This window comes from Eretmochelys imbricata, chromosome 2 (assembly GCF_965152235.1).
Source record: "Eretmochelys imbricata isolate rEreImb1 chromosome 2, rEreImb1.hap1, whole genome shotgun sequence".
Taxonomy (NCBI): domain Eukaryota; kingdom Metazoa; phylum Chordata; order Testudines; family Cheloniidae; genus Eretmochelys; species Eretmochelys imbricata.
This window is the reverse complement of record NC_135573.1, coordinates 221,319,798-221,376,414: the sequence shown is the minus strand read 5'-3', so window position 1 is coordinate 221,376,414 and position 56,617 is coordinate 221,319,798. Positions and strand designations below refer to the sequence as shown.

Sequence of the window (56,617 nt, the reverse complement as noted above, 5' to 3'; positions counted from 1 at the left end):
TTGCTGCGCCCTCGCTGGAGCGCCACAGTGCCAGTGTGAACGAGGTGTTGGTTTACTGCGCTCTGATCAGCCTCCGGAAACGTCCCATAATCCCCTTAAGTCAAGCAGCCACTCTTGTCATTGTTTGGAATCGGCTGTAGGAATGCAGAAATGCCCTTTGAAAGCTCCGTTTCTGACAGCCAGCTGCTTATCTGCCCCGAGACAAAGCAACCATTAGTGTGGAATGCTGTGTGTGAGAGAGAGAGGCAGGAGGGCAAGGGGGATCTGCTGCTGTCTGTACTTACAAGACAGCATGCTGACATGCTCTCAACCCCCCAAAAACCCACTCTCTCTCCCCCCACATACACATAACACACTCCCTGTCACACTCCATCCCCACCCCCATTTGAAAAGCACGTTGCAGCCACTTGCATGCTGGAATAGCTGCCCATAATGCACCGCTCCCAATGCTGCTGCAAGGGCTGCAGATGTGGCCATGCCAGTACACTTGAAGCTGTCAGTGTGGACAGACTGCAGCGCTTTCCCTACTGCTCTCTACAAAGGCTGATTTAACTCAAAGTGCTCTACATCTGCAAGTGTAGCCATGCCCTTAGTCCCTCACCTCACTGTGGCAATAACATTTTGTAGGGATGCTTCTTACAATAGCAACCTCACTATAGAATGGCACCTGCCCAGCTACCCCTCCTTCCAATCACATAGGGAAGAGGTGTTTCTGGTCTGAATGCCTCTTTGTGCTCCATGGCTTTCATAGGAACAGATGTGCTTGTCCTTTCGTGGAAAAGCACCAGAAAGCTTTAGAAAGCAGCAGCTCAGACTTGGAGGCTGTGCTCCATATGCATTCTCCCAGGCTGTTTACAAGGGTGTTCAAAACACTATGTAACTATTGAGATTCATCCCTGTGTAAATCCATTGGCCTGAGATTTGCAGGTCCCAAAGCTACATGTCAGAGCAAAATAAAAAGATCTGAAGTATAGAGAACAGCTATCCTAGGGCAGAGATGCTAAATAGATATTAGAGCTGGTCTGTGTTTCTTCTGTCAACATTTAAAAATTTGAACTTTCAAAATACAGACACTCCCTGACTTACGCAATCGTTCCGTTCCGGAAAGCCTTGCGTAACTTGAATTTTGTGTAAGTCAGAAACTTAGACCCGACCATCACACACAAAAACAAACAAACAAACAAACAAACAAACAAACAAACCCTCCTATTTCTAGCTTACCGAACTTTTTCTGTAAGTGCGGATTTACGTAAGTCGGATCTTGCATAACCCGGGGAGCGTCTGTATCAACATTTTGCTATTTGAAAATTTTTGATAGGCTTTGTAGTTGGTTGAAAAACTGGGAAGAAATTGTAAATATATTGTTGAAAATTTTCCCTTTTCCCCCCTCAAAATTCAAGATGTTGAGAAAAATGTTCACCAAAATTCAAATCAATTTGACCAGTTTTAATAGACACTATTTTAAAATAGTCCTGATCAGTTGTAAACTGTAGCTCCGTTAATTTCAGTAGAGCTTTGCTAGTTTACACCATCTGCATTTCTGAACCAATATTTATATCGATATTGTCCCTTTAAGTTACCTAAATAGGACAAGCCAGTGATGAATTTTGCCAGACGTGATCCAAAATAAATATAGAGGAATTGCACTTGATGCTTTTAACATTTTAACAATACTTTGTGAATGTTTTCCTTTGCTTAGTAAATATTTCCTTAAAATCCTTAAATGTACCTTCATTTTGGATTGCAAAATGGCTAGAAGTAACAAACAATGGATAGCCTCTCTTAAACTGCCCCAGATGTCTGAATATGTGCAAGGCGACATGTTAGTGACTTCTAGATGCATACAGCTGAACCATTAAATTTAGTTCAGTCAGAATCTACCTGAAGATATTTTCTCAGGCCTTCTAATATATGCTGCCTGTTTCATTTCAATTTCCATCAACCTCCCCCTCCCATCCCCACAATATGCCTAAAACAAAAAAATAATTTTGATAATTTGGGACTCTTAGCAGGTTACTGACAACATCTGTTTCCTCACAAGCTGACATAAAAATGAGACGGCTGGAATTGCGTTTGCCAATCTTTTTAATGAATTTTGAAATTCTCAGATGAAAAGCATCAAAAGAACAAAGTGATATCATTATTATTTGATTGTTGTATTTCTGTAATAAAAATCCACACAGAGCTATTAATGAAGCACTGAGCAATAAAGGAACACTGTTGGCCCATTTTTCTGTAAAGCTTGTACATGTTTTGCCTAACAGAAATGTTTGTTCTTCTTTCTTGACCATATGAATTTTCCACACTAATCTATATTTTAAAATGGAATAGTCCATCAAATGAAGAGCAGATGAACACTCTAATTAGACAGGGACATCAGTGATTTTAAAATCCTGTGACAAAGAACACATCACTCCATCAGTGTCCCTGAGGTACAGGGTCACCTACCATATGGCCAGCTTCTTTGACACCGCTGAGCGACTCAGTTACTAAGTTGCACCTTTGTTCATTGATTCATGTCTCCAGTGGAGCCTATTTACTCAAACTTCTGCAAATGAAGGTGTTTATGCCATGCATTGAAACTACTTTCATACAGTGTAGAGCCACAGTGTCCATTCCAACTCCCACAAAAGTCAGTGGAAATTCTCCTATTGACTTAAAAGGGAACTGTTTCAGTCCAGATAGTAGGAAGAACCTCAAACAAGAAACATTTCTTGCTTACAAATTGCGTTGTAAACCCTTTATTTCAATAAATCCAATTGTATCTCTTACTCAAATGAACTGAGCGTGTTGTCAAGCCAGCTTCTGATCTCATTTTCTCTTCTGTAAATCCCAAGTAAGTCCTCTGACTCCTGTGAAATTACTCTGGAGTAATGTTTATGTCACAGAGTAGAATCTAGCTCTTTTAATGCCTGGTTGGTAGAACCTACTGTGTTTGCCTGTTTGGGCAATGACACATGCTGATGAAGGTTGAAATAGTCTGTTGCTAAATCAATAATCTATATGAAATCAATAATCTATATACAATGTGTAGCATCCTTCAGAAGTTATTTGATAAAAAGATGAAAACTACAACTAGAATACTGTGCTTCAGAGAAGTGGATGGAAAGGACACATGTTTTAAAAAGAAAATATGTAAGACTTGCTGTGATAAATGAAGGGGGTGAGGGAGAGCTCCTTTTATGGACACCCAGCCAGCCAGTAGCTATAAAATCCCTCTTAGTAGCTGTTCTCTAATTGCTCTACCTATAAAGGGTTAAAAAGTCTCACTGCGGTACATAGGTAAACAGAAGTGAGTGGACACCTGGCTAAAAGAGCCAATGAGAAAGCTAAAACTTTTTAACATTGAAAAATGACTCCCCTTTTGTCTGTCTCTGGTTGTTCTCTGGGAGAGGCAGACAGGGCTGCAGTTATGCTGTAAGAAGCATGGGGCCAGGTATGAAAAATCCTCAGTATCATACCTAGAAACTACTCATTTGAACCCCAGGTATGTAAGTAGATCAGGAAATGTCTAGGAAGACGCGACTAGGTTTATCTCTTTTTATTTCTTTCTTGCTTGTGGACTCCTCTGTGCTAACCCTAGGTGCTTTTGTGTTGCTTGTAATCTTTAAACTGGACCTCAAGAAAGCTATTCTTGGTGCTTAATCCTTGTAGTTGTTTTTTTTTTAAATCTAGCAAAAGCCTAAGTTCCCAGATGTTTGGGTTTTTTTTTAATTAATCAGATTTACCTTTTTTAAGAACAGGATTGGATTTTTGTGTCTTAAGAGGTTTGTGCACATGTTGTTTAATTAGCTGGTGGCAACAGCTGATTTCCCCCCCCACCCCTTTTCAGCTCTTCCCCAGAGTGGGGGTGAAAGGGCTTCAGGGTACCCCACAGGAAGGAATTCCCAAGTGCACCTTCCTGGGTTCCAATGGGTTTTGCATTTGGGTGGTGGCAGCATCTACCTATCCAAGATCAGAGAGAAGCTGTAACCTTGCAATTTTAATACAAGCCTGGAGTGGCCAGTATTAATTTTTAGAATCCATGCGGGCCCCCACCTTCTGCACTTAGAGTGCCAGAGTGGGGAATCAGCCTTGACACTTGCATAGTCCTTACATCTCTTATTACTAATGTCAAATAAGAATAGATCAGTTCCAAAATTATCCTGATTACTGGAACATTATGCAATACAGCAAAATTATCTTTGCTTCAGATTGTGATCTGAGACGTTTTGTTAAGAACATAAGAACAGCCATACCGGGTCATACCAAAGGTCCATCTAGTCCAGTATCCTGTTTTCCGACAATGACCAACGCCAGGTGCCCCAGAGGGAATGAACAGAACAGGTAATCATCAAGTGATCCATCCCCTGTTGCTCATTCCCACTCTCTGGCAAACATAGGCGAGGGACACCATCCCTGCCCATCCTGGCTAATAGCCATTGATAGACCTTTCCTCCATGAATTTATCTATTTCTTTTTTTAACCTAAACCTTTTCTTTGATTATATGCAAGCCGGGACTGAATGAGGTCTCCCCTGACAGCTAGTGATGTGCTGGGGGAAGAGACTTCAGGAGCAGGCCTTGTTTGCATAGACATGCCTACTCTGCCTTGGTGCACAGCAAAATGGATCTGCTTTGCCAAAATGATCAATTTGCGCTAGTTCGGGGTTGCAACTCGCTCTAGTATTTTAATGCAGGGGTAATGAAATGTTGCTGTCCTTATTGTATGAGTAAAAGGCAGCAGAACTGTGCTTAGCATGCCCTGATTGAGGGGGGACACCCCTAAGTGAATCTCATTTGCTAAGCAGGAGGTAAGGATGCCAAATCCCAGTGATGAGGACTTGGATAGGGATGGGTGTTTCTACATGGGGGTGTGGACTCTGACAAAAGAATCCTAGACACCATTGGACCTATTCCTCTGCGGCATTTAAAGGCAGAACTGATTAGGCTCAACTGATGGCCCTTGTTCCTGGTTGGTGATTCCTGGAGCTGACATCACTCCTAGGTGGGTCCAAGGCCAAAACCTTAGACATTGCGGGGGGACGGTGTTGCAGCACAAGACAACACAGAAACTGCACTGGTAGTGAGGTTCCCCTCTACCTGCTGAAATCACTAAGAGCTGGGCTAAGTGGCAGAATCTTGGAACACGATGTCACAGAGAGACGGTGGTTAAGCAGCAGCAGCAGCAGCAGCAAAGAACAGTGGCCAATGCCGGCAGAGAGACAGTGGCAGCAGTGAGCAAGCTGGAGAGGTGGGAGCAGCAGAGACATTTTTCAATGGCCCCCTAGAGGTGGGAGGTGAGCACACCTCTGAACTCTGGGTCTTTGCTAACCAAGGACAGCCAACGGTGTGGCATGCAGCGGAGCGAGAAGGCATGTTAAGGGACATTTGTTAGTCGGATTTTCACGTCGCTGGGTGAGAAACTGAGGCAAAGTGCACTGCCCAATGCACTCTGGGGTGGATATTTGCCTGTAGTCACATGCTTTAGAACTGAGGTTGTGGTGTTAATGTTGGGTTCCCTTTTCTCCTTTGAATATGTTTTATTTTGTTATGCACTGCCTAATTGCTTGCGAATGGGGGAACTATTGCTTCTTAGAGGTACCACTACCCAGGGGTGATGTTTAGTTTTCCTAGATTTCTGGGAAGGGGCTCAAGCTAGTTCTATTTTGTGCTGTTAAGAGAAACCCCGAGACATTGACTCCACCTGGCAGAAGAGTTATATATATATATATTTTGATCATCAGATTAATATGATTTAATATTCCAAACAATTCTGATAAGCATGTTGCTATAGTACCTAGGAATACTAAAGACATGAATTACTCTGTAGTGGTATCTCAATCAAACAGATTGCAAATAAAATCATATTAGAATCTCTTTCAGTTAGTCACTAGCTCCAAAAACTCAGATGATTCCCTTAAGATAAGTGTGGGTTTAGGGCCAAAATGTGGCCCAGCTACTGCAGGCAAAAGTGCACGAGACCCTTCCTTTACCCCCCTGCAGTGCGTATTGATTGCATGGGTAGCAACACAGGAGGGAAAGCAATCTCAGCTGAACCACTATGCGCCCCCTCTTATATGTGAGCAGGAGGGTGAAATGTGCCAGACAGCATGGCTGTGCCCCATCCCAATCGCAGTGTGCGAAGAAGGGATTGTACTAGGGATTGTACACCGCATCACGTATAAACCCAGCACATTTTACTCTCTCATTAGTCATGATCAAGTCCTCTAGGTCCCAATCCTGCAAATACATGGGTTTAACTGTAACACCATGAGAAGTGAAGTTAAGCATATAGGTGTTTGCAGGATTGGGATGTTAGTTAGTAAAAGCAATTTCTGGAAGTGAATGTTTAAAGAAAAGCAACAACAACAAAAAAAATGGTGAAGTTCAGAACTGCTCATAAGTGAAAGGGATGGGTATGTGTCACATACCAGGGTACAATCTGGACCAATGAATAGCTGTGTCCCCTCAGCTCTCTAACGTGGGGTGCCTTTTACATTGGTTTTCTGTGAGAGAAACCACTCCTGGTCTGCTCTCACACAGCCTCCAGCATGTAAGATACTCCCAGTTATATTGTCTGTAGTGGCTGTAGCCAGCCACTCTTGAATTACACAGCAGAAAGACACCAGCAAACTCCCAATCTCAGACTTTCCCTAGAAATGTGTGTCTTGTACTGCCCAGCTTTCTCCTGGACAATGCAAGCTCATATAAAATCTATCATTGTATTAAGAGAAAATAATATGCACAAATCCTATTATCGTAAATGGAGTTTCCCAAACCCTTCAATTCAAACACACTGGTTTAGATAAAACAATAAAACAAGTTTATTAACTACAAAGGATATATTTTAAGAGAATATAAATAATGAGTATAAAAGTCAGAATTGGTTACAAGAATAATAAAAGTAAAATGCAACTAATGTCTAACTTAACAAACTTGAGTGAATTCAAAGCAAGGTCTCTTTCACCACATTTTAGCAGCCCTACACTGTTGGAACTTCTCTCAGTCAGAATCCCTCCTCCAGTCCAATGCTGCTTCCTTTGTTCTTCAGGTGTTGTGGGCAGAGAGAAAGGGAAGAATGATTTGGGACGCCTGCCTTCCCTTCTGATAGTTGTTTCCCTTCATTGAGAAGCATCTCCAGCTGAGGTTCAGGAGACAAAAAGTTTGTATGGACAGGAACCCCAAACTGTTTCTTTTTAAGATGTAGATTTTTTTGGGCCATGTTCCTTTTCCTGCCAATGAATAGCCATTTAGCAGAAGATGGTCCATCTGACCTTGTTTACACTGGCATCAGCTTGCCCTTTGTCTCTGAGGAACTGGTTTGGCCGCTCCCCAGACTTGGAATATGTCTTGGTAATGCCATACAGTGGGATCTTATAACTTTATATACAATGTTGTCACACATATTTTATCAGGACAATATTGACCAGTGAGTTATGAGTTTTCAAATGATACCTCACAAAGCACACTTGTACAAAGATTATTATAATAGTGTTCAAGGGATGAAGAGAGCGGTACAGACCATCACAGTATGGGAATGTAGTGCTTGGGAAAACTCAGAAAGGATTTTGCACAGATCAGAAAGAAATGATCACTCCATAGAAGAGGCCGAGGATTTGAGATTCCATGAGTAGGGACATTGATCCCCTGAAAAATGTGTAGTGAAAATCAGTACAATGTACTTCATTTCTTTTCCATCACCTTATCTTTGTGTGACAGGTTTATTACTAGTAATTTCTGATCATATTGTACACTTACAACACAAGAAACAGTTATTTAGAAAGTTTTTTAATGTATCATTTTACTAGTACAAAACAACATCAGATAGAAGAGCATTAAGAAAATAATTAGAACATCATGTATCGTAAAAGTATTGTATGAGATTTAAAAAAAAACAACAAACTTCATAATATTTTATTATAACAAATGACAGATGCAAAATTGTCCCTGGATTCACAAAATACCACAGAAAAATGGGAAAAGTATTTAAGCAATACAAATGATATGTCATGCCAAAAAACATATCCCAGGGTTCAGAGTTTTAGATATACCTTTGTTTATACAGGGTAAACTCATAAATTGTTTGCCCTCTATAACACTGATAGAGAGATATGCACAGCTGTTCTCCCCCCCCGCCCCCCCTCCCGGTATTAAGACATACTCTGGGTCAATTAATAAGTAAAAAGTGATTTTATTAAATACAGAAAGTAAGATTTAAGTGGTTCCCAGCAGTAACAGACAGAACAAAGAGAATTACCAAGCAAAATAAAATAAAACACACAAGTCTAAGTCTAGTACAGTAATAAAACTGAATACAAATAAAATCTCACCTTTAGAGACATTTCAATAAATTTCTTTCACAGACTGGACGCCTTCCTAGTCTGGGCACAATCCTTTCCCTGGTACAGCTCTTGTTCCAGCTCAGGTGGTAGCTAGGGGATTTCTCATGATGGTCTCCTCCTTGTTCTGTTCCACCCACTTATATATCTTTTGCATAAGGCAGGAATCCTTTGTCCTTCTGGGTTCCCACCCCTCCTTCTCAATGGAAAAACACCAGGCTAAAGATGGATTCCAGTTCAGGTGACATGATCACATGTTACTGTAAGACCCCAAGCCTTCATTCCTCTCAGCCTGACTCACAGGAAGGCCTCCCTGCAAACAGAGCCATTCACAGTCAATTGTCCTGGTTGATGGGAGCCATCAAGATTCCAAACCACCATTAATGGCCCACACTTTGCATAATTACAATAGACCCTCAGAGTTATATTTCATATTTCTACTTTCAGATACAAGAGTGATACATTTATACAATAGGATGACCACACACAGTAGATTATAAGCTTTGTAATGATACCTTACAAGAGACCTTTTGCATGAAGCATATTCCAGTTACATTATATTCACACTCATTAGCATATTTTTATAAAATCATATAGAGTGCGTCACACCAGCCTCCAACTAGACATCGAGCGGTTGATCGCTACCCGTTGAGCCCGACAATCTAGCCAGCTTTCTATCCACCTTATAGTCCATTCATCCAATTCATACTTTTTTAACTTGCTGGCAAGAATACTATGGGAGACCATATCAAAAACTTCGCTAAAGTCAAGATATATCACAGGGGTTCTCAAACTGGGGGTGAGGACCCCTCCGGGGGTTGCGAGGTTATTACATGGGGGGTCGTGAGCTGCCAGCCTCCACCCTAAACCCCATTTAGCCTCTAGCATTTATAATGGTGTTAAATATATTTAAAAGTGTTTTTAATTTATAAGGGAGGTTGCACTCAGAGACTTGCTATGTGAAAGAGGTCACCAGTACAAAAGTTTGAGAACCACTGATATATCATGTCCACTGCTTTCCCCATGTCCACAGAGCCAGTTATCTCATCATAGAAGGCAATCAGGTTGACCAGGCATGACTTGCCCTTGGTAAATCCACGTTGACTGTTCCTGATCACCTTTGTAGTCTGACCCAAAATTGGGTATATATAATTGTAACTTGTGGATTAACAGGTTCTTGTCACAAGATCAGGCCCAGTAAGATTATTGTAAAATTATCATATAATTTGAGAACCCCAATGTGCACAGGTGCAACACTCACACCATAGGAACTCTTTATATATATTTATACAAATATATGATTTATTAATAATTTAGCAAAGTTATCCACACACTTAAACTCAATAAGACAGATAGAGATAACACAGAAAGTACATTTGGATGGCCACACTCACACCCTTATCTTTCTTAACCTACTTCACCATTATCTTACATATTCAACCGTTATCTTACATACTTAGCCATTATCTTTCTCATCACCGTCATCGTCCTCATCTTCCCGGGGGACCATCATTCTGGACCCTTCCAACTTCCATCTCTCTACCTCTGCTGTCCCTAGGATGTTACTTTTATAGTAGGTTACGCTAACGCTGCTATGTCCAATGCATATTCAATAGAGGTCCTTATTTGTATTTCCTTCCCTTAAGGTATCCGTTTTCTATAGGTTGTTACCCTACTAGCATACCCGTCAATTTGTTATCATGGCACCTTTGTTCTGTCTGGAACCTTCTGGATGCTGGTGTCAGCTGTGTTCTGTGGGTGGCTGATGTCGGTATTCTGGACAAAATTCCCCCTCTTGCAGGCTACTTTCAGTTTCCTATAACTTATGAGTTACTTAAATTTACCTATGCCAAAGGTTATAGGCCTCAAGCCTCACGCCATCTGCTAAAGCTAAATCTTACAGAATAAAAGCCTGTAGGTTCCTTGCATTACTACTAAATATAATAAAACAGAATAACAAAGCAGTGAATATAATACAAGTAAGCTGGCCCACTGGCTACAGGCCTCCCCTTGACAGGGTGATTGCTAATGAACCCTATCACATAAATTAGGGCCTCACTGTATGTTTAAAGCATGTGTCTTATATATACTAGATGACTGATGGAAGCACCACCTGCCCAATCAAGATGTGAGTATAAATGCCTGTTGGGTGTAACAAAATTGAATGTGACAGTACACTAGAATTGACCATAAAAATATATCGATATCTGGTCATTGCATTACTGGCCACTTCCGATATATGTCACCCTATATATATACTTGGCTAACCAGGTAGGTTACCAATGATAAAGATGATGACAGATCCCCTTGGTACCTTCCTTCTGGCCACACCACGGTGTGTTCACCTCAAATATTACTTTTACGCTGATGTACTGATCCCCTTGTTAGAGCACCAGGCCATCATTGAAATTTTTCACATTGGGAGGTATACCACCAGAGGAAGTACATTGCTGTGATAATTATAGACATTATCTTTGAGGTGACATTCTGAGTGGAGCTGCCAAGTGACCAAATACGTCCCCATCTGGATTGGGCCCAGTTAAGAAGGTACCATAATATAATCTTAGGCCTGGTCTACACTAGTGGGGGGGATCGATCTAAGATATGCAACATCAGCTACAAGAATAGCGTAGCTGAAGTTGACGTATCTTAGATTGACTTAGAATCACTTACTTCGCGTCCTTGTGGCACGGGATCGATGGTGGCCACTCCCCCATCGACTCCGCTTCCGCCTCTCGCAGTGGTGGAGTTTCGGAGTTGACGGCAGAGCGATCAGGGATCGATTTATCACGTCTACACTAGACACGATAAATCAATCCCCAATAGATCGATCACTACCCACCAATCCGGCGGGTAGTGTAGATATGGCCTGAGTTAAATAAGAGTCTTAATTAGGGTGTAGTGTCACAGACCCCGTTTCTGAGCTGCCCTCAGTAGAGAGCAGTGGCATTCCTCAATAAGGATTAGAGCAAGTGGCTCTTCCTGTTTCATATTTAAAAATAACTTTAATACCTCTATTTTGCAACTATATATTTTTTGATTAAATGTGGGATTTTTTCAACTTATCATTATGCTATATGTGTACACTGTATGCAGAAACTGATATGTGACATATGGTTTTCATTATATCTTTGATATAAGTGTAGCCACCTCCCACTCTGGAGTTATTGATGAGAGGATGGGTCTTTTTTCCAGGTTACTACAGGTGACATGGTTACATTTGTTAGCTGAGGGTTACACCTCTACCTGGTATACCCTTTTACTATATGTTCCGTTTTCATACATATTATGTTCCAATACGTATACATACATTGATATCATTAGTTCAGGCAATAAACTTAATACTGTTTGTTTTGATTATTAATTTTCCCCAATTTTCGTATACTGGGGACAAGATCACATGGCTTCAAGGAAGGCACCAATGTACCAAAGAATGTCCTTGCACCAGATCAACAAAAAGGGTCCTTATATCGGGTTGCTACCATTGACTCCAGACCATGGTTACTTTAGCATAAAGAGTTCATCATTTGAAGGTTTACAACAAAGTCTATTTTGTCTGCTTTCTTCACATGGTTCAAACACTGAAGCTTGTGAGTTTGCCTTTTTGAACAAGACTGCTGCAGAGGAGGAGCAACGCGGTCAGCATAGTGCTGTAAACTGGATTTGGTTCCTCTCTGAGGGTCTTGTCTTATTGCTGAGTACCTCCAAAGACATGTCTCTCCTCTGGTACAGCACAGTGAGATTTGATGTTATAGCATTTACTAATTTAGCAATTTAGTTTCTTTTGCTATTCCTAAACAAAAACACCAAAATATTTTACAAGGGCAAATTCACAAATAACAAATAGCTAAATAGTTAACAAGATTACTTTTCACTACACATATTCACCCTTGTTGGGGTGATAACCCTGATGGTTATTTTAATACCAGGTTATGTTAGCTTTATTATGAAAACTAAGCAAAATATATGACATTATAAAGCACTATAGCTATATATAGCTATTAATCTTACATTAATAGGATGGTGGTTTGCTCAAGGAACTTTTGAATTGTAATTTGGGTTTTGCCAAATAACTAGCCACATTGCCTGACAAATTCCAAATCAAAGCTATATATATATATATATATATATATATATATATATATATAAAGAGTTAGTTTCACATAAATTGTTCATTGAGACAAACATACCTATATCTTTGACTGATTTTTGCAAAGACTGAACCACCCCAGGTGTCATAGAAGGACAGACACCATGGTGGTTAGATTCTAATTTTACTACTGAAATAGCGTGGAAAAAATATTTTACTACTAATTGCGCAGAAGATTATTGCTGCAACAAAAACTTACCCAACATGTGAGGAGTCAAAAAAAATTGGTTTAGTTACGTGACACAAAACATAAAAATAAATTCAAAAGAGTAATAAGTTCAGAAAAAGTTTAAACAAGTAATTCCAACATACCACCAATGGATTAAACATTTTAATTTAGAGCTAGGAATCCTAAGCATTGAAATTATTAATTTGTTCTAGGTATATAGCCTTGGTTTGCCTATAACATAAGTGTGGTTATTAAGCCAGGAACCTGCTTTTCTTGAATCTTTAGATCCTAGATTAAAACAGAAATGGGTGAAAAAAAAGAATTAAAGTAGATGTTAATATTTTTCAGGAAATATGAAGGCAAAACTGTAATTAGATTAATTCCACATTTTACATTGATGAATTAGGACCTATAATGATAAGCACGATTTATCTTGTGGGTAGCAAAGTTTGCTACATGTTGAAGAAGCTTCAGCACTTCCTTAAAATAATGATTCCTGCATAAAGCAAAAAGATTTTATGTTGCCAGCTTTCTTGCATATTGGGTAAGTCTGGAGTTGCAACTAACCTGATACCTATTTATGGAATAATAATACACAACTGATTACTTAAATTTAGAAGGTATGTAGAATACAAACATGCAAGTAGCAAGTACTGAATGCTTGAACTTGTCCTAAAGGCATTACCTTGCTTGCTTCCATCGCTTACAGTAAAGGTAGTAGTAAAGATTTTCTTTACCTTGTACGTGCACATTAGACATATTAGACATAACTTTTTTGTTTTAAAGGAATCTTCTTCACACTCCCCCTCTACAACATCCAATTGCTTATTTCCTAAGATGAAAGTGTCTGGCTTACTCAACTCCTCCTCTAGCACTGTCGCTGGAGGACTTCCCATATACGATTAGATGTTTAGGGGTTTTTAATTTTAGTTAATTTGCTAAACTTTGAGTTAGAAGCAGTTTGCTTTGCCTATTTCCCTTTTTTCTCCCAAGCACCGAGTACAAAAGGACTTCCCCTTTTTAGCAACATGTTAGCTGCTGATTTTTGCTGCTGAGAATTTCTTTGACATTACAAGTTAAAGGCACAGAAACTGTTGGCTTGGTGGATTACATGATATGGGATAAAGGCATGGTTACAAGATCTTTATGACCTGTGGGGGAAACAAATCTTTTGGTACCTTCTGGTAAGGGGTTTTCCCTGGTTCCTTTAATACCTCTTAATCAACTATTTTTACATTATTATTTAATTTAGTCTTCTGGGATTTTAAACACCCTGCTTAGGTGGAAGTTGGACTTTTATTTACAGCTGTGCTCGGACAGTCCTGTTGCTTTTTATTTATTTATTTAGAGTTATTACTCACCAACAAGTGTTAGTTGGTACATTACTTTAGATGTATGATCATATGACGTATTAGACATATGACATATTAGACGTATGATTATATGCTACCAGTCAGCGTGATTGAAAATAGCCTGGCTATGGTGATGTTGCATTCATACGAAATGCATGATCTTCTATATTTGTATGTAATGTCTTTGGTCGACCACAGAACTCTCAGCTGACTACTTCACTTTTTTCAACTCCTATTTAAATGAGCTCAAGTACATTACATTAACTAACTTTCCTCTAAATCTACATAAAAAACACTAACACGACACACACACACACACATTATATATATATATAGGAATGTCCCTCCTTAGATAATTAACCCCTTAACTGGTTCAACGAATTACTAAACAAGTCCGAAGAAAAACAGAGGGGAAGAGGGTTCTGCTCCTTATCTCTTCCCTCAATGGATTAACTCTGGTAAACTGGCCCACTGGGCTACACCTTCCTCTCCTCCAAGTGCTTCAATATGGTTTCCTTGATGACCTGCTCCATGGTTTTTCCAGGGACTGAGGTGAGGCTGACCAGTCTGTAGTTCCCCAGGTTCTCCTTCTTTCCTTTTTTAAAGATGGAGACTATATTTGCCTTTTTCCAAACGTCTGGGGCCTTCCCTGGTCGCCAGTTTTCAAAGATTATGGTTAATGGCTCTGCAATCACATCAGCCAATTCCCTCAGCACCCTCGGATGCATTAGATCTGGACCGATGGACTTGTGCATGTCCAGCTTTTCTAAATAGTCCTTAACCAGTTCTTTCATCACTGAGGGCTGTTCACCTCCTCCCCATACTGTGTTGCCCAGGACAGCAGTGTGGGAGCTGACCTTGTCTGTGAAGACCAAGGCAAAAAAAGCGTCAAGTACTTCAGCTTTTTCCACATCATCTTTTAATATGTTTGTGAAAAATAAACTGTTGCAGTGTACAGTCTTTATCGCTATTAGGCTGTTAACTGGAATCTATCAAAGATGTGCTACTAAAAGTTAGCATTCTCCACCTCTTGCACTGTAATCCTCAAATAAATGGATGTTAGACATTCTTGAGATGCTGAAACGTCTCAAAAAGGAATATTTTCCAACCATGACATTTTGGCCCACGTGTCCTACCCCTGTTCCGGCCAGAGGAATGCAGAAGTCAGCCAAGGAGCTTGAACCTATGTAACATGACTTGGCCTCAGTCCCTTTGTCCACATCACCAGGTCACCACCACAGCTGGCCTCTTGCTGGCAGAGAAGTCAAGGACAGACTAGGCATAGGTTTTACTTGTACGCCCCTTTTCCCCCAGCAAGAGTGAATCTGGCCCCATATTAAGAAAACTGAGATGCCTAATATATATGTGCAGAGAGAGGTAGAACAGGTGGGACCAAATTTTTCTATGTGAGGCAGAATTTAAGCAATATTACATGAGTTTAGATTATTTTAATTTATATTGTAGTGACTAGTATTTTGTACCCTAATAACTACCTTGAGCATGGCTCACTTTGGTTTTCCTCTGAATTGCAGGAATCGCTACAGTAGTAAAACAACATTGCTTTTGGGGGACATTACAGTGCAAAGTCTTTCCCTTCTAGTTGAAAAGAAGAACTTTCACACTTGTGCCAATCTGTCTGTTCCCAGTCAACTCAGCTCAGCAATCAGATTGTTGTTTTCACATTTCATGAACATTTGGCAGTGTGCCACCCACTACTGTGGAAGAATGTTGAAATGTTTTCGCCCTGCCATTGTTACAGCCCTGTTGGGTTTCTCTAATTCTACTTGGCAACCTTCCAGCATTGCTCCATTTGATTCAAAATGTTTCAGCCTGGGTTTTAATCTAGATGTCACTCTCCTCTTACATTTCTTTTCTACCAAAGGGAGGCTATACTGGCTTGCTGCAAACTATCATTAATTTGTTTTTGAAATTGAAAGCACATCATCAAGTTTCTGCCCCTTGCTTTACTGCATATCCTGCATTCTTATTAGCTACTAATCAGTATACTACCAGTATGCTGCATGGCTGCTGAGAAACAGCCATATACCTATTATGCAAATTAGTACTCCTCAGCCAGTCAGAATACAGAGCTTTACAACACAAACATGACCACACTACTGTAAGTCATTTACAGTACACCTGTACTCCAGTTGCCTCGGACAATTCAGTTTTGGCAAATTTATATTATATTCCAGGATTTTTAAAAAACTGAACAGCTTCTTGTTGTTGGTCACTCTTATCTAGGGTGACCAGACAGCAAGTGTGAAAAATCGGGACGGGGGTGGGAGGTAATAGGCGCCTATATAAGAAAAAGACCCCAAAATCGGGACTGTCCCTTATAAAATCAGGACATCTCGTCACCCTGCATGACTAATTTGCTCAGGTACCTGCTGGACTGCTCCACTCAGCCATGATCATCACTGGCATGAAGGAGAATGAGCCCTCCTCAGACGGAAGGTGGTACAACTTATCAAGCAGAAAAAGAACACAAGGGGAGCAGAGAACTGAAAACCAAGCTTTAGATGAAAGGCAGCTAAGTGCTATTCAGCTCAGCCGGAGTTGAGAAAATTGGTCTTTATCTTCTGAGGCTCAAAGCATGTGCAACTTCCAGTCTAATCACTATGGCCCAGATCCTTAAAAGTATTTAGATGCTTAGGATGGGATCCATGAAGGAACTTAGGCATTGCATGCTGAAAATCACAGCACCTAACTTTTAGGCACCTGGAAAGTAACAGGAAGAACACTGTTCCACAAAGCTGAGTTAGGTGTCTAGGCCCCCTATACAATGAACAGGGAGAAACAGGCACCTAAGAATGCAACCCACAAAACCAGCATGCTAGGCATGGAGCTGTCTGAGTTAGCCAATGGGAGATGCCAGCTAGAGGGCTAAACATCACATCTCTCTCCACACGTAAGTCACTTGCCTCCTTACAGCCCAATCTCTGTTTAGCAATCCCTGAATGGGAACTACCCACCTGGAGTCAGGCAGCTTAGGTGCCTCTTGGAGGCATGAGTTTTTACCTGTCTCACTCTACCCAATGGGGCCAGAGGTGGAGAAAGTGGTGCTGACATTTTAACTTTTAGCGCAGTGGTTAGAACTCTCACCTAAGATGTGGGAGACCCAGGTTCAATTCCTGCTGTCTGCCAGAGAGGGAAAAGGATTTGAACAGGGGTCTCCTACCTCTCAGGAGAGTGCACTAATCACTGAGCTATGGAATATTCTAAGGGGGGAAGGCTCTCCCTCTGTATCTCCTGATGAAGCTGTTCCATGGTGGATAAAGAATGATTGGAGCGCGGAGACTGGAGCTGGGGTCTCCACATCCCAGATGGGTGCCCCAGCCACTGGACTATAGAGTAAAAAGCACATATAAAAACAAGGGAAAAAAAAGGTAGTCAAAAGAGTTTTGGAAAACTCTTAGGTAACAGTTCTAAACTGAAAAAGCTATTTCTGTTGTGCCTGGTTGAACCTTAATAAAGGCAAAGAAAATTCAAATGACACAGGGTTGTGTTTTTCCAATTCCTGCATTATTATTTCAATGGAAAGGCCAAGTCATGTGATCTTTATTCATTTTATAACTTAGTCAAAACTCCCGCTGACTTCTTTGAGAATAAGCCTGAGTGAGGAGAGAGATAAAATTAGAGTGAAAATGGAGTTAAAGTCCTGGAGGATTTGGCCCATGGAATATAGAAAAAATTAAAACAAAGTAAGAACAAAACCTACATGTAGTTCCTTATGTAAAGAGTTTCTTATGCTTCTGAAAAAGCTGTGATTGGTCACTATGGCAACTGATGTGAAACGGAAATAAAATGCTTTTAATACAACAAGCTGACTTCTCCCCTCAAATTTAGAAACTGTAATCAAAACAGGCTGGAGCAAATGTGTCCTTACAATATGTACGTTTTAATATTAAAAAACAGAAATTCAAGCCCAACCAGCATATGGAGAACTATGAAATGTCAATGTATTTTACCATTTTAAAGACAGGATCATTCAAAAGGCAGAAAAGGCATTTTTAAAGGAATCTCTTTTAATAACCCTGACTTAACTTATGAAGAATTTAAGATTTACATGGAAAAGGTTCCTTTCTGTTTTCCTGAAATTTGCAGTAACTTTAGCACCAGATTGACAGATCTGGACACTGAAATCCTCTCTGGGGAATCGAAAAATCAACTGAATTCAATGATTAATTGTAGTGTAGAGCACCAACTAATAGCCAATGTGAGTGCAATAGTTCACAGGTAAGTCTTGCGCTCCAGTCCTCATGAGAAACTCCCATTTCTATCGATTGTAGTTTTTCCATGAGCAATGTAAGCAGGATTTGGCCTGTAGCATACCCTACTGAAACAGTATAGTGCCTAATACTACAAACTCTTATTCAGCTCAGCATTTGTCACGTCATTACTTCATAGTACTTCTCACATGAGTAAGCATTTGCATGATTACATCCACAGAAAGTAGAATGGTAACAATCTCAGTGAAAACAGTCCATTTAACTACAGGCATAACCTAGGCAGGCAGGGGACTGTTCTTTGTTAGGCATAACATGTCTATTTATTATTAGTTCATCTTCCATCCTGTCCTCATCTTTTGGGAGTTTATTTCACCTGTTGTACCTTGACATTATTCTAGACTGTGAGTTCTCTAGGGCAGGGACTATCTTGTTTACATGTTTGTACAACGCCTAGAACAATGCACATTACGCACGGTTGACAGTGTGGCAGGGTCACCCAGGAGGGCAGTTTGCCCTGCCCCCCGCATTTGAGAAGGCCCCCAAATTGAGTGGTGCTGCAATCTGGCACACTGGGTCACAATGCTACTCACTGAAATTTGGTCTGACACAACAGAGTGCCGCCATGGTAAGTTAAAGTGAGAGTGGTTCAGTTGTGCGTACCATGTGAAAAATTTCTGGGAAAGCCCCTGTTTCTTATGTATCTTTATTAGAAAAAGTCTCTCATACACCGCTTCAGTTTTTCATAAACATCATTTTCACAGCCCAGACTAAAGTTCCTAGGAATAGCTTGTTATGAACTCCTCTTCCTCAGTCAAACTTTAAGACTCCTGTTTAAGCCACTTCTGTTATGAAAGTTAGCATACTGAGGCCAGGCAGCGGATGGTTGCACTTGGGAAAAGGGATGACTGAGACATTCCCTGTTGCAGGGTCTTTTAAATATACAAGGAATTCTGTTCGTCTCGTTGCTATGAGATGACACTTGTTTACGAAGAATCACCTTTTAATGGCTTCGCTCGAAATGGAGTCCTTTGCCTCATGTAATAGAACACGATGAAAGAGTTGTAAAAGAAGCTCCAACTCTGGAATGTCACATCACAAGTTCAATTACAAGAACTTCATGATATTTTAAATAATGCAAAATGCTGTGGCAAAGCTGCAGAAAGGGGAGGGACTGCTCGTAACACAACTATTCCATAGGTAAGATTTTTATGGAGCATTCATGATTCTGGCAGTTTTTTGGTTCTTGCATTTATAAATCCAACACTGAGGGCTTGTCTACATTGCCCACTGGATCGACGGGCAGCAATCAATCCAGCGGGGGTCGATTTATCCCGTCTAGTCTAGATACGATAAATTGACTGCCAATCGCTCTTCTGTCGAGTCCGGTAGTCCACCGGAGTGAGAGGTGCAGGCTGAGTCAACGGGGGAGCATCTGCTGTTGACTCACTGCACTGAAAACACTGCAGTAAGTAGATCTAAGTACGTCGACTTCAGCTATGTTATTCACATACTGAAGTTGCATAACTTAGATCAATCCCCATCCCCCTCCCCCCACCCCAGTGTAGACCAGGCTTCAGTTATCCTCTAGTATGTGGTAATGTCAATTGAAGCAAATATTCTCAACCAAGCTGAACCTAGGGCTTCATTTTTAGGGTATATTGTTTATAACTGCTGTTTTACACAAAATAACAACAACAACAAAAACCAATCCCCCCCATTTTCCGCTTTGGAACATAAGGAAGAGATGTGGGTATTAAAATAAAGAATGAAAATCTGATTTCTCTGCAGTATGTTTGATCTTGTTCTGTATATACCTCTAAGGGAAACAAACTATTCACTGTCTCAGCTCCAATTTATACAAGACAACTTATCTGTAAATTAAACATAATATTTCAACACTTCTCATACCCAATAGCCTCTGGGCATCTTAAAATAAATATGTAGCAGCAGAAAAGACTTAATCCTCTGGAGCAGAAGTTATACAGAAACACACCAAAAATAAAATGAAAACCAAACAAGCTTTAGCTAGGCCACTGCCAATCACTTCATAATTTGTCAGAGCTAGGAGACAGATGTCTCAGCACAGAACAAAGCAATAGACTTCCATTACAATATGGAGCAGGCATAGCAGTGTCCGCACTCTTGATTTTATAATATACATGTGGCTTCATACTAAGCAGATGCAGTTTTTTAAGCAGAATCTTCAAGAGCTGAAAACTCAAAGGCAGGACTTGCTGAACGGGAACATCACTGCAGTTCGGCAACAGTTAGTGACTAGATGTGATCCTGACACCAGTGCCAGATACAGGAAGAAAAGTTAAGCATGTGCATAAATGATTAAATGATTGGGGCCCCAACTTCTTTACTACTTTATTAGAATGAAGGAGAAAAATTAAACAGTGACAAAGAAGTTAAGGCTAACTCACGACTAGGCAAATAAAGAGAACAAAAGGGAACAGAAGAAAATGATTCATTTCCACTTTTCCCATTCAGACATATTCTGCAACAGAGCTAACAACTTAACTACTTCACTTTGGAGTTTGCTTTCGGCCAGAAACAAGTGTATGTGAAGTGATGCCTTGTTAGTCAACGTAACGTCTCTGTATGTGTCTTAAGTTACATCCATGTCACAGGCTGTCCTGAGCCAGTGGAGCATCTCACAAAGCAGGCTCGCCTTAACTTTAAAGTACTAAACTGATATTTAATTCAAAATGGCCACCTGGGCTTTACATTCCATAACAAACAGTCTGCTGGTCCACCCAAAAAGTGGAGTCAGGTTTCTTGGCTTAAGACAGGGTAGATAATTTCTCCTCTCTCGCAGCTACATCCAGAGCTAGCCTGTAGGAGTGGCAGCCATCCCTTTTTATTTTGTCTGCTAGGCCTTGATTGACTTCCACCCTACCAGCCCTTCTAGCAACTGGAGGATCAATTCTTATAGGTCATTCTGGGTGGCATTTCTACACAGCTCTTGGAGATCTGAACCTGCTGTTCTTTTTCTACAAAAGGACACCTTTTTGGGTGGAGTGTGCTCAGGCAGTAAGGGCTTTAGCAAACACCTGATACACCCTTCATAATCTATTGTACTGATGAAACCAAGTTTTTAGTTCTGTTACCATTACAGAACCAATGCAGCTGTGGAAGATTACAGTGGATTTTATTCTGTTTTGTGAATTGTCCGCAATATTTTAATTGCATATAATTGCAATGTTGTATTTTTAAATGAATCAGTCAGAAGATTGAAGAATCTTTCTTACTGGTGATGATGCAAGAGCCAGAAAGAACTCAGCATCCTTTTAAGGTTCCAGTAGAGAATTTAGTGTTTTCAGTCTACAAAATAGCCTTTTTATTTGCAAACAGAGTGAATTTGGTATGGAAGTAATCGAGAGAGAATAGATATGGAAGCCAATAATGCCATTTTGCTGACTTTATCGTCTCTTTAATTTCTGGCCCACATTACTGTAGTATCTGAACATCTCATAGTCTTGAATGTATTTTTCCTCACAGCACTTCAGCATCCCTATTTTATAGATGGGGAATGAGGCACAGAGAATCTAAGTGACTTGACCAAAAACACCTTCCTTACCACGCACCTTTTGGACAGCATTGGTCCGAGCTGGGTCCCTCAGCAGAGAGCAGCTACTGTGCTTCTCTGAAATGTCCTGCGAGTAGACTTTTCTACCTTAGCTGCCCTTATATACTGGTTTATACCGGCTTACAGATCTAAATGTATCTCAAACAGTACAGAGAGTCTAAATAATAAATATGATGAAATTTTAAGTGCATCTCCAGTATGATAGCTGGAAAAAGTGCATTGCTATATTTACATTTCATCTAAGCTTCTATTTGTATGCAATCCCTAACCAGTTCACAAAGACCTTATCAACTTTCCATCTACCCTTTGACTATTCCACTCCATCAGATTTTGCACATATGAACAATCATAGCTGAAAATGAAAGGAGCTGTGGGCAAACAAAATCATCTCAGGAAGCTAAGAATCGGAATGACATACTTGGAGATAGATTACATAATCAAGAGCTATCTATTACATTAAATGTGGTGACTGAAGATCCTTTGTTCAGTACAACAGGATCATTTTAAGAATAATCTGTCTATAGAGAAGGCTACAGTTTAAAACACCTCCCACATTGCTCTGATTATGTCACTCCCGTTCCTTTGAGTTTCTTTACTGGCCTCCTGTCTGCTTCTGCATCAAGTGCAAACTCTTTGTCTTTACCTTCAGTGCTCTACACAACTGTGCATATGCCCCTTGCTTCCCATTTCATTTTTAATTGGCGTGTAGACATACCCTAAGTGGCCTCCCTTTTGTCTTTGAAATCCCACTCCACAGCTCAGTACCTTTCGTTAACTTACTTATCTCTGCTAATTTCTGTTCTTCTGCTCTCTACCCCTTCCTTCACCCTTGGTCAAAAAAAGACAAGTAACAAAGACTCCCACTGATTTCAGTGGGCTTTGGATCCGGCCCAAAATAATCTTCTTAATTTGAAAAAAAAAACCCAGCTCTAACATTTGGTTCCTGTTCTTTTTGAAATCAGTGACAAACTCCTATTGACTTCAGTGGAAGTCAGATTGGGTTTAAAAGCCTGTGTTCACGTTTACCTTATTTGCAGTTGTCTTCTCTGTCTGTTCCCTCTCACCTTCATCTGTTGTGATCATATATTGTTAGATGTTTAATTTACACTGTAGCTCTTCAGGATAGAGATCTGATTTTCCTACAGAGTACAATGTATCTGTAAAATATCAGTCAGACCTGCAGTGCTATGAATCCAAACCATAATAAATAATAATAAATAATAATAAAGTTGGACTATTGTTTGGTGTCAGCATTTTCAAAATATTTGCAGCATTCGGGCTCATCAGACATCAGTCTTGACTTTCAAACTCAAACTGCCACCTTGTGGTACAATTTGAGAGAAGTCTGTAGAAAATTAGATCTATAGAGATCTGGGATTTTTTGCCCCTCCCAGTGGTCTTCAGAGTTTCACCTTTTCTTTCCAAACTAAAAAATTCAAGACACACTACTCCACATTTGGAGATAAAGTTTTATTATGATTATTTGTCAATCCAAAAGATAGGGCATTTCTAACAAAACTTTACTCATACAAGTAAAATCACATTGAATCCAGTTGGATTACTCATATAACCAAGAGATTGTAGGACCAGGCCCATACACACATATAACATAACCTTATAATTAAGGCTATGATTATGTCATGGAAGTCACAGAATCCATGACTTCCAGAGACCTCTGTGGCATTTTCTGCTTCAGCCCCAGGGGCTGCGGGACTCTGGAGCTGGCAGCCAGCAGGGGCCCCAAAGGTCTCAGTTGCTGCAGGTGGCAGGGCCTCCCGCAGCACCCAGCTGCTGTGAGCGGCCCCACACCTACCAGCCACTGGCCCCGCAGCTCCGAGCCGCTGTGGGGGGACCTCCACAGCTCCGAGCAGCGGCCGGGGTATCCTACAGCCACAGCAGCAGTGGGCGCTGGACCCCCCATTCCCCCCACGCCATTTTGTCACAATTATTTTTAGTAAAAGGTCAGGTCTACTACTGGACAGGTCACGGGCTTCCTTGAATTTTTGTTTATTGCCCGTAACCTGTCTGTGACTTTTACTAAAAATAACTGACAAAATCTTAGCCTTACTTATAATTATATCTATTTTTTTCCTGCAAAGTCACCCGCATTTTGAGACTGCTATATATTACAATCAGTTTCAAATCTAGGGTCTAATTCTCATTAACACTAAGGTTTCAGATATTTATGCCCATTTTAATACCTTTTACGCTGCCAGAGTGATATAAAGGGATTTTAGCATAAATGAGAGTCAGACCCATAGAATAGATCTTTCAACATCTCACTCAATAGGTTGCAAGACTCTGTATACATCTCAGATCTATTTAAACTGGATGAAAAACTAGTACTGCATATAAACACAAAAGCTTTGTTAAGGTGAAGTTATGATTGCAGCCACCTATTAGTATTTTGATTGTATAGCATCTTTTGAGAACCTAGTAGTTAAAAATGTTAGAAACCCAGGAAATGCAGCGGATGTAGCAGAGCCATTCACCAATGAGAATAAAAGAAGGGTTTATACGAAAGACATGATGATTGTATGAAAAGTCCTTCACTGAAACTAATCTTAAGTTATAGCTAGGCCCAAACAACTCCCACAAGCACACACCAAAGAGCTAGTTTGGTCCTTCTGCCCACGTGGCAAAGGTAGAGATCTGAGCAGTCCCTTGCCTCACAGGACTATGTCTTGTTATGTATTCTTTAGCAATTCTGCATGTGGTTTAGATCCAGAAAGAGCCAGCAGTACTTGACCTGAACACTCAAAACTAAAAAGGATGGAGATATTATGACCCCTCTAGAGCATTCCAGTACCAGAGGCCAAGAGGCTCATTGGTATCTTATAATGAGTTTCAGATGGCCTGGCCAATTCAATGTACTCCAACTCATGGGGGTTATAATCTGTATATAAAAGGTGTCATGCACTGTGGTTTTGGAAAACTATTAACTCACTTATCATTAATATTCCTGTGGGATGTATGTATGCGGTCTGTACTAAGGGCTGTATATATACACTGGAATGATGACTAAAATGTGTTTAAGGCAGGCAAGTCTTGGGGAGTTGGTAAACAGGACTGCCCTAGACAAAGGAATGTATTTGCTTCTCTCACCAGCCCACTCATCAGGCAGGGACAATGAAGGTCAATTCATATAGAAGGTAAACAAAGGTATCAAGCTAGCAAGTGGGAAAGGTGATAGCTTCCAGCAGGAAAGAGAAACTTTATCTGGACTATAAAGAAGGATCTGAACCTCAAGTGGCAAGCAATTGAATCACCTGATTATATACACTATATTACTGTATTATAAAAGGTTATCAGGTAAGGTGTTTCCCAAAAGGCTCTGATATACTGGTGATTAATATCATAGTAAAATGTATGCATTAACACTATATAAGGAATTATGAATATTCATGGATATTAGGCTTCACAGTCTGTATCCAAACAAAGGGAGAAACAGGGCTCTTCCAGACAGGAGGGAAATGTCACAGATGGAATGTCACCTGTCTACAATGTAAACTAAATATGGTGGAATCAAAACCCTGGAAACCCCATTTACATACAGAGGGATGTGAAGCCCACAGGAAGGGAAAAAAACCATGAAGTCATCCTGCCTCTTGAAATAAGGTCATTAAACTTTGGAAGATATAAGCATGGGTGGCGGGTACAATAGGCTGGGGGAGGCTCTGCCTCTCCAAATACCCAGGTGAGACTCTGCCTATGCCCTGTCCCCAGGCAGCCGCCTCCTGCTTCCTGCTCTGTGGCTCTTCCCTTGTCTGTGCTGTGGCCCCGGATTGGGGTGGGGCTGGCAATGGGCCTGGAGCTGGGCCCGCGCCACCCGCCCGGTGCTCCAAGGGGTGGGGGCGCTCCAGGGCTGGGTGCACGGGTACCATACCATCTGCCCACCCAGCACTCCGGGGCTGAGGAAGCTGGGCCCATGCTGCCCACCAGCTGCTCTTTGGGCTGGGTGGGGGGGGCATGATGGCGGGGGCCATACTACCTGCCCTCACGGCGCTCCAGGGCTGGGGCCGCTCTGCCACCCATCTGCCTGCCCAGAGCTCTGGGACTGGGGGTGCTAGCTTGGGGCGGGAGCTGGCAGCTGTGGTTGGGGGACTCTGGGCTCCGGTGGAGGGACACAGAAGGGGAGGTGCCTTGGGCAGAAGAGGCAGGCAGTTTGCACACCGCCCATGGATATAATAAGCAAGGACAGAAGCCATCTTTGGCATCCAATCACTAGACAGACACAAGGGAACAGAGTTCTTGCAAGCTGAAAAAGTTGGGTCCCAGCGGGGCGGGTAGAAGTCTCTGGGAACTGAATATGGGGAGAAACCTGCTTAGGCAAAGATCTTTCACCTTACAAGGTAAGAGGTGACAACCCCTTACCGGCCTGGATTGCATCCAGATCCTGAACTGTGACAGACAAAGTCCAAATTTTCCAAAATGACTAGTGATTTGGGGTGCCTCAGTTGCTGGATGCCCAATGTGAGACACCTTAAGACACCTTGATTTAAAGAAAATGCTGGGCACCCACCTGAAAATATCTGCCAGTGCTCCCCTTACGAAAGATTATGCCCCAGATTTTAAAGGGAATTTAAGTGTAGTTGTGCGCAGCTTTGTAATACATAACTGATTTAGGCACTTCAGAAAGTAAGATTTAGGCTCCTAAATCAGTTAGACATTGCAACACTGAGTGTAGCAACACTTAATACCTTTAAAAATTGGGGCCAGTGTCTAAATGGCACACTCAAACCCATGACAACATCCATAGCTTCATCCACTCATCACCCATTTTGGAGCAGGTGCCTCGGCCTGCTCTGTATTTGCCCATGGTGTGAAAATGTCAAGTGGTTTCACACCTATAGTTTCAAAATTAGCCACTTATCTTGGGTGCCCAACTTGAGACATCTTGGGTCTGATTTTTATTGCTGCTAAACACCTGCAGCTCCCACTGAATGTAATTGGATTTGTGGGTGCCAGGGACCCTTGAATTGAAGCAGTGGGTGTTCAGCACCTCTGAAAAACACTTCCAAAGTGTTTCCAGTTGAGCGTTCGAAGGGTGAATCACCTAAAATAAGTGGTCATTTTTTAAACTGCGGTCCTCAACTGTGTGCATGGCAGACTGTGTACAATTCTAGGCTTTATGTGTGAAACTATAGTGGGTAACATTTTCCAGTGCTATGCCATGAGGATTTTGTACTGCAGTTCTGTGACAATGAAGGTTTATGTGTCAAAAGCAGAGCTGGGCAGAAAATGGTAATTCTGTTTCCTGGAGGATACTGAAATTCAGGTTCATTCCAATTCAGAACAAAAAGCCCCCTACACACCAAAAATTTTGAGATTCTGCACAAAACACAATCACGGTTCTCTTCCCAGCTCTACAGCCCTGGAGCCAGGAAGCCCTGCAAGCCCAGGCTGCTCAGGAGCTGGCTGGGAGACCTGGCAAGAAACCTGGCTGGTGTCCAGTGGAATTGTGTTGACATGAGTGGAGTCACATGAAACCTTTTAATTTTGACCAAAAAAAGTGGTGTCAATTTTTTTTTCAGTCCAGCTCCAGCAAAAAGGCTAATATGGAAAGTGCTGTAACGGGTCTCGTTACTTCAAAGTAGAGTTCTGGCAAGAACCTTGCTTATAATGAAGACCCACAGGTCTTGAACTCGGGTCTGTTGGCAGCTTTCGTGTCCTGGTCGCCATCCGGTGGCTTGCTAACCACTCGCGGGCTGAGTGGCTAATGGAATCCTGGCCCCAGCAAAGGCACTGCTCACGGCGTCTTGACTGGAGGAGCGCCCAGCTCTACCTCTTGATCTGACCATGCTTTTTAAGCTGGAAGGAGGCACAGGAAGTTGTCTGTGCAACTGGGCAAATTCCTGGCTGGCTGCTACCTTGGACCCTGCCTTCTTGCCCTCCTGAGCCTAGCTATTCTGACTTGTCCCTAATTCCTGCTTTGTCGATACTTGCCTCAACTCCTGACTTGACTCAGGCTCTGACCCTTGGGTTGACATCTGACTCTGACTCCTGCTCTGACCACTAGGGCTGACCTCCAAAGCCCTGGTCGTGACGCTTACTGCTTTCCCTGAGAAATGATACCAGAGCTAAGCACGTTTTAATTTAATTTTAGTAGTTTTACACAGGATAAAAGTCTGATTAATGAAACTTAACTTATGTGGACCCCTTAAAGATACTTCTTCATATTGGTCTCATAGCCACGGCTGTCTGTGCTTGCTTTGACGGAACTCAGAGTATGGTGACATCCAAGATAGGCACTTCAATGTCTGAAATGCTCCTTAAATAGAACAAACAGATCAGCATGACTTAGTGATAAAATTACCTTCTGGTTCACAGGCTCTCCAGCATGCAACTGCACTATAGGGAACTCAGCACATCCCTCTGTGCGTAATATAAACAAACACAGTTGAGAATAGACATAAGTGAGACATATACAAAAGAAGAGAGCATGGAAGAAAGGATTACTCGGGCTGCGGCTGCCAAGTTAATGAAAAAAGATTTTCTTGAAGCTCTAAAATCAAATGACTACAAAATGCTGGAAGATCTTTTGATACAAAAGCAAATAGATGTGGACACAGTGTTCGAAGTGGAAGATGAGAACCTGATTTTGGCATCATACAAACAAGGTAAAAGCAGCAGCTCCTGCTGCTGCATTTGCAAAATCTAAGCAAACTGGTCTTAGTAACTTACTTTTGCAGAAGCAATTGTCATGTTTTATCCCTCCAAAATGTTAAGGCTTAAATTGACTCATGAGCTATGACCTACATAACTAGTCAAAAGTAGCTCAGCCTTATGCTTCTTAGAGTAGCCGCTGATAATCCCAAATATATTTATATGGAGATTAAAAACAAATGGGTTCATACTGCTCCCTTCTCTGTGGCATTGTAAGTCACCAGGAGCTGAATAACTGGTGTGGTACCGCTGCAGTATGCCTCCTATTTCAGAGGCTCCTTACATCTTGTCTGGTGGTTTAGGTTGGGGGTAGGCCCACCACCATCCTCAGAGCTGTAGGTTCAGGAAAGCCTGGAGAAAGGACTCCTTTGCTCTTCCGCCCCCTCCCCCCGCAGAGAACCCTAGAGCACAGCCAGAATATGTAAATACATTGGTATATATAAATTCCCTCTACATACCCAATCAATCCACTTGAAAAAGCCGACCCAGAAACATAGGTTGTTTCAAGCTTCCCATTTTCAGCTTTACAGATTCCCTTTAGTTCAATCCCCAGGAAACGCCCTAGGCCTCGAATGTTATTTGATGGGAGAGGTTTTCTTTTTCAAAGTCATAGAATTGGGATGCCATAGTCTATTGTCAAATCAGAATAAGTAATCTATTGTCACCCTGGGAAACCAGTCAAAACAAACACTTCATCCCTAGAATCCTCTTCAGAGGGTGGAAAAAAATAAACAAGCTCATAGCTAGGCCCTGACCAACTTCCAACAAATTTATGTCTGAAAGCAATAAAGCAGGTTTTATGCTCAGCTAGCATCAAAACATCCCAATGCTTATTTTCTGCGGGATTTCTCTCGTGAATCTAAGATGCAGTAAGCAGCTGTCTTTTCCAGTTGTTAAGCACACATGGAAATAAACATCTTCAGCTCAATCTCTCAGCTAGTAAAACAAATAACCTTTTCTTGTCCATGTCTGAAGGGCTACTAATCTCACCTTTGCCTATTTCCTGGGTATCTGATACATGGTTTTTGCTTCTCTGGTTTCAAAGAGACAATGGTGATTCGCAATCAATATTTGTTTTACTTGGATGGGATCTGAACAATCTCACACAGTGATGAATATAGCAACTTAAAATATTGTCTCTTGTATTGCTCTCAGACTAAAGGCTAAAGAAGGTTTGTGTGTTCCTACAAATTTAACCCATCTTATTTAAAATGTGCAAATTGAATGAAGACGGCCATAGATCTATATCCTTTGGAGGGGTCTTTCCTCCCTCATGAGGCACATGCACCTGTCTCCCCAAATCATAACAATGCATTTATTCTCTTTGTTGGTTGAGGGCATTCCACTGACTCTAGGGGAAATCCTGTCTTTGTTGAATAGCCTGAATAACTAGACTTTGATAAAGGGAGATCCAGGAGGGCAGAAAGAAACGATCCTCATGAAGACCCTGATCCTTCACCATTCAACTCAATGGGAGCTTTGCCAGGAGCTTTGTAGGATCAGAATAGGATGATACTGTACCCCCACGGCTGATCTGTTTCCTCCCTTCAGGGAATGGCTGGTGGATTCAAGTAGGACTAGTCTGCTCTGCCCAAATTCTTTCACTTTCCTGTTCCTGGACCACTCCTGGAAATGTCCTGTGCCTTGGGGCACAAGCAGCCTCTATGAAGCAAAACTATAAAAATGGTATAGTGGTGTTTCATGCTTGCTCTTGTGTATTTAGCAAGAGCTTCCATATCAAATTTGTACCATTTATAGTTTACAAATAAGAATTTTCTAGCCACCAATTCACAGGCTCAGCTTAGTATCTGAAAAATCAAAGCAGAGCTCTTTCTGTACACCACAGCTCATTGGCAACAAAAATGTCTGGAATATGAATCTAGCTGGCCGACTTTGTAGTTGATATATGAGTCAGGCAACTTGCTCTTCTGCATCTATTTAGGATGTGCCATACTGGCTGTAATAAACGCTTGTATTTCTCCGCAATATAAATAGATACATCTTGGAAGCAGATAGGCGCAGTATTAGAATGCTGCATTCACAGCTACTTTTATGAGTAACATTTAAATGAAAATTAAGCATTTTATAGAGTTTGTTTTTAAAAACTACATTACCAAACAAAGCATATTCTAGATATGTATTTGCCAATTTAATTATGAGAATGAATTACTCACTGAAAAAGAACAAACATTACAAGAAGAAGTTATATACTACCCATTCCTATTTTTCCCTCTCTTTAATACAGTATATATGTATAATGCAACTATGTTAATGTTACATTAAAGATGAATATTTAAAGTCATGCATGCTAGGAAGTACAGAAATTAAGGTTCCAATTAACTTGCTCCCAATGTACATCCTGAATATTTTTTGGGTATGCATTTTATGCCATAGAAGTATTAAGCCTATGGATTTATCCACCATGCAGGGAGGAGAACGGCAGAGGTTGGGGGAGACAGAAATAGAAAATGTTATATATGTGCAATGAAGTGCAATCATACATATTACATTTCCTGAATTTTAACTGAAAACTTATCTTTGTCTTAATGTACATTTTTGTACTTAGAAGGGGTATTGGTTAGAGAGCAGGACACAAGGTCTGTAACTCTGCTGCTCCTGCTCCAGATTATTATTTTATTTTACTTTTATACAGATTATTGAAATCACCACTTCTGAGATGGTCTATGTGCAATCATCAACAAACAGGCATGTTTTGGGTACAATATGGGGATGCTGATGGGGAACACATCCAGTTCACTATGGACGCTGTGCTGTGTGGAGAAGATAAAACAGTTGTGCACATTTCTAAATTCTGCTTTTTTAATGTGGGTGCCGTTGTGTCCTGCTGAGTGCTGGCCAGTAGGTTTGGCCTTAATGCCACCAGACATCCCCTCGTGAACCTCTTGCTTAGCTCAGGACTGGCAAAAATGACACAACATTTGATTTAGCGCCATTCTAATTTTGGTGGCTTGATGACCAGTGTGATGAGGAGAATCCACCTCAGAACAGTAGTGAGGACTGATGATCAGGCCACTGTGTTTAAGAGCACCACCTTCTGGTCAGTGTTGGGGAAGAAACTGGGAGAGTGAGATGGGAATCAGGAGCAGCAGCAACCACCCTGCTCCTTCACCCTCCAGGCCCAGAAGGAAAATGTCAGTGACGGCCATGATGCTGTTTTCAAGTGTAATGGGTTCCGTAACGTAAGCCTGTGTTTCAAAGGAAAAAAAAATACCACTGTTGCAAGATATTGCTACATGGTAAAATGTCGAGGGAAGAGAGGGTATCAGCAACATTGCCAGAAAGAACAGTGAACATTTTTGGAACCAAATTTCATGCAAAAATGTCACTGCTGTCACACGGACCTACACACCAGCTAACTTACTGCGTTGTTGTAACACCCAGCTGTACACTTGCAAAGGGTGGCAGGTGACAGTACATCCGCAGTACTGCTGCAGCTACGTTGCAAGGGGGCAGCCGTGCAACGTGCATCGTGAGCCCTTCCACAGGAAGGCAGCACCCAGACCCTGATGTGAAATCCTGAGATCTCCTACCCAAGAACAACATGATGTGCTACCTGTTGAGTCAGAGGTCTAACTAAGAGTTCTGCATTAGAACCTAGGGGTGCGATACTCAGCTCTCATTAGACATACTCGTGCTAGCTCTCCTTGATGCGGTGTGCTAAAAACGGTCGTGCACCCACAGTAGCAAGGGCAGCAGCAAGTGGTGGCAATGGGCTAGCTGACCTGAGTACAAACCCACCAGAACTCCCCCTCACCACAGCTAGCCGGTACTGCCTCTTGCTGCTTCCCATCCTACCCCAGCTACACTGCTATTTTTAGCTCACTAGCTCAAGGAGAGCTAGTGCGTGTCCATTGTGAGCTGGGAAGCACACCATCAACTCCTAGTGTGGACGTAGCCTGAGTGCTGCTTTTTATTCGAATGTAGAGTTTGCTTAGCTCTTTCCAGATCCTATTCCCCCCTCCCCCCCTCCCCCCCCCCCCCGTATGTTTCAGCTGGCATTTCAAAGGCTTTAGGACTTTTTATTCAGTCTTGGAGGTTGCAGGAAGAAAAAACTACCCTCGGAGTACAGTTACATGGCAATTCATCTGTTCAAAAAGCAATCCATTCAGCCTGCATGCTGGCAGTGCTTATTGAAAGTAAGGTTATTACTCCAGAGCACTTTGCATACACTAGACCCTAACTGATTAAATTATATTAAAATAAATTAAAGCTTAACTACAACACCCTTCTGCCCCCCTCCAATTAGTCTTATTTAGTGGCTCATCTGGAAGATTCTTATTCAAGGCTGGTAATGCATCTTCACTTTTTACAGGATATTGGCTGCCTAGTTATAAGTTAAAATCATCTTGGGCCACTGGACTGCATATATCAACCCTATATGGATATCTGGAGAGCCTCATGGTACTGTTAGATCACAAAGCGGCCGTCAACTACAAGCCAAATGGGAAAGCTGCTATCCACGTGGCATGTGATGTGGCAAATGTTGAGTGTCTCATGATCCTGTGCAACCACGGAGCTAACATTAACTGCTTTTCACTGAGCGGCCACGCACCCTTACACTTCTGTACCACAAAGGCCTCTGTACCTTGTGCTCAGCAGCTCATTTGGAGAGGTAAGTCAGCCTATAACTTAGACAGTCAAGTACCTCTGAGGTTTAGCAGGAGTTTAAGGGTCTGTATTATGTTGTTCAGAAGCAAATAATCATATTTCATGCTTGTATAGCCCCCTAGTGCTTCACAAACGATACATATAGAGCCCCACCAAAACACAGCCAACTCGGAGGAGGGCAGCACTCCAGCTGCAATTTGGAGAGCAGGAAATTTCAATCCAGGGCCCCAGGGCAAACCGCTTCTCATGCCAAAAGTGGTCTTTAATGCCCACACAGAGCATGCAAGGCCTCAGCTGTAAAAATAAATGCACACAGCCATAATATGCACTGGCATTTGTATCTTTGATAAACTGAGAGTGTTTTTCGTTTGAGTTCACCCACCCTGAAACCTACAGCTTTGTCCTTGTCCAGAAGTTACAGGAAGAGTCTGTGTGTGTATGTATATGTACGGGGGGGAAGGTGGGGGAGATTCCCCTTGACTTCAATGGACGCAGGATAGGCCCTTAAAATAACTGCAAAGGAAAAAAATAAAATCAATATTACTTACAGCCTCCCACCCCAAGCTGTCTTCAAATACTCAAAAGTTAGGAAATACCACAATTATTGTTGCCTGTGCAAAACTCGTCTGGTCCCTTTGTACATATATGTTATGATACAGTCTATAATTACATGATCCCAGGACCTCTGCCTCCTTAAGCACCGAACGGATAGTACTCGGAATGAATGAATGAACCGCTTATTCAGTAGCTTGTTTTATTCTTGTTAATTGTGTGGCCCGCGGCTTTATTTACTGCAGACTCTGGGTCTCGGTCCAGGCTCTGAAAGCATGCTCTGAAGACAATTATTGCTTTCTGTCATGAGGTCTCTCACCCCACTGGTGCCTCCTGCTGGCCATTTCGGGACTTAGCGCTGGTCAGCAGGTGTGCCCTCTGATGGGGTGAGTCTCCCATCCTTGTCTCTGCCTGAAGACCCACTGCAGTTCCACTCTCACGGCTTCTGCTTCATGGCACAGCCCTCCGGCCGTGTCACACTCCAGGTTCCCCCCTTCTGTGGGGACTTCTTTTGCAACAGTCGAGCTGTTTCTTGCAATGGTTTGGAAATCTATAGCCTGGCTGCTTTTTCAGTGGCAAGTGGGGGTCCCAGCCCAGGGACCCTGTAAACAACAGCTTTCCACTACCCCTCCTTTTTCTCCACCAGTCTGTCTCAATTCCCTGGGCCACTTTCCTGCAGCCCCAGCACCTTTGGCTCCTGCACCCTGTTCCCAGAGTCTCAGGCCTGCAAGCCCTAGCAGCCCTGTTCACAGTGCTACTCTGTAGCCCGCTAGGAAGCTAGCCCCCTCCTTAGGGCTTCCAGTAGCAGACTCCCTTGGTCTGGCCTGCAGCTTCCTTTCATATGGGCCAACTGGGTCCACAATGGTTGGTCCAGCCGCTGCCCTAATTGACTGTTTTCTTGCAGCCCTCCAGGCTGGGTTTTAACCCTATCAGGGCCAGTGCAGGGCAGATGCCCTGTCACACTTTTCTTCTAGGCTTTTCCATGGCACTCATCAGTATAGTATCTGAGCACTTCACAAACACCATTGAATTTATTTTCACAATACTTCTGTGAGATGAGCTGGTTTCATTATCCCCATTTTACAGATGCAGAATAGAGGGGCAGAGAGACTAAGGTCAAAAGTGTCCACTAATTTTGGTCAATTTGAGACTGCTTTTTCAGAGTATTTAATACTATATAGCACTTTCTGTGTTCAAACCACAGCTCCCATTGACTTCAATTGCTGCTGTGATTACTCAGCGTTTCTGCAAATCAGACTCTAGGGTATCAAGTCAGGCATCTTGAAAATGAGGGACACCCAATTAGTGACTGTTTATGAAAAGTTTGATGCAAGTGATTTGCCTTGTATCACATAGGAACCCTGTGACAGAGACAGGGATAAAATCCAGTTCTCCAAAGCAGTATTCAATTGCCTTAACCATGAAACCATGCTTTGTCTTCCTGCAGTCCCTTGCATGCCTTCTGGCATGGCCAGGTCATGGGTGACCAGACCTAGTAGTTGGAGCCCGAATCTGCAGTCACGAGCGAGGACTCCTGCTTTGGGATACTAGGAGTCTTAGAAGCAGGAGACAAACTGGAGATCAGAACCACAAGTTGGGAACCAAAGTCTAGGATGAGTCAGGCTACCAGCGGGTCAGAGGCAGGAGACAATCTGAAGGTCAGCAACAACAGGTCAGATGCCAGGAGTCAAGTTGGGTCGGAATGCCAGGAAATTGAGCAGGATAGTACAAGCCGCACAGCCCTGAGCAGGGTGAAACTTAGTTGTTCAGATAGCTTCCTGTTCCTGCTGCTGGCTAATCAGCTTTGTGACTCTGCCAATTGGACCTCAGGGTGGGACCTCACAGTGGGGCTGGGCTTTATGGGTTTCAGGTAAGCTATCGCTAGCAGGCTGCTAGATGGAGGATTGGTGCAAGGCTACACCCATGAATCTTGTGGGCTTGTGTTTGAGACTCCTGAGTGATGGTGTATTCTGCAGTAAATGAAGTAAGGGTACTGCAGATAACACTTTCTTAATTTCCGACCTCTGCACTGAATGAAGCAGGGATCTCATTCATAAAAAACAAAAAGTGATCATTCAATTAAAGTCTGTATTATAATGCATACGCACAGATAGCCTGAATTCTGCCATTGCTTAACTTTTGAGTGTTTGGCTTTGTAACCATAATATTTTTAATATAGTTTTGTGTGTGTGATTTCCTAGGTTTTTTTAAAAAGCAACTGGAAAAACAGATATGCCATCATGTTGACACCCACATGGGTCATCAGCAGGGTTGAACTCTTTAGATGCACTACACAGAACTCTGACACTTGAGTTAACAGAGTAACTGATAGCTGTAGTAGGTTGTTATCCTCCTTGTGGACCACCACTAGCAGGGAATGAGTCACTTTGCCAGAGGGTTTCACAGATATCTGCTGACAGCAGAGAAATAGTAAGATTCAGAGATCTTGGGTTCCATTCCAGTCTCTGGAGAGGATTGTGCTCTCCTGGGCATAGACTATTATGCCCATTCCCCCAGACATGGCCCTTTCTGCCCCTTCCTCTCCAACCTATTCCTATCCTAGTCCTGTCTCATCCCCACGCCTGGCTTCTCCTCACTTAGCCACTCCCAGTCTCTACTCCTCAGGCTTCTCATCCTAGTTCCAGTCTCCTTGCCCTGTAAATTCTAGTCTCCCCCTCGCCCCCTGGAATTCCCCCACCCTACCACCTGTTCTGTATTCTGTCTCTTCTGCATCTGATTTAGGCAGCTTCCTCCCTGCAGTCTGGGACCAGCCGAGAGTGGGGGTGAGGGACAGTGAGAGCGCAGGAGAGAGACAGTCTCCCTGCTCTCAGTTCTGGTGCCTGGACTCAGACCCACCAAGGCTTGGAGCAGCCAGAAACTGCAATTTCAGGGAAAACCCTACAGCCATAGTCTGGAGCATGCTCAGTGCAGGCAGAGTAAGCTGCAAGTCTCAACTGAGCATGTGCAAACTGTGATTTTTAAAAACTGTATAACTTAGCCAAAGTTGGGCCAGTTTTCATATGGATGGGAAAAGGCCCAACCTGACACAAAGGCCAAATGTAAAGTCCTTGCTCCCAAGCATGGGGATGCAAGAGCTGCTGAAGGAAAAGGTAATTAGAGCCATATATTTTTCCCTAGCTTTGTACTTGGAAATAGCTGGCTGAAATTTTCCAATAAACATTCAACCTTAGACAAACACTCAGCATGGGAAATTTCAGCCCAAATGTTTGAAGCATGGCAACTGAAAACAGGGTCTTATAATGGAAAGAGTGGGGTAATTAAATAATAGGCAGTGCTATCAGTCCCACCTATTATCAGAATCATGGCAAATGCAAGTGATTTGGTTTCATTTGCTATATATGTCATTACTGCAGACCTTTCCTTAGCCTGAGTTCTCAGAGCCAGCATATGCTCTGGGCAAAGCAATCTATGATCCCAAAAAAATTACCACACCACTTTCCTTCGGCTGGAAGGTACCTATTCTTTTGTTTAGTAGAAAAGAAAATTAATGCCATCAATTTTATTTTGCCTGAAGCCAATAATCCTGACAATGGGTGTTAGATTCGCTACCATAGGAAAGCATAAAAAGTCAAAAGTGCTCTTGCAAATGCAGTGTAAGATGCATGTAAATGAAAGTATGTATTCTAAAGGCTTCCTCCTCCCATTTATCACTAACATAATAATACCTTACAATTACAGAGCCTCCTTTCATCCAAAAGCACTTTATAAACTTAAACTCCTATGCAAACTAAATATCGAGACTCTACACAAAATGGAACCACCTCTGGGGTGAAATATGGCAGCTGATTAACAGGGCATGGCAAAACTACACAATCAGACATGCCTTCAACTAACATGCTGGTACTGAAGGCTCAGAGATGTACCTCTCACTCCTGCCCTCACCTGACTCACATTGCCAGTTGTCTCTGATACCTCTGCCTGCATGTCCCAGCAACAACTCAAGCTCGGTGTAACTAAAACTGAGCTTTTCATCTTTCTCTGTTTCCCCCTTCTCTGTTAATGTTAGCAAATCTCCTGTCCCTTAGCCTGATGAGCCAGACCTAATTTTTCACACTGCTTTCTCCTCATCCATTCTTGATGCTTGCACAAAATCCTGCCTGTGCTAGCAAGGGTGGAAAATTTTACAGGAATCAGCCCACTGTAGACATACCCATGTAGGGGCTTCCATAGGACTGAGCATCAGGAAATCTCCGATGCTTGCACTTACCCTCTTCCGTGCTCCCGATTCTGCTGAGTTTGATTCTCCTCCCTTCTAGGAAGTGGAATCTGTCAACTTGTTTATAAACAGTGTTTAATTTTGCTTCTGCAGTGGCTTGCAATTACTTGGGGCAGACTGTCTGTAGCTAGGATGGAGTGAGATGGTCAGAGATTCAGCCACAGTAATCAGAAAATAAAGACACCCCCAATGATTTTGGCAGGAACAACACAAATAGCAAGAACGGCTGTATGCTCCTTTTCCTTTGGCCATCATTCGGAAGCTGCAGACGCTGATTGCCCAGTAGATGGTACTGTTGTTTCAGCAGGAATATTAATTTAGGCCTGAATGCTGCAGTTCAGTTCAATGCTCCTATTACCAGCTTGAAAAAAGGGCCTGATCTTCAGTTGATGCCTTACGTGGAGATACACCGGTTTACAGCCCCTGAGGGTCTGGCTCAAAATGCTTTTCCTCCTAGGCTCCGTATTAATGAGATGCATGCAGCAATCACTGTCAAGTGTGTTGATTTGTGAGGGGCTTTCTACTGGCATTAGAAGTCAAAAGTATCCCCTTTTCTTCACTGCCTAATTTATAGTAGAAAGAATTTCAGATACAGATTTGGACCTGAAATGGAATGAACTCAAAAGATAGAGATAGGCCCAAGCTGGGAAGCTTGGATCTGGAGCCAAAAGTAGATTTTTTTTAAAGCTCATTGGCTTTTAGCTCTATGGTGGAGGCACAGGAAACTCAGAGGCCATTGCCATGGACCATCTCCACATGGGACACGTATCTTTCTACATAGCTTCCCAGTCTCTTTGAAAGGTTGGCTCCAAAGTTCGCCACTGACTGTGCCCCCTCTTCTGTACCTGCCGTATATTCTGCTCCAGGGGAGGGTGTGAATTACTGCAGGTGTCTTCCAATCTCTCCTATTGGAGCTGTTCTACTTTGTATAAATAATTAAATATTCATTGGGCAGAAAGCAAAAGAACGATGATAGCCCAGTGGTTGGGGTGCTCAGCTGGGATGTGGGTGACCAAGGTTTAAGTCATGGCTCTGTCTGATTCTCCTACCACCAAGGTGAGTGCCCTAACCATCAGTTATTGCTAAGGCTGTGAGTTTGTCACGGAGGTCACGGAAGTCATGGATTCCATGAGTTTCCGTGACCTCTGTGACTTCTGGAATGGCTGGTGTGCCTGGCTCAGGGGCAGCTCAGGCAACCCTTGCCAAAGTCGCACCAGCCGCTGCTGAGACAGTCTCGGGTCACTGTGCAACCCATCCCCCAGCAGCAGCAGAGTTTGCGTGTGGGAGGGGGCAGGGGGTTGGGGGAGGGAGTAGGGGGCACAGGACAGGGCTTACCTGGGGGCTCCACGGAAGTGGCAACATCCCCCTTGCTCAGCTGCTAGGTGGAGGCATGGCCAGGCAGCTCTGCAGTCAGGAGGCTATTTTAGTCTATTCCAATCTTATGGCTGGAGCCACCAGGTGGCAATATCACTTAGTCTTACAATTTATTTTTCTTATCGTACAAATAGTGTCCAGTCTTTGAAGAAATTGTTGTTAGTTGTGCTTTGAAATTTCTTTTTGGGGGAGCTGTGGCAAGCAGTAAGGCAGTTTGCTCTGTGCCTTAATTCCTCTAACTAGAGTCAATTCTTGGAGACAGAGTTGCTCTCTAAGAACTGGGCAATGATTCTTATGCTGAGGTTCCTGAAAGAGGGGATTGCCTGCATGCTGTTTGCGACCACCTCTGTTCAAGAACTTATGTATATAGTGTAAAATGAACAAGCTGAACTAAGAATATACCCAGACTCTCATTTCTCTTCCAATGGGAAGCCAATCTGCAAGGCCTCTACAACTTGACTGAGAGGTGACACAATTCTGATCTATTCATATTCTGATCCTGTGCCAGTTAACATGGTATTTGAGCAGGAGAGCAACTGCTCTCTTGACACATTTTTCTCCTTTCTGCAGCATGCTGTGGAAGAGAGCATGTGGCTCTCTGGGAGGAACTTCTGAGCCAGACAGGCAAGCAAGGTGATATGTGTGCTATAAATACTTAGAGAGACAACCCAGATGAGATGTATACATCTCTAGAAAGAAAGAGATTTTTGTGTTTGCTTTTTTATGAAAACCTAGATAGAGATGTATGCATAGAGAGAAGAGACTAAGAGGTGGGGAAAGAGGATATAATAAGTGGAGCTTTGATTACAGAACAGAGCCATCATGTACAGTGTCTTTGTGAAACTGGCTTAGAAAAACAATGTGTATTTGAGCAATTGTCTCCCTTGATTCTTCTTCTTAACAGGAGCAAATGTGAACATCACAACAAACAATCAGGATGAAGAGACTCCCCTGCACACAGCTGCACGTTTTGGCATCCCTGAACTGGTGGCATTTTATGTGGACCAAGGAGCAAATGTTGATGCTGTCAATGCCCACATGGAAACTCCACTGGCCAGTGCAGCTTACTGGGCCCTTCGCTTTAAAGAGCAGGTGTACAGCATGGAACACCACCTAATCTGTAGGATGCTGTTAGACTATAAAGCTGAAGTTAATTCTCGAGATGAAGATTTCAAATCACCACTCCACAAGGCTGCCTGGAACTGTGACCATGTGCTGATGCATGTATTGCTTGAGGCTGGGGCTGAAGCAAACCTGATGGACATCAATGGCTGTGCCCCCATACAATATGTTCTGAAAGTGACATCTGTGCGGCCAGCTGCCCAGTCTGAAATCTGCTACCAACTTTTACTGAATCATGGAGCAGCTAGAATATATCCTCCACAGTTCCACAAGGTGAAGGATGTATTTGGTGCAATGGTGCTACTCTAGAGTAAAGTTAGAGTGAAGTTAGAGTGAAGAGATGATATTTTGATCTGGATTAGCTTTCTAAAGTTCAGATTTGAGTTCAAATAAGGTTAGGGTTTGAATCAGGATTTGATGGTGCCAAAACCTTGTGACTTGTTCTTGTGAGACTTTGGCCCAAAATGACAAAAATCTTGCAAGATCAGCTATTCTCTTGATATTTTCACCTTCTCATTGTTCCAAGAGAACAGCTACTGATGTCAGAAATAGACCCCTTTTGGTTTTGAAGCCAACCAGAAACCAAAACTGTAAGTGTTGGTTCAAATCTAAGGTTTCAGATCTTTCCGCATCTCAGATATACTGATATGCGTTAGTCAACCTAAATTACTGGGCTAAATATAGGGGGAACCAGGTAACATTTAATGGTTTGTGATATATAAAAGAGGCCGGAGAGGGTGATCTACCTCCTGAGATGATCTCCTGAGGTCTCTTCCAACCCTAATATTCTATGATTTTACCAGTCTCTTCTGGCCTTGAAATCCATGAATTTATGATGAATCATTTACCCCTGAAATTCAAAGGCACCACATTTGAGTTTTAGTCCTCTTCTAACATGCAGTATAAATGGGTAAAGCCAAAGAAGATGGTTGACTAGAGGGTAGTGGGGAGGAAGATCAAAATATGTGCAAGATATTCCTCAAAGAATTTCTAAAAGTCTGCAAAGTCCAGGGCACTCATCAACATGGGTTACATAGATATATAGATATATATATCTATCATTACTCCAGGTGAGGAGAGGGCTTTCTGTACCGAGTATGGAACACAGTATGAACCTGTCTATGCTAGCACCTAAAGTGTTTTCACCACTGTTTGAGGAAGTTCCAATGGCAAGACCAGCTTGTTTTCATAGTATAGACTGGGCCTTCCCTTGAGAGAGTATTGCGTAGAGGACTGAGAGTCAGGCCTCCTGTGTTTTTATTTTTGTTTCTGCCACTGACCTGCTATGTGATAGTGCATCAAGTCTCCATGCCATCATTTAACCACCTGTAAAATATGTAATGTGATACTTTAGCTCATAAGGGTGCTCTGAGGCGTACATTATTAATGCCTGCACAAGGCTGTGTGGAAAGGTAAGCATGCAATAAATGCAAAGTGGTATTGCATGAATGTGAGCAAGGGCAGGATTTGGTCCACTCTCAATTAACAAACCATATTAGAGTCAGAGCTGCTTCCAGGGCTCTTGCATGATTTAAAAGCTTGACTTTATACCTATTTATAACAGTGCTATTTTCCTTCCTTCCTTTTACAGTGTTTGTCGGGGCAGGACTTTTGTTCGTATTCAAGGACCTGTTCTCTGCTCAGGCATGAATGAAACGCCTGTGATTAACATTCATCAGAGTTATGCCCTATGTGGGGGAAGGGGAGTGGGGGAATTGTTAGTACATTTGTGACTGACAGCCTTGAGAAACCAGGGAGAAGATTGCTTCCATTCATGAAGGTACACTGTAACCCAGATGTGGTCTAAGGGATAACGCAGTGGGGTAGGAACTGTGAGAACTCTTTTCTATTCTTTACTGTGGCACTGATCTGCTGTGTGACCAGGGGCAAGTAATTCATCTCTTTTTCTTCTCCAACCTTCAGTCTGCCCTGTCTATTTAGATTGTAAATTATTCTCTTACTATGTCTTTGAACAGTGCCCAGCACAACAGGGCACAGATCTCAGCTGCAGCCGGTAGGTGCTACTGAAATTTAAAGAATCATAATTTCTGCTTCCCTCTTGCAGGTGTTGCAGGCCTGTCATTCCCACCCAAAAGCCATTGAGATTGTCATTAATTCATACGAACACATCAAGTCAACATCAAAGTGGAGAGCAGCTATACCTGATGACGTCTTTGAGGTAAGCTTTTAATGAGCTTCCACTTATGTTTGCAATGTTTGCATCCCTAACATTTCCACCCAGTCACAGAAAAGTGATTGTAATTGCAGATAATGCTTTGGAAAGCCTAATCCAAGAGGACAGGATGAGTATTTTATAAAATGGCTTGCACACAGAAACAGGAAAGAGAGAATGCAGTGCTGGTTCTAAGCAGTAGCACTGAGAATTTCAGAGCTATGTGGAATATTCAGGCTATATTGCAACTTTAAGTCACAGTTCATTTTTGAACAGGGTATCGGAGGGAGCACACAGCAGGAAAAATAGAGATACTTGACATTTTTCACGTGGAAAGTTTTCTCACAGAAAAATACTGTATGGTCAACAATATTTTTTCTTTGTCAGAAAATACACATTCTGAATCAAAAAAATTGAAGGAAAAAATCTAAGGGAAAAAATTTCCAGCAAGAAATAAAACCAGCATTTTAAAATGAAATGACAAGTTCTGTTTCATTTGGACATAAAAAGTCACCATGTTTCTGATTTTCAGTTTAAAATAAGTAAACAAAAGGATTTGCCGCGTCAACATGTTGCTTTGAAATGACAGATTTTCAGTTTTGACGTTTCTGAGTCAGAACTTTTCAGAATTTTTCATTCTGTTAATTTCTTTTTTTGATATTTGAACTTCCTATTAGGATTTGGAACAGAAACTAATTTCAAAATGTTAAAATTTCCTGTGGAATGGCAATTCCATTTTCGGAACTTTTCTAAGTAACAGTCCCTAGAGGTTTCAGAGTAGCAGCCATGTTAGTCTGTATCTGCAAAAAGAAAAGGAGGACTTGTGACACCTTAGAGACTAACAAATTTATTTGAGCACAAGCTTTCGTGAGCGACAGCTCACTTCATCGGATGCATGCAGTAGAAAATACAGTGGGGAGATTTATATACACAGAGAACATGAAAAAATGGGTGTTACCATACAGACTGTAACGAGAGTGATTAGGTAAGGTGAGCTATTACCAGCAGGAGAGTGGGGGGGAAAACCTTTTGTAATGATAGTCAAGGTGGGCCATTTCCAGCAGTTGACAAGAACGTGTGAGGAATGGGGGGGAGGGGGACAGGAATAAACACGGGGAAATAGTTTTACTTTGTGTAATGACACATCCACTCCCAGTCTTTATTCAAGCCTAAGTCAATTGTATCCAGTTTGCAAATTAATTCCAATTCAGCAGTCTCTCGTTGGAATCTGTTTTTTAAGTTTTTTCGTAGAGGAATTGCCACTTTTTGGTCTGTAATCGAGTGACCAAAGAGATTGAAGTGTTCTCCAACTGGTTTTTGAATGTTATAATTCTTGACGTCTGATTTGTGTCCATTTATTCTTTTACATAGAGACTGTCCAGTTTGGGCAATGTGCATGGCAGAGGGGCATTGCTGGCACATGATGGCATATATCACCTTGGTAGATGTGCAGGTGAACGAGCCTCTGATAGTGTGGCTGATGTGATTAGGTCCTATGATGGTGTCCCCTGAATAGATATGTGGACACAGTTGTCAACAGGCTTTGTTGCAAGGATAGGTTCCTGGGTTAGTGTTTTTGTTGTGTGGTGTGTGGTTGCTGGTGAGTATTTGCTTCAAGTTGGGGATTGTCTGTAAGCAAGGACTGGCCTGTCTCCCAAGATCCGTGAGAGTGATGGGTCGTCCTTCAGGATAGGTTGTAGATCCTTGATGATGCATTGGAGAGGTTTTAGTTGGGGGCTGAAGGTGGCAGGTGGCATTTTGTTATTTTCTTTGTTGGGCCTGTCCTGTAGTAGGTAACTTCTGGTTACTCTTCTGGCTCTGTCAGTCTGTTTCTTCACTTCAGCAGGTGGGTATTGTAGTTGTAAGAACGCTTGATAAAGATCTTGTAGGTTTCAGAGTAACAGCCGTGTTAGTCTGTCTTTGCAAAAAGAAAAGGAGTACTTGTGGCACCTTAGAGACTAACCAATTTATTTGAGCATGAGCTTTCGTGAGCTACAGCTCACTTCATCAGGTATTTGTCTCTGTCTGAGGGTTGGAGCAAATGCAGTTGTATCATAGAGCTTGGCTGTAGACAATGGATCATGTGGTGTGGTCTGGATGAAAGCTGGAGGCATGTAGGTAGGAATAGTGGTCAGTAGGTTTCCGGTATAGGGTGGTGTTTGTGTGACCATTGCTTATTAGCACCGTAGTGTCCAGGAAGTGGATCTCTTGTGTGGACTGGTCCAGGCTGAGGTTGATGGAAATTGTTGAAATCATGGTGGAATTCCTCAAGGGCTTCTTTTCCATGGGTCCAGATGATGAAGATGTCATCCATGTAGCACAAGTAGAGTAGGGGCATTAGGGGACGAGAGCTGAGGAAGCGTTGTTCTAAGTCAGCCATAAAAATGTTGGCATACTGTGGGGCCATGTGGGTACCCACAGCAGTGCCACTGATTTGAAGTGTCATTACACAAAGTAAAATTATTTCCCCATGTTTATTCCCCTCCCACCCACACTGTTCCTCACACGTTCTTGTCAACTGCTGGAAATGGCCCACCTTGATTATCACTACAAAAGGTTCCCCCGCCCCCCGCTCTCCTGCTGGTAATAGCTCACCTTACCTGATCACTCTTGTTACAGTGTGCATGGTAACACCCATTGTCTCATGTTCTCTGTGTATATAAATCTCTCCACTGTATTTTCCACTGCATGCATCCAATGAAGTGAGCTGTCGCTCACGAAAGCTTATGCTCAAATAAATTTGTTAGTCCCTAGAGGAACTCTGGCTGAGCCAGACACAGTTTCTTGAGGGCATGGGAGCTCCATTATCCTTTAAGTCAGTCTAGCATGTGTTGATCATGCCCCAGTTCACCTCTGCTGGCTAGGATGGAGGGAAGCGGGAGGCTGTGGCTCCTTCCACTCTGGAAAGCTTCGTGCCATTGCTGCTGCTAGGTTCATGCAGTCTTTGCTGTCAAGGAGAGCAAGGATTGTGACTGTGGCTGACCCGTCTGCAGGGAACCTCAGTGGGTAGATTTCTAACATCAGTGAATGGTATAAAAATGCCATGTTGCATGTATGTGACACTGCATGTTTTTGAGCCCTGTTATGGTATTTCTGGCAATTTGGTCATCGCTCCAGAAGGAGATTCATGTATAGACATCCATAAAAAAGGCTGCTGTATGAAAACAGAAGGGGCCTGGAGTGGGGGTAATTTAGATGAAAAAATTCAGCATAAATGTACCCTGAGTCTCCTCAGAAACAAGGAATAACTCCACTGAAGTCAATGGAGGAACATCAATGTGAAGCTGTTACAAATGGGATGGATATTGTAATAGAATGAGCAACTATATTACACTATTCTGGCACTAGGTGGCACTGCGTGTAAGATACTTTATTTAAAGGTAATCTTAGACATACCTGGCAGTGCATTACAGGATCTTATGATGAACACATCTGGTGTAGATAAGCAAGCTCTTTAGGTAGTCCATATCTGGTACAGAAGTACATGACATGGTATTAGCAGTGGGATTAAGAACAGAAACAAAAGGAAAACAGCAACAAAGGTTGCAGACAGAGGAAACAAAGGTTGAAGGATCTCATCAACACACCACTCTTCAATGCCCCGGAGAACTTCAGCTTTGACACATTTTCAGAAGAGACAGAACTGGAAGCAATATTTTGCAAGATTTCACATTGCTACCAAGCTCCACAAGGAAACTAATGCTATAAAGGTATTTTCTTTAATATATGCTGTGGGGAAGCAAGCAGAGCATATCTTTAAATCCTTTTACTTTACTGATGACAGTCAAAAAGATGACTATGAAAGGGTTCTGGCTATGTTTGATTCATACTTTATATCTCAGAGAAATATGAAAAAGCATGTTTTCACCAGCAAATTCAAGGACCAGGGGGAAATGGTGAATGTCTTATTGTAGCTCTGCATGCAGTGGCTGAAGACTGATTTTGGGGAAGCAAAACAAGAAAATACCAGAGGAAGTCTTTCACAGATGCTACAATGAAGAGAGATCTAACTCTAGCCACAGCTATTTCAAATAGCAAAGCAGCCTGAACTGGTGAGGCGGCAACAACATGGGTAACTTGCTAAACTTGACAAATAAGACACTAGGTTGGAAGCTGTGAACAGATGCAGCAGGAGTGCTAAAAGTTATTACCATAAGACCTCTGATGAAAAGAGAAAGAATTCTCAGGCTAAGAGGGACAAATTCCAGCCTACATGCACAAGCTGTGGAAAAAGTCATATCCTAAGAGATGCTGCATGTCCATCCAGAGACAGATAGTGTATTAAATGCAAGAAGTATGGACATTTTGCAGCTGTTTGGCACACCAAAGCAGTCAGGGAGTTGACTCATATTACAGACAATCAAGAGCCATTGTTTCTGGGATCTATTATGTGTGAAGACATAGAGCCTGCCAGGAAAGTGAAATTGAATATTCGTGGCAAGATTATTTATTTTAAAATTGACTCAGGAGTTGACATCCCAGTTAGCTCAGAAAGGATTTACAATCACCTTCAACCCCTCCCAGTGCTAAAGTCACCTGACACAGCTCTGACTAGCCCTGAGGTATTCTGAATTGCATGGGCCAGTTCATCACAGAAACAACTTACAAAGACAGAAGCTATGCATTTAGAGTACATGTGCTCAAAAGATCAAAGACCAATAACTTTCCCAGCCACAGCATGGCAGCCATGATGGGCCTAGTGAGAAAGGTAGAAGAACTGGATGGAGGATTTGATGATCTTGAACTTTTGAAAGGAGACCCAGCACAAATCAACGTAAGAGATAATCTGAACTATACAGTGTAGTGTTTTCCCCAGGAAGTGAAATTAGGGGAGGTATTCAAATTTACAGGGTGGGGAGGGGGGTGCGGGAATCAGGGCTGATGAGGGTTGAGACCATGAGGGTGAAGGTGGGCTGTATTGCACCATAGTAAAAACTGAAAAATGTTTCATGACTATTTTATAGATTTAACTCATGTTTTAAAATCATCACACAAATTAAAGTTGGCTACTCAAACCTTCTATGAAGCACTACATCTACAGCCTTCTTGGTTTCTTGTTATAATTTTGCACAACTCTGTTAATGAACGTCTTGAATGCAATGCGTTCATCTTCGGTGGCTTCTCGTGTGTCCGGTACTTCCATTCCTTCAATTGATATGCTCATTAGTTCATTCGCATGATCAGGCAGAAGGTGACTTCTTTCAGAACACAAAATTCTATTCAATGACAAAAAAGAATGCTCAGCTGTAGATTTTGTGACTGGGAGTAGCAAGAGATGAATTCCTACGTCTTTCATCCCAGGAAACATAGCACAAAGATCGGTTCAAGTCACCAGTGATGATAAAAAAGAAGGAGAAGTCAAATTTTCATTCATTCGTCGTATGATATTCCACTCTGTGTTCAAATTCTCTATTCTGTCCTGAGCACATGGAGGCCCCATTGCTGGTAGTGTCTCACTCCACTCAGCTGTCAGTGTTTGAAAAGGACAGGGATCTGTAAAAGCTATGTAGAGGTTGAGTAGAATGTAGAAGTTGCTGTTGTAGATTTTTAAGAATCCAGTCTGTGTACTTTTTCAGTTGTCTTAAGTACTTGTCCTCTTCACTTAAGGATTCAATATAAATGCCTTCATTAGTCAACTTCTGGACTGAAGTCTTTGCTTCTTCCAGTACTTTTTCAATGAATAGCTCTCTGATTGATCCAAATGTAGCTTCTATTGCTGGACAAAGATCTACTACTGTTGTAGCAGATGCCTGGATGGCATTGTTTAATGACCCAAGTGGTTTCAGCAGTAGACTTACAAGAGAGAGAATGGCAATAGTCTTCTCTGAATGTAGCAGCAAAAGTAATCCACCAGCCTCACTACTTAAATCCATCCCATCTTGGTAGATACCTTCCAAAGCCAGTAATAATGGCTGGAGTAATTTGAAGACAACAGCCAAGGATCGCTCATGAGAAAGCCAGAGGGTTTTCCCAGGTTGGACTAATTTGAACTTCAGTCCCAGTGTATCTTCTATATTTTCCAATATATTCAGTCTTTTTGGACTCTTGCTGAAAAAACAATATAATGAAGACATTAAATGTATAGTTTTTTGAATGTCTTTTGAAGAGTCTGCAGCTCATACTAGCGCTAGTTGGAGTAAATGGCCTCTGCAGTATGTATAGGAGAGACTAGGGTTACACTTTTTTCTGAGCAAAGCTTGTACTCCACCATGTCATCCAGAGAAGTTTGCAGCTCCATCAAATGCACAAGCAGCCATCTGTTTGGGGTCCAATTGACAAGCATTTAACTCTACTAAGATGTGGGTTGTCACAGATGCAGCTGATGTGTCATCTATAACTTGAACATCAAGAAATGCACCTACTGGCCTACCACTGACATCAAGATAACGTACACAATGACTTAATACTTGATGCCCATTTGCATCTGTGCATTCATCAGCCATGTATGCACATTTTTTTAATGTGGTGAGAGAGTTCTTCACTTTTTCAACTGTTGAGTCTTCCACTGTTGCACCACATGCTTCTAGCCAGTCAGATGAGTTTCTTGTAGAAAGACAGTGAGCGTCTGCTGGTCTTGTTCAGAACCAGTGTTCAACTTCAGGACGAACAAGTGACAATGCACTTAACACTGGCCTCCAGTTTGTAGTGTGTGGTATCTCCTGCTTAACTAGGAAGTAGGATGCCACAGCGATGTTTGTTTGCATGAACTGTGTTGTGTCTCCAACATTCTTAACAGCCACATTAACACTCACCGGTGTTGTCCTGGGTCAGTGGAGACTCAGAGTTCAGAGGTGCTTTCACATGAGTTCACCTCTCAGGTGGGGGGCAAGAAGGCACCTTGCTCGTTCCTCCAGCTGCTCACTGTTCACTCTGGCTACTGTTGTTCATTGTGCCACCGTTCACTCCATTGATCTGTTGCCAATGGCCCTGCGCTGTCACCTTCTGCTTCCACCTGCCACTGTGACCTCTGCAAGTTGGTCTCTTGAGGTTCCACCCAGCTCTCAGTGATTTCAGCTGAGCTCTCAGTGGGGGAACCTTACTGCTAGTGCAGACTGGGTCATCTCTTCCACAGAAACACTGTCCCACAGCAAGTCTAAGCACTTAGACCTGATTATCAGTGATTTCAGCTGTAGTGGTCACTTAACAAAACAAAAGACTCTCTATGGAGCCTAATCAGTTCTGTTTGCAAACAATGGAGAGGGGTAGGTCTAATAGTACTTGTGACTCAGGCAGACCATCAAGTAAAACACCTGTCCCCACCCTTTCTCTTGATGCTCTCAATCAGAACAGGCTAAGTACAGTTCTACTGCCCTTTACTCCTATAATAACAACAACAACAACATTTCATTCCCCCCCACCCCGCATTCAAGTGATTTGTAACCCAACCCCAGCCAAAAATCTATCACTTGGGCAACACAGCTGTTTGCTGGATATCTAGGTAGATTAGGTGTGAATGTAAATACAATCTGGTCCTGAAGCCTTTCCCCCCAACCGCCAGCTCATCACTAGCTGTCAGGGAGAGCTCATTTAGACTTTGATTACAAATCATAATTTGAAATTATTAAATTGGCCAACATCACCGACATGAATGCACTGACATTGTCATAAAAAACAGCAGCTGTATAAGGAAACTAGTCTATGTTCATACTTTTCAAATCTATTATACTTTTTCAGATACACGTAATTTATCATACACTGTATATGCTTTTAAAGTGTCTATTAATATTTCAATTTCAATTCAAATGTCCAAACAATCACTAAATTGGCAACACTGCATGCAACTAGTTCACAAACCTGGGGGGTGAGGTGGGGAGGTTGGGGAAATTCAGGGGGGGTGTCGGGAAATCCCTCCGTACAAACACCTCTACCAGAGAGAGCTTGGAAGAGACTAGTTACAGATTCATGCAAATTCAGAGGACAGCATTACCTGTTCACTGGGCACTGTTTTTCCAGCTATATAGAAATTTTGTACCTGAAAGACATACTATGTCACAGTCTTATTGAGAAACTGAAGTGCCTGGTTGCTCACATCAGTATTCCAGAACAACTAGTGATGGGTGATGGACCACAATTCACTACAGCAGCATTTAGGACAGTCCAAATGAAATATGATTTTGATCATATTATTAGAAGACCACATTACCCACGAATGGAGAGGCTGAGAGTGCTGTATAGGCAGCCAAGAAAATCCTACAGTAGGAAGATCCATTCCTTGCTCTTCTGAGCATAGGCATAATTTGACTTCTATATTTGGGGGGCAGGGCCTGGCAGGGCTGGGGCCAGCTCCACATGGCAGGGCCTGGAAAGGGAGTGCCACCTGCACCCCCTGACTCCTCTTAGCAGGCCACCCAGCCTGTCTGGGTTGGGCGGGGGGCACAATCAAAAATTCTAACTCAAAAGGGGAGTCAAGGGCTCAGCTCAAAAACTTTGAAAACCACTGAAAGGGTGCATGCAGGGAGTAGCTAGGGGCTGTGTGCAGTGAGGGGTGTAGCTCAGGGTGCAGGGAGGGGGTTAGCTTGGGGCTGTGTGCCAGGAGGGCCCTCTTGTGGTAGCTGTTCCCTGAGGGCTCTGTCGACCCCAGAGCCTGGTTCTGCCCTGCCTGTGGGCAGTTCTTACCCACTGCTTGGGCAGTCAAAAGGGGCTGGGAGTTTAGGAGCATCCACAGCCCTGGACGTCAGCAGTAGGAGATGGAGGAGCACCACATCCGCCTGCTCCATGGCGTCAGCCAGAGAAGCAGCCACCCTGACTGCCCAGCTCTGGTTTCCTGCCTCCGACCTGACCATGGCGTGGGGTGTCAGGGAGGGGAAGAAGAAGAAGAAAGATGTGTGTGTGTGTATGTGAGTAGAGCTGCCCCTGGGCCTGTCCCGCTCTGGTTAAGGCACTGCAGGCTGGGGGGACAATGCCCCTGCCATGCCTCCCCCAAATGCCACTCATGCTTCGAGTTACAGATCAACACCAATAGTGGCTACTAGATATAGTCCAGAACAACTCCTGGTGGGAAGACAACTCAGAACTACTGGTCCTATTTTGGAAAACAACTTATCTCCATAGTGGCCAGAAAGAGAGTAGCCAAATCGGATGAAAGGGTTAAATGAGTTTATGAACGCTTTTACAACAGATGTCACTCAGTTAGAGAACTGCCGGGTCTAGAACGTAGGTGACTATGTTTCTGTCAAATTGGATGGAGAAAAAGGATGGACAACTCCAGGTGCCGTAAAGTGGAAGAATTCAGTGCCCAGATCAGATGCGATCAAGTCCAGTAGTGGAGAGTTCAACAGAAGTCATTGACATCTACAATTTGTTCCTCAGGAAGAACAATCAACAGAGCAAACTCTACAGGTGGCAGATACAGAAGAAGACTCAAGACAGTCATTGCAACTAATGGACAGCCAGATGACCAAGCTGTTACGTGTTTGGGTCACGTAATTAGAAAACCTGCATGATATTGAGACACTTCACAGACTGATAGGTCCTGAACTTCAAGATAATGGGATAGTGTAAGTTCTGTAAATGGTAGGAAAGCAGATCTTACAGGGGGAGATGGAATGGAATACCAAACTGGATTATACTATTCGGCCTCTAGTTGGCACTGCATATAAAATACTTTATTTAAAGCTAATCTTATTAAAACCATGCCTGACAGTGCATTAAAGGAGTTTATGATGAACACCTCTGATGTATATAAGCAAGCTCTTTAGCCAGGCCATATCTGGTACTGAAGTGCATGACAAATATCAGACCCAAAGATACTTTCAGCTGTTCTTAAACTCAGGCAGCCCTGAAAGTCTGAGCCAGATGTAGGGTATGTCTGCATTTCAGTCAAGCTAGTTTGGGTACTAATAGTAATGAAGCCACATAGTATGGGCTTTAACGTGGGCTGTACAAGCACACCTGGGACCCGGAGTAATTATTGCAGCAGCTGGTCTACGATAAAGTCTCTGCTGCCGCAGCTTCACTATTACCAGTATTTGAGCTAGATTAAAGCTAGTTTGGTTGTGTCTACACAAGTTGGAATCATGCCCGTGATGTGGTGTAGACACTGCTCAGTGAAATGAATATGTCATTGCTGCAAAATGTATCATTGAACCATGAGATGGTTATAAGTGTTTTCTCCAGATTTGCCTAGTTGTATGGGAGATAGGATCTTATTGACCTAAAATACATTTTGTTTTGTCTTTGCAGAGGCACAGAGATTTCTACGACTCTCTGTTCACCGTGTGCAGTAATTCACCACGGTCGCTCCTGCATTTATCTAGATGTGCTATTAGACGATTATTGTTCAAAAGATGCCACAAAGGAGTCCCTTCACTTTCCATTCCACCTCCACTGAAGAAGTACTTGCTTTTAGAACCCGAAGGAATAATTTATTAAGCCTTAGCAGAGCAGACTCAGTGATCTGATAGGACCTGCAATCTCTGGGTCTGCACACATGTGGAGGGAATTACCATCAGGGAGTTTTCACTAGGGAAACTCAGAGTTCTTGGCAAAATTCTTATGCAAAGAAGGATCTGGTTTCATAAATATCAATGCCGAACTCTCTCTCCATTATATATACTGATCCTTTGTTCAATCTAGTATTAAATGAACTGAACCAAGTGCAACTTCCACCACTTTACTTAGATAGCGATTCCACTGTCTATTAGGTATCACTGTTGAGAATGTTTTCCAGATATCCAACACAAAGTGCCGTTGATATTGTTTCAATTTAATTTTCTTCAACCATCATCTCAGGAAGAAGAAAACAGGATGTGTCAGAAAAATATCTTTCTCATTAGAGTCAGCTACATCTTTCCTCAGAAATAAAAAGATCAAAGGGCTTTGAATGAGGCCCATAGACTGAGTTACTGTATTTTAAGAAGTTTTCCTATCGATTGCCACTGAATTGGATGTTAGTTTATTATATGCTGCATTGCATCATATCATATAATGTTTTGTCATTCACTGTAATTGCATCACTGTGCAAGTGGAGCAAAGAAGAGATGAGTAGTGTTTACATTCATATCTGTGTGTGATGAAATTCCTACTTGTGTGTGTAACGTGTATCATTCACTAACCTTGCATGCTGCTGAAGCGGTCACCATCACTGCTGAACTGCATCATATGGTAACTATGGCAGGTCACCATTTCAGCTCAGCCCACAGCTCATAAATTCAGGTCCTAGAGAGGAATCTGGAGAAATTGCTGAGTTGATGGTACTGCAGATCTTTTTACCAGCTGTATCTCTTGCTTGTCCACATCAGGCTGGATCCTGCATGTTGCCAAAGAAGAGTACATGATAAAAAATGAAGAGTAGGTCTGGGGCACAGAGAACTTCATCCTGAAGTAATGAGAGTGATGCTGTATCCTGCCTAATAGCAGAAAAACAGGCGTAAGAGGGGAATGCATAGCAAAGTGTCTTTTTAGGATGATGAGAATCATGCATAAGCTCATGTCTCCTCAGAGCCATATAAGGGGCTTGAGTCGTAGTGACACATAGGGTATGTCTACACTGCAATTAAAACCCGTGGCTGGCCTGTGCGAGCTAACTCAGGCTCATGGGGCTAGGGCTGGTTCATTGCAGTGTAGATGTTCGGGCTAGGGCTGGAGCCCAGGCTGTAGGACCCTCTGAGGGGGGAATCCCCAGAGCACAGGCTGCAACCCGAGCCTGAAGGTCTACACCTCAGCTAAACAACCCCACAGCCTGAACCCTGCGAGCCTGAGTCAGCTGTCACGGGCCAGCTGTGGGTGTTTAATTGCAGTGCAGACCTACCTCAGTGCACACTACTATGCCTAGCCCTTCAAATCAGATGCACCCCTGTGTACCCTCCAGTTGTATTTGTTGAAGAGCAACAGCTTACCACAGCCTGCTGTGCACCGATGACAAGAACTTACTGGATCAACCCTGAAAAGTAAAGCAGAATAACTACAGCACACCTGGCTCCTTCTTATTTATCCTGAGCAATAGGAATTACATTTCAGTCAGAGAGGTGGTATGGTCTGAGAGGTGAGGTGCTTCCATTTTATTCCTGGCTCTGCTACTGAGGTTTTGTCTAACCCTCGGCTAGTCACTTATCTCCCCTATGCTTCAGTTTCTCCATCTCTATAAAAGGGGCAACAATTCCTCCTTCACTGGGTGTGATGGGTTATACCCCTTAGGAAGCCACCTGATGTGCTAAGATACTACTGAGACTACCTGTTCTGCCGGCATGGGCCCCCTTAAACCTGTCTTGCTGAGCCAGGCTATTAAAGCTTCTGCTAACACACACACAGGCAGGGCCACACCCAGCTGCAGTTCAGCTCTGGGAAGATGCAGCTTAAGGGACTTGCTCCAACGCTCTGGTGTTCACTCCTTTTAAGGGGTACAAACACAAAGGTTTTATGAAATTTGCCCCCTCCCTCAATGTGAAGAGCGGTGTGCATACTTCTTACCCCTCTCCCCCATTAGAAATTACAGAAACTGGGTTTAATAATAAACAAAACAAATTTTATGAACTATAAAAGGCAGATTTGAAGTGGTAAAAGGGGTAACAAACAGAACAAAGCAGTTTACTAAGCAAATGAAATCAAACACACAAACTAAGCTAGTTTAACTAAAGAAACTGGTTACAAATAGTATTTCTCACCCTAGATATTGTTGCAGGCACTTTGCAAAGTTTCTGTGGTTCAGAGTTCCAGTTATATTCCTTTTCAGACTACACCCCTGTCTCAGTCTGGACTCCCCCCTTGCCTTCCCTTCAGGTGGCTTTTGCAGTCTTTCTTCTTGGGCAGACAGCCATGGAGAGGAGGAGACCTGTTGGCCTTCCTCCCCATCCTTAAATAGGATTAACATAAGGCAGGAATCCTTTGTTTCCCAAACTTGACCACCCTTCCCTTACAGTGGAAAGTTACAAGAAGTCCCAGGTAATCTTTTAGTGTCTGGTGACAAGACCACCTGACTCTGTAGTATCACAGCATCCATGAATCAGTGGCAGGATGGAGTGTCCGCAGGAAGGCCAAGCTTTTCACAGTCTAGTGTCCTCACTGAGGGGCCATCCGCCCTGTCTGGCTTTTCTATTGTTTTACCTGAAGTGTTAGCAGTGGGCGTCACCCAAAGTAGCATAGTTGAAATACAGATACATAGTCAATATTCCTAACTTAAGATACAGAAATGATACAGGCATACAAACTGGATAATCACATTCAGCAAATCATAACCTTTCCAATGATACCTCACAAGACCCATTTTGCATAAAGTATAGCTCAGTTATGTCATATTCATATCATGAGCATATTTTCATAAAGAATATGGAATGACAGGTCACACCGGGCTGTTGTGAGGCTGAATTAATTCATGTAGATGCAATGCTTTAAGTTCCTTCATGAAAAGCACTACCTACAAGAAATATAAAGGAATTGCTGTGTGTGTGTGTGTATGCATGCCCATGCGCTGTCATTCTCTGCAGGAAGCGAGATGAATGGACTGAGATGAACCTCTCAGTCCCTGGGATGGTGGGGGAGCACATAGGGCAGAAGGAGCCCATAGAATTTATGCTAGAGTATGGACATGTTGTAACCTGACCTGCACATACTTCTTTATCTATTTTGTGTGCTTTGAGCTATCAGGTTCATAGTACTTAGACTCAGCAAAAGGGACTGTGCTAAGAGAGGAGTGGGCTCAGAACAGGACTGGGAGCTGGAAACTCCTGGGATCTGATTGTAGCACTGAGTCTGATGCCTTGTTTTGTGAAGGTGGTTGTGTGTGTTGTAGCTGATTTCTTCACGGTAGAGCCCAGAGTATGCTAAGTGTTTTCCAGACATATGAGAAAGGCCAGCCTGCTTGATTTCTCTGCCTCACTTTACTTGTCTGAAAATGGAGATAGCAACACTTACAGAGATGAATGGAGTAGTTAATATTTAGAAAACCCTTTGATGATTGAAAGCACTGCATGGAAGGGCTAAGAATTATTATTATATTATTATTAAAGCAGTTTGACCTAACAACTGACCTACCTTGAAAGTTTTCCTATAGTATAGTTCCCACCTTCCAGATGCCTGAATTGTATTTTTAAACCAATCTTTACTCTCGCCCAA

The 56,617-nt window shown here is 42.5% G+C and overlaps 1 protein-coding gene across 1 annotated transcript; it reads left to right on the top strand.

Annotated features, from left to right (window-relative positions):
- The first annotated feature begins 28,257 nt into the window (after positions 1–28,257).
- On the top strand, positions 28,258–52,939 carry ASB4 (ankyrin repeat and SOCS box containing 4). The gene is made up of 5 exons (XM_077808747.1): positions 28,258–28,435; positions 32,815–33,114; positions 40,178–40,668; positions 42,461–42,574; positions 52,751–52,939. The coding sequence occupies exons 1-5, from the start codon at positions 28,258–28,260 to the stop codon at positions 52,937–52,939; spliced, it is 1,272 nt and encodes a 423-aa protein (XP_077664873.1).
- Positions 52,940–56,617: the final 3,678 nt, after the last annotated feature.

Bases quoted from the DNA above. Each gene is read 5' to 3' on its own strand.
- ASB4 (XM_077808747.1), top strand. From the start codon at position 28,258: ATGGAAGAAAGGATTACTCGGGCTGCGGCTGCCAAGTTAATGAAAAAA. The intron at 40,669-42,460 runs GTGAAGGATGTA...TCCCTCTTGCAG, and splicing joins ATCCTCCACAGTTCCACAAG to GTGTTGCAGGCCTGTCATTC. The intron at 42,575-52,750 runs GTAAGCTTTTAA...TTGTCTTTGCAG, and splicing joins TACCTGATGACGTCTTTGAG to AGGCACAGAGATTTCTACGA.